General features: G+C 36.1%; 4 protein-coding genes across 4 annotated transcripts; 2 read left to right on the plus strand and 2 right to left on the minus strand.

Moving 5' to 3' along the window:
• The first annotated feature begins 5,179 nt into the window (after nt 1–5,179).
• LOC132611692 (uncharacterized) lies at nt 5,180–5,899 on the plus strand. The gene has a single exon (XM_060326079.1). The coding sequence runs from the start codon at nt 5,180–5,182 to the stop codon at nt 5,897–5,899; it is 720 nt and encodes a 239-aa protein (XP_060182062.1).
• Nucleotides 5,900–6,308: 409 nt separating this feature from the next.
• Nucleotides 6,309–12,167, minus strand: LOC132610728 (probable LRR receptor-like serine/threonine-protein kinase At1g67720). The gene is made up of 9 exons (XM_060325086.1): nt 11,866–12,167; nt 10,967–11,513; nt 9,477–9,931; nt 9,188–9,323; nt 8,959–9,030; nt 8,810–8,878; nt 8,486–8,557; nt 6,853–6,924; nt 6,309–6,758 (listed from the first exon to the last, which is right to left on the minus strand). Exons 1-9 carry the CDS (start codon nt 11,942–11,944, stop codon nt 6,716–6,718), a joined length of 1,545 nt encoding a protein of 514 aa, XP_060181069.1. The 5' UTR covers nt 11,945–12,167; the 3' UTR covers nt 6,309–6,715.
• Nucleotides 12,168–25,901: 13,734 nt separating this feature from the next.
• LOC132610987 (2-hydroxyisoflavanone dehydratase-like) lies at nt 25,902–27,370 on the plus strand. The gene has a single exon (XM_060325387.1). It carries the CDS (start codon nt 26,174–26,176, stop codon nt 27,152–27,154), a length of 981 nt encoding a protein of 326 aa, XP_060181370.1. The 5' UTR covers nt 25,902–26,173; the 3' UTR covers nt 27,155–27,370.
• On the minus strand, nt 27,169–29,045 carry LOC132611694 (uncharacterized). The gene is made up of 2 exons (XM_060326080.1): nt 27,824–29,045; nt 27,169–27,263 (listed from the first exon to the last, which is right to left on the minus strand). Exons 1-2 carry the CDS (start codon nt 29,043–29,045, stop codon nt 27,169–27,171), a joined length of 1,317 nt encoding a protein of 438 aa, XP_060182063.1.
• Between the last annotated feature and the right edge of the window lie 43,044 nt (nt 29,046–72,089).

The raw sequence follows: 72,089 nt of genomic DNA on the forward strand, positions 1-72,089 counted from the left end.
TGTACCCACAGGTACGTTAGAGTATGTAATCTGATAAAATTAAAAGAGAACTTTCCCTAAGTACCCTTTTTTTCTTCTAATTTGACTCTTGAATCTAAATCTGCGGCAGAAGAATAGGTGACAAACTTCAAGGGTGTCTTTACTGCGTTGTCTTTTTCCTCGGATATACCAATGTAAACTGTATCATTTTTATTTATCCATAATAAATTTTACACTTCCTTTAAGGAAATAATAAAAAAAGTATATACTTTACTATAAATCTATAATATTCATGACTATTAGCATTTCAAAATACCTTGAGAAATGATTTAGGGTATTATCAGTTAAAGTTGGGGGTAAAGCAAGAAAAAAAAGATTGTCTTTCTCTTATTATGCTAAAGTGGACAAATAAAAATGAAAATTTATTTTTAATATAGTAGACAAGTAAAAATAAACGGATATAGTAATTATTTACTCGCTCTATTTGAAATTGTTCCTTCACATCTATCTTTATAGCGGATAAGTTCATTTAGATGCTTGTTTTTCATGCTTCGGGCATTATCATTCTTTTTGAAATGGAGAGTAATATTCATCTTTTAAATAATTCTTTTTCAATCTTTTAGTACGTAAGAAAAATCTTTAAACATTATAATCACAAGTAAATTGCTATTTCAAAAATATATACAACAACAACATACCCAGTATAATACCACAAGTGGATTCTGGAGAGGGTAGTATATACGCAGACCTTACCTCTACCCTGGGGAGGAAGAGAGGCTGTTTCCGGAAGACCCTTGACTCATAGCAAGACGAAAACAAGCATTAGCAACAAGATAATAGGATAACTGAGACTAAAGAAATAATATGTAGTAATAAAAATCCAAAATAAGAAAATAAAACAATAATACGAAAACTTGGGGAGCGGAAAAGAAGAGTGGACGATTACCCACAACCCTTGTACCCTAATTCTCGACCTCCATACCTCCTATCAAGGGTCATGTCCTCAGAGAGCTGAAGTTGTGTCATGTCCTGCCTATTCACCTCACCCCAATACTTTTTCGGCCTACCTCTACCCCTCCTCAAGCCCGCAACCACTAACCTATCACTCCTCCTTAACGGGGCATCTGCTTCTTTCCCTCCTCACATGCCTGAAACATCTCAGCCTCACTTCCCGCATCTTGTCATCTATAGAGGTCACCCCAACCTTGTCCAGGATATCTACATTCCTAATCTTATCATTTCTGGTGTGCCCGCACATCCATCTCAATATCCTCATCTCCGCTACTCTCATCTTCTGAACATGGGAGTTCTTGACTGGACAACACTCCACCCATATGGCATAGTCGGTCTAACCACCACTTACCTTTAAGTCTTGGCGGCACATTCGTATCACATAGCACCCCGAATGCGAACCTCCATTTCATCCACCTGCCCCAATACGATGCGTAACATCCTCGTCAATCTCCCCATTACCTTATATAACTGACCCCAGGTACTTGAAACTTCCTCTTTTTGGAATTTTTTATATATAAAAATAAAATATCAAAACTTTTCTTTTAAAATTTCTTTACAAAGACAAATAATTAAAGATATCCAATTTGAAACAAATTGAATATTACTATTTCCAAATATACAAAAAAAGTTTATAGCTGGGAAATTGGGAATATGTATTAACCTTTCTAAACTAAAATAGATCCTTTTGAACTCTCATTCCGGCTATTCAGATACTATGTTTACCTGAGAGAAACACTTTTATTGTACATGCATGATGCTTCTTCTACTTTAATGTAGAAAATATAAAACCTTATCCACTTTTATACTAAAAATATGTTGAAATTCTTTTAAAGATGAACTTTTATCTCCACTGATATACTAGTCTTAAGTTCTTTTTTTTTTGGTCATATACTAGTCTCAAGTTAATCTTTCAACTCCTCCCTCAGTACACATTCCCAATAAAATATATGGTATGTACCATTTAAAAAATACAAGTTGATTTGTGTCTGATAATGCAACCTTTTATCATATAAATTTATTTCTCAACATATAAAGAGTAAACTATCCATTTTTCCTCAATGGTTCCAACAGTCAAAACTTGAAAAGACAGATCATTTCATAATTATCAAAATTGCATCAGGATCCTTTTTATATCTTCTACTTAATTAGATAATAAGTAACATACATGTGCAAATTGACCAAGATAACATTAAAAAAAAAATTGATAATTTTTTCCATCTCCCGAGATCATCAGTTTTTATATTGATTTATCATATGAGCCGTTGTTAAACTCCATCAGTATTTTCTTAATCACAATTAAGCAGAGCCATTGATTGTGCAAAGGTACTCTGTCTTTAGAGAAAAAAATACTAGTAAACTTGTCATAACAAGTCTGTATGCAATAATGAAAAGGATTCACCCTGTGTTCATAGCTGTCATTGATTAGATAAGAGTCATTACCAATCATAGTTGTGATGGAGCGATAAATATTAATTCATCTTTAATCAGAAGTCTCAAGTTCAAACCCTAGTAGATACATAGTTATCTTTATTAGGGAGTGTTTTAAATCCTAGCGCCCACCCCCGACCGATGCGGAACTTCGCAATGCGAATTTGAATTTAGTTAGATCCCAATATGATATCAGATACCGATTGAAAAATCAATTTAATTTTTTTTAAGATAACGGTGATTAACAAGTTCTAAATCTTATTGTAAGCTTTTCCAAGAACAGGACATGATATGTACCACATTGTAAACTTTATCAAAGGATAAAATTACCCTTTGCATGAAAGGAAAATTACCAAGTGACCAACAAAATACAAACTTATTCAAAGGATAGTCATGTAAGAGAGAAAGATCATTAACTTGATTTAATTGGGAATTGCAGAGTCTCACATGGCTTAGAAATTAGACTCATGTGACCACATGCCTAGAAGTCCTCCCATGTTATTATGAACTCTCTGTTAGGTTATATGAAGGGTCAAACTTCTAAAGCACCCTCTCCTTTTGACTAATTGATTCTCCTGATTATCATTTTATTTTATTATAATGATTTGCTGCTACAAAATATGCAAATCTATGATAAATAGTTGTTGAAATCGGAATGGATATCATTTTTACTATATATATAAGTTTGAGATAGTAGCACTTTCAATTCCTCAGTTATTGATTAATTTTAATTTTAATCCTTGTGATATATGACTAAACATATGTAATTTTTAATTTATTAAGAGTATGTTTTGGGTCCCTTTTATAGTTGTAGACTATGTTTAAAATTATGTTACCCTCTAAAATGGACTAATGTACAAACTAAACATCACTGACAGAGCCAGAATTTTACTAGAGGATTTAAAATTTAAAGAAATAAGGAAACTTAGGGATTAGAAGTGCACATTTCAGTCCATTGAAGGTTAAATTTACTTAGCCAGATATCTGAGGACCAAAATTACAATTGTCGATGTTTTAGGGACTAAAACTGCAAATCTCCCTATAAGGTTTTGTCAAATTTACATGTATACATATATGGTCAAAGTCGAAATTAAGTGCAGCTGCACCTGTGTCTAAGTAGATGAGGACTATATTTTACCTTTCACTTTCAAGAAAATTTCTCATTGTTTCACTAATAAAACAGCTTTGATTTTAATAAACTGCTCTAAGGTTCTTGAATAATGGGCACTTATCTGAAAAAATGACATCCAAATTTACCAAACGTTATTTTGCTCAAATTAATCCCTAGATTGCTTCTATAACCATAATTTTACCAGGTCCATTATGTTGTTCCACTGATAAATAGTACACTGTGACTTGACTCAACCACCATCCTGGAAAAATTCCTAGTTTTATTGTCTTCTTGTGCTGCTCTTCTTTGTTGTAACAGTTCATGCAGACTGCTAGTATAGCCTAGGGGTCACCCTGTCTCCTTTTTTCATTTTTTATTGTATAACTATGGTGTCCCGTGTTCCAGTCAGCTTAAGCACACTTCAATTAATTCACTCTGTGTGCTACCTCTCACAAATACATGTGCCTAATAACCATACATACCAAGACTTAGATGACAAGAAATTACCTAGCATTTTTTATCGAGGCTGAAATTCATCCTATCTCATTAATTTAGAGGTGAGTGGGGGTGCACCCTCCGCCCCCCCCCCCCCCCCCCCCCCGCCAAAACAAACACACACACAGAGACCAAAAGAATAAATAAGAAATTGCACCTCTTCTTCTCCTTGTGTACAGCTCATGCTTAATCAAGAAAAATAGTAAGCTTCACCAAGAGAATTTGGAGAAGCATTATCAAGTTCAAGTGGTTAAATAATTGGCTAGAAGAGAGAACAAATTTTGTTTTCCAACTAAACTTCACATCCTTATTTTTACTTTATATTTGTTGAAACTGCAATACTATATATAGAATATAGTTCAAGTCGAAGACAGTAGATTATCCCGCCCCTGCTAATACAGTGACCATCCTCCACTAGATAAATTTGAAGGAGCTCAAATGTAAATATCTTTACTAGTACCACAGGACAGAAAGAGTCAAAAAAAAAAAAAAAAAAAAACCTGAAATAAAACATTAGCAGTGAGGCAAAAACAACAAACTAGAGAAGTAGAAACTTCCTGTCTCCTAGAAGTTCAAAAACAGAAGTAAAATCTATCAAAGTCTACTCAATTCAACATACATTTAACAGGAGTTTTTTTTTTTTTGGTTTAAAGAAGCAGATGTTCCTAGGGGGTCCGCTATCCTAATGCTATTCTCGCTCAAGCACGCTTAACTTTACAGTTCTGATGGGATTTGGTGCGTCAATGCTGATATGATCGCATCCCATTTAACTGGAGCTACAATCACTTTATTGTCCTATATACTGCTGATTATTTGAATCGGTTTAAAGACAGTAAGATACCATGGTAGAAAAGCTTTTGTCTTTAGCTCCAAAGGTGTCCATGTGCTGTTCCCATATTCTAATACATAAACTTACTTCATTTGTTTCTCCTTCTCCAGACAACTTGGTTTAAATATTCTCACTGTCATAAATATTTACTAGCAAATAACAAAGAACCCCTCATAAGAGTTTACAACTACAGCAGCACAAAAATACCACTTTCTTCTAAAATTTCCTCCCCTTATAAAGCACAACAAACTTAGCTTCTTACCTTTATCCAGCTACATTTCCTCAGCCTCTTTCTCTCCCCTTAGTTTCTTGGTAACACTAACATGGTTTCCTTAGAAGGTGCCTCTAGATCCGACGAGCCTATGTCTAGTCCCCGAATTTCCTTCTCTTCAGAATTTCTTGATGAGAAAAACTTCATATGCATTACTCCAAATGAACAAGCAGAAAAAGAGCGAAAATATCAGCAAGAGAGAGCGCGAAGTGCAGCAGAATTCGAGTTCCTTTCCAACAAGTTAACCAGCGAAAAGATGATCACAGCGGACGAGCTGTTCTTCGAGGGTAAGTTACGTCCATATTGGCAAATGCATTATGCTGAAAAGCTCAACAAGATTAGTTTAAAAACTGAACATGCTGAGGAAGAAATATTGAATAATACTGAGGTGAAGAGCAAGGAAGAAACTAGGCCAATAAATTGGTTTATTGATGAGGATCCATCTCCTAGGCCACCAAAATGCACTGTTTTATGGAAGGAGTTGTTAAGATTGAAGCACAAAAGAGCTTCTTCATTATCACCTTGTTCTTCTACTTCTTCCTCCTCTTCTTCAAGTTCTCTTGCTGATATATCTGTACCAGATCATGAGAAAAGCAAAGTTCAAGGAATCAAAGAGAAGCATGTGAAGAGGATTAAGAAAGATTTGGAGAGAAGTAAATCAGAAAGTTTAAGAGTTAGACCTGTGATTCATATGCCAATTTGCACACAGGGAAAAAACACTGCACGGCCACCTTTGTTTTCCCTTAAGAAAGGAAGAGCAATAGAGAGGTGAAGAAGAACTTTCCCATTGTTGGTCATTGTGTAGAGATGTTCTTTCATGTCTCCTTTTAATTTTTATTTGTTTTTCTTTTTCCAATTTGATTTGGTTTCGGGACATCTTTTAATTTCTTTCTTCTCCTGAGTTTAGATTACATGTTTCCTCACAGGATCTGACGAATTACCATGTTGATGTGTTCATTTCTTGTAATGTATCATAAGCTAATTCCATCTAGTTTCAAGAGTTATTGTAATCTGACATTTCTAGCTTTTGTTTTCATGCATAGAAATAGTGAACCAACAAGGCATATGTCTCTTGAATTTCTTTTGAAATTGTTTAATGTTTACACACTATTTTTTTGCAATTTTTTGTGCATGTCTCATTGATGGTTTCATTATAGAGGAAACAGAACAAAGTAATTCACTTTACAATCAACAGAAAAACTCTTGCATCACTTCCATAATAAACAAGTTACAAACTGTTTATACAATTGAGTTCCAGTATATATGAATCAAAGACAAACTTTTTGAGTTACACAAGGAGAAAAATATTGAACTGAAAACCCAATGACTGTACATACAGCTATGGACACCAAAAAATTACAGCAAAAATCCATTCTACTAGACTACTTGGGTAGACAATGTGCTGGCAAACCATTTTGAATACTTAGTCTTGGTGAATGTATTCCGGAGTTCCAATAAATAAGCTCTCAAGATTTTTCTTTTCACCAAATCTTCAAGATTGAAAAAGAGATGTGTGGGTTCTGAAATCTAATGCCAAAAAATGAATATTTTATACTTCTCAATGTCCAAAGGAGCAAGGATAAGCTCCTCATTTTGGGGGCTGTGACAACAATGGATTCCCAGGAGTGGTCCTACGAAGAAAGCAACCGGACAATTTGATTAATATTTGAACGAAAGCAAAAGGCAAAAGCAATGAAAAAACAATTGCTATGTATGATTTATTACCTGAGGTTCAGCGTTGGTTTTCGGAGAAGACTGCTCGGTACCTCTCCAGTCAAATTATTGTTCTGCAAGAAGCTGCAAAAAATAATACTATGTCATTAACTTTATCTCAGCATAATATCAGATGAGCATATACAACATCAAGCAAGTTCCTCAATCGCATCCTTTGCAGGATATATACCAACGTACGCAATGACATGACGATATAACGTCTTTGCATATGTTGACACAAAAGATATTTCATTGAGATTTTTTTTAGGTCACATAATCATGTAAACTGGAACTTTAAGTAAGGGATGTGTGTGAAATGATGCCAATAACACATAAAACTGTTTTCCTGATTCCTCTGTGATGAACTATAAATGATGCTTTTGGGATCAATATCACGTACAAGATGGCCAAATATATACTAATATTCAACTGACCGACAATATGTATAACTATTTTAGAAAAAAAGAAGAAGCTATATTTCAGACACTCATGCAAACCAATTCATCTATCTTTTATTTCACTGCAAATTTTCACTTGGTATCATAAAAGATTACATCTGTTGTGGTCGCTTAGAAAAAAATACAGAATTAGCATGTACCTTGTGAAATGAAATTCCAGGAGCAAAGTTATGTCTAAAGCAGTCATGGATACTCAAGGTAAGGACTCAGCACATCAAAGATTGTGATTTTTCGGATAAAGATCCTGTTGGAGCAGCGAACAAGAAATATTCGAGCTATATGTACAACTATTGTAACCTAGCTCTTTGGGTTTTTTGTTTGAGAAATACTATTCACCCTAACAGCCTCATCACTTGCATCCCAAACTAGAACTATCATCCGTTAAGCTCTTTGATCCTATTCCTCATAATTCTTGCAGTAGTCTAAATGTTAGAACTAGGTGGCGAATGACTACCAGTAGAGATCAATAAGCATGGTTCTCATCTATTTCATGAGTTCGGATAATGGTTCCACATTGGTTTATTACTTCTCAGAGATTCTCCAATTTAAATGGAGAATTCTTTTCGAAATGGATAGACCAGAAAGTATTAAAAATGTGGATCCACACCACAATCTCTATCAAGATTCTACAAGCAAGTCGAGTCAGAATACTTGTAGAGTAAACAAGAATCTATAATCTGACAATTTTAGAAACTTGGGGAAGCGACAATTGATGAAAACATCAATTTGACAGCTGGAGTCTCACATTAAAGAGATCTGTGGCTGCTCTACCATCCATCAGATTAAGCATCTGACACAAATTTCACAAACACCTGCTTCATCCTTTTTCGAAAATGTATCTCTATACCAAGTGAAAACCACTTAAGAGACACTATTTGAGGTGGTTAATTAACTTACTAGCATCCAGAAATCCTAATTCCCTTGCTTAGCATGTGTCAAATGGCGCTGTGTCCCCCCACTGCCCCCTTCCCCCGACTGAGAGAATATCTAGCAAATCCGTTGAGGTGGTTATAGAAACCATACTTATACTAGCATCGTATAGCTACTATACTTGAGAAAAACAGTACTTGTACTAGCATCATAGGCTATACTTGAGGAAAAAAGAAGTGTTGCAGTCTGCAAATAGGGATGCCAAAATCCACAACGTATAATACTCATTTTGTTTTATTAAGGAAAGACAAACTTACATTTCATTAAGGCTCTTAATGTTTCCAAGAGATGTCGGAATTTCTCCACTAAGCTGATTGTCTTCCAAATGTCTGAAATAAAAGACAAGACAATTAGGAATAGACACACTTAATTAGGCTAATTAGGCAACGTTGAAGTAGCTTGCGTGCTTTTTGGCGAAGCCAATTACCATGCTAAAGCACCAACTCTATGTGGTATGAAAAACTACAAGATCAAAAGTTTTTATTTTTCTACTTTTTCACAAAAGCTTGGGCTATACTGAAAAACAGTATTATTGCAACAGCATTAGGAAATAGAACAAAAGAAACCAAAGTGTAACTTACAAACTCTCCAGGTTACTCAATGAACTCAGATCTGGGATAGATCCCGTCAAATCATTATTCGCAAGCCATCTGTGATAAATAAGAGATTGTTAAGAAATCTATTTGCATCCATTAACCTATGACGACTTAAGAAATTTATATTCACGTACATTCCGCTCAATGCTGTCAATCTGGCAATGCCAGGTGCAATTGACCCAGAAAGACCCATGCTTGTTAAGTTTCTGCAGACAAAAGAGAAAGGAACACAAGTTAATGGATATAATCACTTGGACAGGCGTAATTTCGGTTGGGGGTAAGGTAAACTATTCTCTTTTCCCTTTCTTTCTTTTTTGGAGGGAGGAGTTTGAGGCTCATGGAATAAGAGACATCTGAACTCACAAAGTAATTACACGAATTCGTGGTCCTCCTGCACATGTAACTCCAGTCCACTGGTATTGAACGGGTAAACACGGATCACCATTCCAATCAGCGGGAGGATTCTTGAAACTCTTCCTCAATCTTTCTAGAGCTATGACTGCAGACAGAAATATATCGCGTTAATGTAACAGAGATAATTAATCTACATAAAAAGAAGTATAAACCAAATTGATCTGGACCGAAAGGAGTTAACCAATATGATCATTGGACTACAAGTTAAATTGATGTTAGAAGAAGAATAGCAGATTACCATCTCGAGTATGAGTTTTTCCTCCAACAGGCAGCACTTCAAAAACCTCTCCTGCATTTATCAACGGGCCAATACTTGATCCAAACTGAGGAGTTAAAGTTATCTTTGTATTACCATACAAAGGCCACTGATTTGCAAATACAACCATGCCAGCTGGAGTAATATTAAGGTTGGGATAAAACAGTATATCATTTATGCTTATGTTGAATGCTCTTCCAGAGAATGAATCTTGATCATCAGCAAAGTAAAGAGCTATGTAATATGTTGCATTTGGGAGAGGTGCCGGAGGCCATAATAACTCCATAGGTCCGAGCTGACTATGTGCGAGCCGTGTCTGAAATACTTTTGCAGGGGGGTAATTCCAGATGCCAGAAACAGAAACATGACTGAAACTTTCTGCAAGAGAATGTTGTCCATAGGGCTCCCAGTAACGATCAAACTCATCATCAGGATATCTGGCAGGTGAAAATGCTTGCAGTTATTATAAACATAACCAAAAGAAGCATGTTTGTTTAAACATGGATGATATTATCAACTATATATATTATGGGTGCTATTTTTCTTGCTTTAGTTATGCTTGGAAGCAATATTCAGGATCATGCCCAAAAAAAAAATTCCCACAAAGGCTGATATCTGGCTAGTACAAAGAGCATAACCCATGCCTAGGCATTTTTCTATCAAATGCAGCCTCTATTTTTATTTTTATCCAAGGGGCACTACAATCTAACTAATAAATAGTATGGTAGAAAGAAATCTTTCTTCCTTGTAATAAAATTAAGAGAGACACGGGAAAGGATAGATTGCTTTGCAATCCAAAACCTATTTCAAATGAGCACTAAGAATGAACCTAACCACTCGATGGTTTCAATTCATATTGTGAACAAACAATGCTAAGAATATGGATTTCTAAAAGAATCTTTTTGGCATTTATAAATTTGGTGAATAGTGGAATAGAATACTACTTGCTTCCGGGTTTTTCAGTAGGATTGTGATAGTTTATTTCACACCTTCTTTTTTCCTAGGACTGTCTTAGTTGATTTCACTCTTTCTTTCTCTTTTTCTGCGTGATTTTTTTTTTTTTTTTAGTTTCACAAGCCAACAAAATGGATTCCTTTGAAAAAAACTAAACTTTATGACACCTTAATATCTAACAGAAGTTATTCAAACTAATTAAACCATAGTACAGAAGATTTAAATGTTTATGTGTTGAAAGTAAGAAACTTAGAAACTTCTACAATCTTAAAGTTCAGGATAAGTTGATGGTCAATAGGGATTGAAACACACAAACTGTTAACCATTTAAACACTTAAAATGGGATTCACTTCTACATAGACTGCAATTATTTGAATTGCATTGTAATTGGCATCTCGAAATTCAGGAATCATAAATGGAACTTAAATACCAACTTAATCAAATCAAAACAAATCTTCTTTAGTCAAAGCTAAGGACTTTAAAGAGGCATTTGTAATTAGATAGGTGAACCAACTCACCTGATAATTGATCCATTGTTCCCAAAACTACTCCTTGCCATCAAAGTCAATGCATAAGTGTTAAAATCTGTAGAATTATACAACGAATCCGATACTAAAACAAGCTCCAAAGCAGATATAAAAGGGTCCGAATCCGTATAACTATTAGCAGCCAAACACACACTCATAGTCTTTCCAACAGGTTTAAAAACACCTTCATAATATGAAGACATTCCATGCCAATAATCCTCAGTTGTATTCACTGGACTCCAAAAAGTTCCATCAACAATTTGATCAAATACAGGTGGATTCAAATTACCATTAACCCCACCATAGAAATAAGTTGTTCTAACCAAATATTTCCCTCCACGATAAACAGGAATCTCATAACAGAACTTCTTGAAAACATTGTTTTTCAATGGAAATGTACGGACAGTTGATAGTGTAGAATCAAGAACTTCAACTGTAACATTTTTGGGTGTTCCTGTTGATATATAACCAGTATCTGAAACCCATTTTTGTTCATAAACAACAGAGTCAACTGTAGCACCACAATCAATCAAAACACCTGAAATCAACAAAAAAAACAAGAAAAGTTGAAATCTTTGAAAAAAATTGACAAAAAAGATCAATTTTTTCAAAGGCAAATGATTAAGTGCCCCTTTGTCCAGAGATAGTTTTCACTTTTCTTCAAAAGTTTATTCCCGAAAACTGTTTGGACATACAATTGTTACAATTTTTTCGAAATTCGAAAAACTGATAAAAGCTGTTTTCACTTCAAATCACTTGCGAAAGTTCAAAAAGCAACTCCAATTTTCAAATACCATTTTCAAAGTTGAAATCTTGAAATAAAGTTCAAATCTTTGACAAAAGATCAATTTTTCAAAAAGTAAATGATGAAATGTGTAAAAGGGGTTTACCTCTAAGGGATTGAGAAAGACAAGGGAAGAAAAGAAGTGACAGAAGGAAAAAAGGCAAAGAGGAATAGAAGAAGGACATGGTTAATGATGATGTTTGAAGAAACAAAGAATCGTGTGATAATTTTGAGACTCTAGAGAAAAAGTGTTGATCTTTAGGGGGGTTGAGAATAGCGGTGGAAGAGTTGAATGAGTAAAGGAAGAAAAGAATAGAAATTGGTTTAGAGAACGAGAGGTGAAGTTGGTAAAGAGGAAAGAATCAAAGGAGTGATGCCATTTTTTGGTTATTGTTTTTTAGGTGAAAGAACGCGGGAATGAACCAGGTCAGCCTACTTCACTTTGCTGCCAATTTGCGGATTAGAGGTAATTCATTTTCATTTTAGAAAGAAAATTAATTTTGTATCTAAATTAAAAGATATAATGGTTAAAAAAACACAGCTGAGCTATCATTTTTTGCGAGTTTCACTATGCAAACTATAAGTTGTTCATTTTTTGTATTTGAACTATCATCATCATCTATTTATTAAAACACATCTAGTCGAATAGATGATAGTAGTTTAGATAGGAAAAGAAAACATCTCATAGTTGGCCTAATTAACTTCGAGGTGTGTTGATCATATAAATGATGATAGTTCAGGTCGGAAAATGGTACAACTGATAGAAATTTGTGAAAAAGTGATAGTTAATTTTAAATTGAAAGAGAAAGAAGAGTTGAATATGATTAAACAACTTATGTAGTAAAATATAAGCTACATAAGGTTCTAGAATCCACAATTTTTTAAGTAAATATTTAAATACTTTTGATGAATACAGTAGTTGTTAGGAATAAGAGCCCGTTTGGATGGACTTATGACTTGTAAGTCAAAAGTCATAAGTTAGAAATTTTAGCTTATGACTAATTCTTGTCATTTTAACTTAAAAATAAGTGTTTAAAAGTATTTTTTTATTTTATCCAAACACTATAAAAGTGCTTAAAAATACCTAAAATAAGCCCATCCAAACCGGCTCTAAATTGTTTGACTATTTCCAGTTGTGATATAGTTCGTGTGAAACGAGATGGAACTTGGATGATATAAAACTAGTAAGTATAAGATAGCAGTTGAAGTTTAAAGATTTAAAAATACTGAAATATCAAGAAAATGAACCTCAAGAAGTTCCAATTGTTTAAACAATATAAAATCACCAAGCACGCACAAATATTCGCCACTCAAAGCGCAAATATTCCTAGCACAATCTTTTAATTAGTAGTATGTGATTGAATCGTTTTACCAATATATGAACAAACAAATAACTTGTAAAATAATTGAAGCAACGTTAAACTCGACATTGTAAATTTAAATTTTTCTAGTCCAATTCATAATTCGAGTTAATTGGAAGCACGACGAGCACAAAAAAGCTTAATTTTGTCTGCCATTTTCTTCTTATTTCTGTTTTGTCGTGTAACAAGTCAACAAGGTTTTGAAATTAAAAAATTGTCAAGGAGCCTAGACCACATCGTCCATCTGGTTGCTTATGCCACGTGTGATCTTTTGGTATGAGGAATTGTTGGTTTCTTTGTCTTTTGTCAGTGCAGTGACGGAGTAAGGATCTTTTGGTTCAACATATATTATATATACATAAAAATAATTTTAATCATAAATAGACAGTGTAATTTTTTGCCCAAGAGAATTCAGATAAACCGAATGTGGCTCCACCCCTTGGTCAGTGACAACAGTGTTAGGAAAATCGCCAATGCTGTGATGACACTAGGAATAATTTTATTTGATGTCGATAATAATTGTTGAAACTTTTTTATTTCATAAATTAATGGATTAAAATCTTTCTACTTTCGAATTTACAAACTTTGGATCCATCAATTTATGACAGACACACAAAAAAAAAAAATCAGACTATTAGTACCAATTTTGTGAGGCACAAAACAAAATTCAAGGTACCAAATAAAAGAGGAAAAAGTATGCACCTTTCTCCAGTGGATCCTCTAGAATAAAATCCTAGTTTCTTCTTTACTGTTTATGGTCGTTTTTCTATTACATCATTTTGGGGCATTATTAATTGACTTAAGAATTAATTTTGTTCCTGGAGTAACGGGCTGGCCTTGGCCCATTCCTTTATGTTAGCGGATCAAGTGAGGCGGGTCATTTGCGCTGTTGTCTCAATTTTGTGTTGGGCTTTAAATTTTTTTTCCCTTCAAAATCGAACTTATGCTTAGAAGGGCATAAATTATGCATTATAATATGGGAAAACTACATATATATATATATACACATGTTAAGGAGAAATATTTACGAAACGTGACATTAGCTTTCCTTACTTACAAAACATAACGATATATTACGAAACATGACGAATTTTCATATATTTTTCGTTTTTTTATTTTTTTCCAGAAAATATATATATATATATATATATATATATATATATATATATATATATATATATATATATATATTTTAAAATTATTTTTTTAAAAAAATAATTTTATATTTTTTTAATTTTTTTTTGCTCAAATGCTTAAAAAATTACCTCAAATTTTTGTGTATGAAAAATGTATGAAATGTGTATGTATGAGCGAAATTTTTAATATATTTTTCATACACAAAATTGTGAGCGAAAACTTTAAGCCTTGAATATTGTATGAAAGTTGTTACAATATTGTTGTAGTTGTATTAATTTTCCAGAAACCTAATATGAACATTATATACGAAAAATGTGAATGAAATTCTAAGTCTTGAGCGAGATATACACATTTCATACCATTCTCATGCATAAAATTTAGAGTGTAATGTTTAAGCCTTGATCGAGATATACACACTTCATACATAAAATTTGAGCGAACTTTTTAAGCCTTGAGTAAGATATACACATTTCATACACAAAAATTTGAGCGATTATTTTAAGTCTTGAATGTTGTATCAAAGTTATATATAATGTTGTTGTAGTTGTATTAATTTTACAGAAATCTAACATGAACTTTATACACAAAAATATGAGTGAAATTTTAAGACTTGAGCTAGATACAAATTTCATACTGTTTTCATACACACAATTTTGAGCGGATTTTTAAAGCCTTGAATGAGATATACACATTTCATACATTTTTCATATAGTTTTCATACACTAAATTTTGAGGTAACTTTTTAAGCCTTGAGCGAGATATACACATTTCATACAACTTTCATACATAAAATTTTGAGAGAAAAAAATATAAAAAATATTTAAAATATATATATATATATATTTTAATTATTTTTTTTTAAATAATAAAATATTTTTTTAAAAAAATAATTTTTAATTTTTTTTAAAGCATGTTTTGTATAGGGTTGTAATGTTATGTTTTGTAAATATAAAACTATCGTCACGTTTCGTAAATATTTCTCCTTAAGATGTATATATACGTAATTGTCCCTTATAATATCCACAAGTTATGCCCGCATCCTTAAAAAACTTTTTCCGCACTAGGCATAAATTCGATTTTGAAGGATAAAAATTAAAAACCAGCCCATTTTGAAGGCCAAAAATTAAAGACCAGCCCATTTGAAGGAAAAGTTTGCAATTACTTCAGGTTCGGCTTTAGAGCCCATTTATAAATTGCCTGATTTTTTAGCCCACTCCTATTTTATTGAACGACTGAACTAGGCCGGTCTCGCAGGCAAAGTCCATTTTAATTCGCTATACAACTGTCCAATGTTATTAAGAAAGGAAATCTACATGGTGTGACAAACTAGTGTAGATAATTATATTTAGTAGCTATAGTTTACATTAATTACTCCCCATAGCTAAAAGTTGTATGTTAATGACACTTATTAGTTGCCTCCTCCTTCTCCTCCTCGCTCTAATGTTCTCCTCCACTCTCTCTCTCTCTCTCTCTCTCTCTCTCTCTCTCTCTAACGACGTCTGCTCTCTCTCTAACGTTTTGAGCCGCCGCCGGTCATCTTTTCTGGCGGAGCTCTACCGGAGCCCAATCAAACGACCGCCTCTCTCTCTCTCTCTCTTCCTTCTCTCATCTCCCTCTATTTCCCTCTCTAAATTCTAAATTCACGCATCTCTCAAACTACAGCTACGTGTTGCCGCTAGTATATTTATATACACACTATATAATTCGAATCTAAAACAGGAATTAAGTTCTGTTAAATTCACTGAAAGTGACTGGCCCACTGCTGCTACTGTTAAGTTGCATTTACAGTTTGATTTGAAGATCTTATTCTCGGATTTGTATGGATCTATGTTGATTTTTTGGATCTGTGTTGATTTTTGTATCTTCAACAGATGGCCAATCTACGCTAACTTTGTTGTTGTTGAGTTTTGTGTTGTTGCTGTTGGCCGTGATTGTTGTTGTTCGCCGTCTCTCTCTCTCTCTTGACGGCAACGGCTTACAACTCCGCAGCGGTCATATCTGGATGGAAACAACCAGATCTGGCTAGAATTTAGCTCGAATTTTATTTCTTGTATTCAGTTTTGAGTGTATTCGTTAATTTTATTTCTTATATACAAATGAATACAATGAATTTTGAAGTGTATACAAATGAATAGAGTGAAATTTATTTCATGTATTCAGTTTTTTAGTGTATTCATTAATTTTTTTAGTGCAAAATTCTGTGTTTTGGGGTGTATTTTGAAGGATATTTTTTTTGTATACAATCGGTTTTAAATATAATAAAGTGAATATAGTGTAAAAATAGCTACAAATGAATAAAGTTGAGCTGAATACATTTAATTTGAATACAACTTAATTGAATACATTTAATTTGAATACAACTTAGTTGAATACATCTGATTTTAATACAGCGAAATTTAAATTGAATACAGCGAAATCTAACTCAACCGAATTTTGAATACACTTCGATTTTTGAATACAATCTACTGTAGCGCATACTGTAGCTACGAAATGTAATTAGCTAAAATGTAGCTATGCCCAATTTAAAATCCCTAAATGTTAGTCATTTATGTAAAATTCCCTATAAAGAATACTCTACCTCGCTAGTGGGAGATTTGCACAAATAGAGTGTTTCTGTGTCATCATTTAAATTTTACACTGTTAAGAAAAGTTTTGCAAAAATAAATTCGGCGCAAAATTTTCGCAGCAAAATTTTGACGAATTGCCAAAATATTTAATTGACTGGCAAAATTTGCATTGTCACGATATCCACATTCTACTATATTAGAAGAGTGGGTTTGGTCGTCAACCACCCAATCTCGACCAAACCCACTCTTCTTTAAAATAATTTTAAAAAAAATTAAGTAGGGGTGGGCGTTCGGTTCTTCGGTTCGGTTTTCTCATATATCGGTTCGGCTATTTCGGTTTCGGTGTTTTGAAAGTGGACACCAAACACCGAACCAAACTAGTTCGGTTCGGTTTTTTCGGTTTTGGTTTTTTGAAGTTTGGTTCGGTTTGGTTTCGATTTTTTCAATTCGGTGTTTTCAATTCAGGCTTTCAGCACCACAGTTTCAGCAGCAGCACTACAGTTTCACCAGCAGCACCACCACAGTTCAGCAACAGCAGCACAACTGAAACTGTGGCAGCAGCAACACAGCTGAAACTGTGGCAGCAGCACAGTTCAGCAGCAGCAGCACAGTTGAAACTGTGCCAGCAGCACAGTTCAGCAGCAGCAGCAGCACAGCTAAAACTGTGGCAGCAACATAGTTTCGGTAGCAATAGCAACAACAGTTATCTGAATGCTCAAAACCAGTAACCAGCAACAAACAACGTACAAGAGAAAAACAAGCAACACAAACAACATAACGATAAAATGAGCAGCAGCCAAACATCCAAACGGCCAAACAACATAAATGTCCTAAATTTTAGCTCCAAATACAAAACATAAGTTGTAACACTAAGTGTTAAATCCATCGTCTCACATAACAATCATAATTAAGTCCGAAATTTACCAAATTCAAAACATAAGCTTAAAGTTGAAGGTGAATCCGCCTATCTTCAAGACATCTCTCAGTATGCTTCATTAAGCTAGATGTGCCATTTGCTCTATTACAATTAATTATCGCACCGCATGTTAAGCACCTAGCTTTACGCCCTTCTTCATTGTCTTGAACCATCACAAAATGTTCCCAAACTTGTGAGCGAGCTCTAGAAGGCATGGTTGAACTTGAAAATAACAAAAAATAGATAAAACCAAAAGTTAGAAACTCAGAATATAACTTTCAAGATAAAAGAACAAAACTACAAAATAAAGTATTGAACTTACCACTAGTAACAAAGAAGCAAATTGCAATCATACATCAACAATGCAAGGATCTCTTCCACTATTTTCCATGTCTACAGATAATTTAATCAAATATGTCATACAACATAAAAAAGTATATTATTTTTTCACTAAAACACATAAAAAAATACAAAATCTTACCAAGTTCAAGTTCCTCAAGATGATCCAAACTTTCTTCCACACTAACAGATTTAGTCTCTTTCCGAAGCCAATCTTGAACACAAATAAGAGATTGCACACATTTAGGAGTCAACGAACTTCTAAACGAATCAAGTACACGACCACCAGTACTAAATGCACATTCCGATGCCACACTAGAAATCGGAATAGCCAACACATCACGAGCCAACTCTGAAAGAACAGGAAATCTAGGAGCATTAGCTTTCCACCAACCTAAGATACTAAACTCAACGGCGGTTTCACTTTCATCTATTGGCTCTTATTCTTCACCAATGTATTTATCCAACTCGGATTTAGCACACCCACTTCCAGAATCTTCCTTTTGTTTCTTCAAGTGAAGCTTAGTTCTCAAAGCATTTGATTTCACACTTGAAGAGGACCCGGAACTAGAAGTTTCATCAGATGTATCATGAGATGAAGTAGATAGAGAAGGAGACAATTGATGATGAGATGCTCTTGAATAATTTTTAAGATACTCTCCAAACAAAGATTTCATATAATCGTACACTCCTTCGCTTACTTTCTTTCCAACTTCCTCCCCAAATAGCTCTTCAAGTGCACAGCTAACATACACAAACTTATTGCGAGGATCCAATACGGAAGAAATAAAAATCATTTTGTTCATCTTTTCAGGATCACCCCAATACTTCCTAAACTTTTCTCTTATCCGCTCAGCCATTCTACTCAAACTAAGATCTTCACTTGCTACACACGCTTTAAAATATGCATCAAGCTCACATATATCCTCAAAATGAACATTAGAAGTAACATAATGTGAACCTGAAGCCTTTACGGTGAGCTCGTAAAATCTTTTAAGAAACTTTATCACATTCCTTACATTCACCCAATCATCACATTCAAGCGTACCTGCGACACTTCCATCTTCACAAACATGAGTAGCAAGATAAGTTTTAAAATTCTTATCAAGAAAGTCAAACCTATCTAATGCCTTCTCAAAATTGTGCCGTGTTCAACATCGCGTAGGTGGAATTCCACCTTGTAGGCACATCTAGAATTAATGTTTTAGCACATCCCATCTTTTGAACTTCACAACATTTCTTAAAGCTTCTTGTTCTTGCCGAAGATGCTCTAACATACCTTACCATTTGCCTAACACGTTTAACAGAAGCATCAATTTCCTTCAAACCTTCTTGCACAATTATATTAAGTATGTGAGCCATACACCTCACGTGAAGATGCTTACCATCCATTATATTAGTTCCCCACATATTTAACTGTTTAGACAATTCTCTAACTGTAACATCGTTTGAAGAAGCATTATCAACAGTAATAGTAAATACCTTGTCCAAGTTCCAATGAAGCAGACAATTACTAATAGTCTCTGCCATGTGCTCACCCTTATGACTAGTGACAGGGCAAAAATTCAGTATTTTTTTATGCAACTTCCAATCTTTATCAATAAAGTGAGCAGTCAAACACATATAATTAACTTTTTGCAATGATGTCCATGTGTCTGTGGTAAGGCAAACTTTTGAATGCGCTTATCTAAAAGACTTCTTCAAATTTTGTCTCAGTTCATTGTAATGTTCATAACAATCCCTTGTTATTGTTCTACGGGATGGAATTTGAAACAGAGGTTGGGCTTGACTCATAAACTTCTTGAAGCCTTCCTTTTCTACAAAGCTAAATGGTAGTTCATCAATAATTATCATCTCAACTAAAGCCCTCCTAATTAATTGTTGATCAAATTCCCAATGGTCCTTTATCTGATTCTTATCCTTAGATGGAAAATGTATCTTTTTCTGAGTGGAAGGTTTAATAAGGGATTTATATGCGTTGCATCTCAATAAATGTTGTCTCAATCCCGTTGTCCCATTTATAGTTGCAGCAGCAAGATTTTTTTACAATACTTACACTTCGCTCTATCAATTCCCTATACAACAATCTTCTCAAAATGACCCCAAACAACAGATCTAGATTGCATTTTTTTTCTTTTCTTTGTTACCTGGGTGTCAAGTGAGTTATCATTGTTATCAGTATCATCTGTATTAGGTATGCTACCAGTTAAATCAACAACACTTAATTTAGTTTCATCCGCCATCTACGAAAATTAAAGAGAAAATATAAGGCATTGTAGGCCAGCATGTTAAAAACCACAAGCTCAACAAAAAATAACAGCACAACCACCAGCCACCAGGTATGATAAAAGTCATTTTTTTTTAAAACCAAAACACAACAGCACACACTAAGTCTGAACATTTCTAAGAAATATACTAGTGAAAGAACAGATGAAGTCGATTAGGATAAGTGTGAGAGAGAGAATTCGCTGCCAGAAGTGAGGACTGAGGATTAGGAGAACAGAGAGAGAGAAATACTTACTCTGTCGCCGCCGGAACTTGGAAGAGAAGTCGCCGCCGAGCTTGGAAGAGAAGTCTTCGCCGCTTCTGTGAACAGTGAAGTGCAAACTTTGAGCTCTGAAGTTTGAAGCTCTGAGACTGAGACAGTGAGAAGTGAAAAATAGGGATACGTTATCTGATGATTGATACAAAAGAGTGAAGTGGGCTTGGGTAATTACTAATTAGAGATACAAAAGAAAGATTGAAAGAGGGCTTGGGTTCTATTTCTTTTGGGCTTAAATTTAATGGGCATGAGCTTGGACTATTTAATATTTTTGGGCTAATACATAAAATTTTGATGTAAACCGAAAACCCGAAAACCCGAAAAACCAAACACTAAACCCCGAACACCGAACCGAACTCCGAAATTTTTGAAAATTGAAACCGAACCCGAACCGAAAACCCGAACACCGAAAAACCGAATTAATTCGGTTCGGTCTGATTTTTCGATTTTCGGTATTTATGCCCAGCCCTAAAATTAAGATATGGTCCACATGAAGAATTAGGAGACAATTGAAAAAACAAATAAGGTGAGGTTCATGTGAAGAAGTAGGAGACAATTGTAAAAAAAAAAAATAATAATAAAAAAATTAAGGTGGGGTCTACGTGAAGAAGTAGGAGACAATTGCAAAAAAAAAAAAAAAAAAGATATTTAAATAATGATAATAAGTTCATAAAATGGTAAAGGTCCGCTTAGAGAAAATTTAAAGTAGAGATATTCAGGAACAAAGAAATAGCGATTTAAATTAAACACAAAAACCGCTAAAGAAGTCATAAAACCAAAAGATTAAAACTTATACCTTTGGGTAAGGATAAAAATGCACTAATTTTAGACACATACGTCTCACACAAATAATGAGAAATAACATCACGAAGACGAAATATAAACGGTCAAGAAACGTATAGACATATTTTCTTAAAATGATGAAGTTGGTCTATACTTAAAAATTTAAGACTACGACAGATGCTAACACTTGAAAGCGTTTTTCAATGTTGTTGAGTAGAAAGAGATGATGACATGAAACTCGGTAGGAGAAGATGTATTTCAAATCTTTCAATTGGAGAACCAAACTAGGAAAGTCATAAATGAGAGAAGCGGACTAAGTAAAATAATTTATTGATATTTTCAATTAATTGAATTATAATACTTTCTATAATAAAAATTTCATAATTATATTACTAAAAGGTACTCTCTCTGTCCTAATTTATGTGACATAGTTTGACTAGGCACGAAGTTTAAAAAAGAAAGGAAAGATCTTTGAAACTTGTGGTCTAAAACAAGTTATAGATATTTGTGTGGATTTAAATCACTTCATTAAAGGTAAATGGGGAAGTTTCAAGTTAAATGATTTCTAAATATAAAAATATATCATTCTTTTTTAGACTGAATAAAAAGAAAAGTGTGGTACTATTAATAGATGCCAAAGTTTGGTCACAAATTCAGCGATTTTTAAATTGATGGAAAAATTTGTCTTGTTGCAGATCTTGATGGATCACCCATAATTTATGGTCAAATCATGACGGATTGCTAGAATTATAACCAAAATATTGACTATAAAATCCTGATGGGTCGTTATAATTTGCTGTGTAAAAATTTCACCAACACGTTTTACTTTGATATTGATTCAAATCAACTCGAACTGACTCAAATTTCGATATGCAACCTTCTAATATTATTTCCGTCGATTTTCAATTGTTAGATTCAACCTAAACTCTAAAAAAATTTCGATATGCAACCTTCTAATATTATTTCCGTCGATTTTCAATTGTTAGATTCAACCTAAACTCTAAAAAATTAATAGATGAACTTTATTTTCTTCAACAATTTTTGCAGTGTTCTTCAAATTTTTCCAACTAAATTAATTCAAATCAAAACTCAATGAAAGAATATTCACACAATTACGACCACAAATAAGCACTAAGAAGGTGGAATGAAGATAAAGAAAGCGGATGAAAAAGGATTTTTCTTGGGGAGAATCTAAAATTATCAAACTTTTGTTAATAAGGCCAAAAAATAAATTAAGTTCCCTTAGAAACGACATCCAACGTAAATTCGTGCTTACTAGCAGATCTATTCCCAGAAAATATTTTAACTATTAGTTAGGTACTATATTTGTGTAATTAGAAAATGGCCAAATACCCCGCCAATGTTTGACCGAAATACCAACTACACATCAAATCTTTGCGGGATCCTATTTGACTCCTAAACAATTTTAAAATAGAATTATTTATTTCATGAGCGTTGACGTGGCAGGAAGAGTATATAACACTCTCTCAGAGAGAGTGAGAAGCCCAAAAAATGTTAAGAAATTATTTTTATAATATTTTTCTGTAAAACAAATATATTTTTGTTATTTCTCTCTCTGTATTATCACCTCGCCGGCACCATTATAACCGGTGACACCACCTCCTCCACCACAGATCTTTTCTCCAAATCTGCTAAGTTTTCATGCTATACCGGCATTGCTCCGGCTAAATCCGTCGAAGCAACACCATGATTGTCTTACCACTACTTTATCTCATCTTCTCCGGCAAGCAATTGTTTCTTGTTTGATGTTGCTCTCACTTGTATATATGTTGTTGTCTAGGTTGTTTTTAGGTTTAGCTGAAAAAGTAATCCAACGATACCACAAAATAAGAACAACGGCAACACCTGCTCGTTTCGCGATCGTTCCGGGGTTGACGCATTGAAATTGACGTCCACAGCTACCCTGTTGCTCAGTTTTTGCTACTTTTCTCTCTCTGATTAATTGTTACGGCTGATTAATTGATTGAATATTTTTAATTTCAACTTGGAAATCAATGAAATTGGAGAGGCAAGGAAACAACCGATGGCAAAATCAAACCTTGAGCAACGTTAATGCCCAAAATATCAACTATTCTGAAGGATTTCAGCCAACTACGTCTCCATTTCTAACTCTTTCTTAATACCCATTTCATCTTTATTGCCAAAATCGATTCTTTTCAAGCTGAATCAAATGGGTTTGTTAGCGGATACACAGAACTTGTCGCTATTTTCCATTTTGCCTTTTTCAAGCTTCCTAAAAGTTTGAATTTTACCATTGTTTTAATGGTGGAAAAAAGCTCTGAAATTGTTTTGATGGTGGAAGGTGATGGAAATTAAGATGAAGAATGAGGGGAAAAGTAATAAAAATTAAATTTAAAGGGAAAAATACATATGTCAAATCTGGGTTGGCGCGTGTATTTCACAAACATATTTTAGATTTGAATATACCGTTTTAGGGAGCAAACTACTCCACTTTTAAAATGATCAAGGGAGTCATAGGAGCCCCACAAAAATTTGGTATGTAATTGGAATTTGATCAAAGGAGCTCATTTGGCCATTTTCTCTTTATGTATTAAAAAATTCACTCTAAAGATCATTACTTGATGGGTTTGATGAGTGCCTTCAAATCTGTATTCATTCTTTTGCCATATTATGATATGTTGGTTTTTTTCAAAGGGAAGTCCCAGTTTGTAGTGCATCATTGCTGCCTGCAATCATCAAAGATAATTAAAAACCACTTTGCTCCTTCTGTTAATATATCATTCTCAATCATCTGCTTTAGTTAATGACTAAAGGTCGCTCAACTGTACATCCGCTATTTAAAAAAAAATGTATTGCGCATGTAAGTTAAATATTATAAATTTTTTATTCTACGTATAAATTAAATATTATATTTTATATATACATATTAAATATCTTTTAGTGAAATTTCTAATTTCACCACAAATAATCTACTTAGTACCAACCCAAATGTGGACAGGAGTATATGATATATGTTTTCAATTGTGGGATCATTGATCAAATATTAGGGACATAATTGCCATCTGACGATCATAAATTCACGTATTATTTTGACTATACATAGTTCCACTATATGATGGCTTTGATTATGTATTTCCAAGACCCTGCTCTATCAAAAAAACACGGGAGGCAAATGCAAGTCTTTTGGATGGTGTCAGAAGAGGTGACGCCAAGAAGATGAAATTAGTCTATATCTAGTAACTTCATTTGACTAGCGGCTAATTGCACTATTAGAAAAAGACGTTTTTCCATCAACATTCAGTGAGGAATTTGTGTTATAAAACATAATTTTTCCACCTCATTCCCATCAAACACTTGAAAACTTCCTAATTTTTCGTATGAAAACTCTACTATTTGGGTTTTTCACCGACATTCAGTGAAAAATAGTCACCGAAAATTTTTCAATGAAAAATCAGTGGGAAAATAGTAATTTTTTAGTAGTGTTGGTACTTGGCTATATACTCATCCACGTCTTGAGCACTATGCAAAAAATTTAAAGCATCTCTATAAAAGTTTCAGCTTTTGTGTAAAGAAAAATGAAAAGAAAAATTTCTCTAATTGTATTTGGTAGAAGAGAATTGTGAAAAAAAATTCACCTACTGCTAAAACGCCACCTTAACAGACCAATTTTGAGAAGTTATGGTTTTCACGTATGCTGCCTGCTTAGCAGCAAATATATTTAAACGGTAATACTTTCTTACCATTCATTCCAAACTCACGAGCAACGTAGAATTCTCCTTTTTCTTTTCTTTAACATTTTTAGGTATGATTTCTAGAAGGTTGTTGAGGGTTCAAATAATGATCCAACGCATTAGGATTTAATTTTTAATTTGATGGTTCTTCCAAAATTACAAAAATGAGAATATATTTCAACGCTTTCATTTCCTCCTAGTGCTCAGTTCAACGTCTAGAAAGTAAACGAAACTGTTTAGGATCTTTAAATGTAGCAAATTATATAGTTACCTTCTTTCTCGTGTTATCAATCCTTGACTATTATAGTAATCAGTTGCCTATAAACTAATTTGCTATTAAATAATTCACAATATGGTTTGAGGTCATAACTACCGGTTACTACTTTTCTATAAGGAAATTAATATTGATAACCTAAAAAAATAGCAGTAAATAACTTTTTAAAGTTATTAAAAATACAATATTCTATTTTCGTTGTCTCGTTTGATGTAGTTCACTTTTTCTTTTTAGTTTATTTTCTTACAATGAAATCTTTCTATATCTAAAAATAATTAATTTTAAATTTCTCATTTGATCTAATGAAATATTAATAGCCCACACAATTATGTATAACTGATTTAAGACCATAATGTTTCTTTCTTTTTTAAATTAGGTGCCCACTAATCAAAGTGCATAACTAATTAAATTGGGACGAATGCAGTACCAAATAAGTAGAGAGTCTTTACCCAGTCCGTAAACATAACTTTTTTTTTCTTTACCAAACAAGAAGAACGACCATTCATTCTCACTTTTGTTTCCTGCCAAACTCAACCTCTTGATTGTAGAAGCTTGACAAAGGTCATTGCACAATATTTGATAATTTGATTGTTAAATCCATGCTCCACCAAATATTGATTTGCTAAAATACTCATGACTACTTCGGCCACCACGTGCCGAGAAATAAGACAACCAATCCAACTATATATATCAACTGTCTTCCATATTTCTATACCTAAATCAACTTTCTTACAATACCCATCTTGTAACTAACCCTCATTCTCTATTCTCAATAGACTTTCATGGCTAATTCCAATGATAACAACAATGAGGTTGTCACTCAAATAGATTCTTGGTACAGAATCTATAAAGACTCACGATGTGAACGTTTATATGACACAATTGGCTTAGCCTACGTGCCCCCATCACTTGATGATCCACAAACTGGAGTGTCATCCAAAGATGTCAAAATTTCACCACATGTTTCTGCTAGACTCTATCTTCCAAAAATCACCACTGATTCTACCCAAAAGCTTCCCATTTTAGTATATTACCATGGTGGTGCACTAGTTCTGGGATCCGCCTTCTTCAACGCATACCAACGTTACCTCAACATCTTGGTTGCTGAATCTAACGCAATCGCGATTTCTGTAGAGTACAGGCTAGCCCCAGAACATGACGTGCCAACAATCTACGAAGATTGTTGGACCGCACTTCAATGGGTAGCGTCACACGCTAGTGAAAAATTCACTAGCGCTAACGAAGATCCGTGGTTAAAAATTTTCGGTGACTTTAGCAGGTTGTCTATAATTGGAGATAGTGCTGGTGGCAACATAGTTTATCATATGGCCGTGAGAGCTGGAAGAGAAGGTGGTGTTAATGAAAATGTGTCCATCAACGGTTCAATTTTTGTTTGTCCTTATTTGTTAGTCCCACTTGAGAACATTGAACAAGGTATATCCTACAAGAACTGGATCATTATTAGCCCGCCATCAGAAGCAGGGCTCCACAGCCCAATGATTAATCCACTTGCTGAGAAGGCTCCTTGTTTGTCTGGGCTAGGCTGCTCTAGGGTGTTGTTGTGTTTTGCAGAGAAAGATGAGTATATTCCAAGAGAAATTGGGATAGAATTCGTTGAGGGCATCAAGAAAAGTGGATGGAAAGGGGATTTGGAATTTGTTGAAGTCGAAGATGAAGGTCATTGCTTTCAGTTGGCCAATCCTGAAACTGAAAAATCTCGAGATTTGATCAAGCGTTTTGCTTCTTTCATCCAACTGAAGTGATAGATCGTACACTCCTATAATAACATCCTTGTTGCTTCAATAATGACCTTATCTTGATTCTTGCTTGTCACGATGAGATAGATGTCATTTTCATCGGCCAACTTAAAATCTAAAGTCAGAATTAGAGTAAAAGCAATGCAAGAATAACATTATTACGTACAATGTTTGATTTCACTTTTTCCTTTTTGACATAAATAATGATTGTCATAAGTTATATATATGCCTGAATATATGTATTATTTTATACGGAACAAAATGTGAAATAAGAACACGACTTAATAATACATAGACTAAAGCTGCTAAATAACAAAAATAACCCTTCATGTAGCATCTATATTTTATTTTGCTAAAAGATAAAGACACTTCAAAATATACACTATAAAATAATTTGTTCTTGGGTCTCTTTTTTTTTATTATTATTATTTTTTTTTTATAATAAGCCATCACCATTAGGTTGTGATCCTAAGGTGGGGGGGGGGGGGGGGGTTTGATTTGACCCCTACCATGTTATATTGATAAGATGATCTTACAATAACTAGAGGGGGACATGGAAAACCTTGCCTCTAGTCTACCAAAGATAGATTGACTATGCAATCCATTGGAAGGAATTAGCCTATTCAATGTTCCTCCCAGAGACCAATAAGTGAATTTAGCTAACAAAAAAATTACATTTTTCAAACCTCCTCCTAAACGTAGGAAGTTGCCACTTATCAAGTTGAAGAAGGCCCTTTGCTTCTCTAGGGAGATCCTGATAAGAAAGATATAAGGCCCTGTCACCACTTGTTGCAGCCTTTTTTGCCAAAAAATCAGCAATCTGGTTTGCTTCTCTGAAACAGTGAGTGAAAATGACATTAGCTCCTCTTAATGTGTTTGAGGTAGCTTTCACCATATGCTTAAGTTTCATATTCTTGGTGTCCTTCTTGATCAACATCTCAGTTATCAATAAGGAATCCAACTCAATATGGATATTGGTGAAACCATTTTGAATACACCAGTTACTTCCAAAGCTTGCAGCCTCCATTTCAGCTTGATTGTTACTAGAGCTGTTAACTGGAATAGAAAATCCCATAATGAAGTCTCCTTGTTCATTGCTTACAACTCCTCCTATACCAGCTTTCCCATTTGTACTAATGAAACTTCCATCAGTGTTCAATTTAATCATCTCCCTCGCCAGAGATTTCCAATAGACTGTAGTGCACTTAATCACAAGACACAAACTCTCTATTTTGTCACATATATTAATCCAGTTGCCATTAATTTCAATACTGGGAAAGGAGTCATTAATGACAGCTTTGATGTTCCAAATGCACTGCTTAATCATGTGATGCTCAGAGAAACTAGTTCTGTCTCCATAACTGCAAGCAGTCCAAGATTTCCAAATTTCCCAGCAAATAATAACTGGAATAGAATGTAACAGAAGCTTATGCACCCTATTCTTCGGCTTAACACTCCACCATTTCTGTAGAACAACTCTAATAGGGATATGGTTATGAGAAATTCCCAAAGGATCCCCCATAGTATTCCATAATTGATTTGTTGCAACTCCTTCTATAAAGACATGTTGAATTGATTCATTTTGAGGAGTTGGATGGCAAGGACAGTCTATGTCATCTCTGTTACTCAACCAGATCATTGCTTCTCGGAAAGGGAGTTTGCCAAAGTAAATTCTCCAACACATGAAAGAAAATTTAAAAGGTATGGAGTTGTGCCAGACTTTTGCTAAACTTGTGTTCTGAGATCTCTGAGCTCTGACCACTTGCCATGCACTTTTGTTGGTGAAATGACCATTTCCGAAATTCAACCATATAGCATAATCCTCATCATCATTGTGTCCCAAAGGAATGGTGCTAACATGCAAAGCCACTTGGGCTGGAATGGTATTATACAACATCTGTAGGTTCTATGAGTTTCCAATCAAGAAATCCTTTACCTTGAGCTTGGAGTTTCTATTGTTCATCTAATTTGGATAGTGGTTAGCTAAAATGCCATCTTCTATCTAGTTATCCCACCAGAAGCTGATGTTGCCCTTGTTGATCTTCCAAGTGATGTACTTTTCCCCTTTATCTCTTGCTTGAAGTAAGAACTTCCAAGCTTGTGAATTGCCTTTGATCAATTTCTTCCCCACTGGATGTTTTCTAATGCAAAATTTAGCATTTAGAAAATCAGCCCAAATGGATTTTTTCATTCTAAACTGCCACCATCTCTTCATAGTCAGAGTGTCTGAGATGTCTTTTAGTCCTCTGATGCCAATCCATGCTTCATCTTTTGGAAAGCATAGCTTATTCCATGCACTCCAATGATATTTGTTTATCCCTTCCTTTGTTTCCCAGAAGAAATTTGCAATGTGCTTCTCAATGAGCTCAATAGTACCTGCAGGAGGGTTAATAGTAGACAGAATATATGTAGGTAATGAAAGAATGACACTTTTAATGAGTACATGTCTTCCACCACAAGAGAGCATATTCCTTTGCCAACCATTGAGTCTTTTCATTATCTTAGCAATCATACTATCAAAGTAGCACAATTTTTTGTGTCCTATGTAAATAGGACAACTTAGGTAATTGAAAGGGAATTGTTTATCCATGAAACCAGTGCATCCTCTAATTCGGTTAATTCTATAAGCACAGGTCTTAGGGCTTGTCAGGAAGAAACTCTTATCCTTATTAACCATCTGACCGAAGATCTTCTCACACCTTCTAATACATTTCATTATCAGTTTAATGGACTTGGATTTGCCACTACTGAAGATAACAATATCATCAGCATAAGAAAGGCGGGTAATTTGAGGACCCAATTTGTGCATGGAAAAAGGTATGAAGTTCTGATTAGACAGAAGACTATTGAGAGCTCTAGACAGAACCTCAGTAGTAATAATAAAAAGAGACGGAGAGATAGGATCTCCTTATTTTAATCCTTGAGAAGAGGTAAAGAAATCTTGTCTAGAACCATTAACAATAACAGAATACCAAACATTGGAAATACTTCTCCAAACAAGATCAATCCAAATGTCATTAAAGCCAAATTTTTTAATACTTTAGCAAGAAAGGACCATGATAGCCTATCATAAGCTTTGGCCATATCAAGTTTCAAAATCACATTGCCACCCAAATTTTTGCTAGAAATACCATGGACAATTTCTTGTGTAAGCATGACATTATCAGTAATAAGTCTACCAGAGACAAAGCCACTTTGATTTTCAGAGCTAATAGCAGGCAACAAAGGATTAAGCCTACCAGCCATAATTTTAGAAATGATCTTGTTAGTGCAATTACTAAGGCTAATATGTCTAAGATCAGCAAATATTATAGGGGACTTAATTTTAGGAATTAAAGCTAAGCAGGTATGGGAGAAGTATCTTGTCAGTTTTTTTTCCTGCAAAGAAATCCTGAACAAAGGCAATAATATCAAATTTAATAATATGCCAACAAGTTTGGAAGAACATACCATTGAAGACATTTGGTCCTACTGAGCTGTCGATACTCAAACTGAAAACAACTTTCTTGATTTCCTCCTCTTGTGGAACACTTGTAAGAAATTCATTGTCTTCATCCGTGATGATCTGTGGAATATGGTTCAGTGTATTGTTATCCACCTCATTGTGATTTAGGTTGAACTGCTTTTTGAAATGTTTGACTGCAGCCTTATTGATGTTGCTTTCCTTCTGGATCCACTTACCCTTCTGATTCTTAATTCTATAAATTTGCAGTCTCCTTCTTCTGTTTCTGAGGACACTGTGAAAATACTTGGTATTTTTTTCCCCACCTTGGAACCATTGCAGCTTAGTCTTTTGCTTTAGGATGGAATCTTACATACTGAGCCACCTCACATATTCAGCATATCCTCTATTTAGATTTTCCCTACCTTGCTCATCATTATGTTCTATATCCAAATTTTCTAGAATTTCTATCTTAGCTTCCCAGGACTTGACTTGCTCAAAAACATCACTTATATTGTTCCTGGACCAATGACTAAGTACTTTACTCAGTCTTTTCAGCTTGCCCTGTAGAATCCACATGGAATTGCCTCTGATTTCTTCATTCCAAGAATTTTGAACAAGTTGCTGAAAATCTGGCTGCTTTGTCCAAAAATTAAGGAACTTAAAGTACTTAATAATGTTGCCTTGATCATTATAGAATTTAAGAAGGAGTGGTATGTGGTCTGAACCAGATCTGGATAAGTGTCTTACTGAATTGTTATTGAACATCTAAGCCCAGTCATCATTAATAAGAATCCTATCCAATCTTTTCCAGATCCTTTTTCTAGGAGGAAAATTGTTGCACCCAGTGCATTTAGGACCATTGAAACCTATATCATTGAGGCCACTAGATTCCACACAAGTAATGAAATCCATGCTTTTATAGGTTCTATGTGGTCTTCCACTAAGTTTTTCATCCGGGTCCATTATCACATTAAAGTCTCCCCCCATACACCAAGGTCCATCAATGTGATTTTTCATGTCAATAATACTATCCCAGAGCTTTTCCCTCTGAGATGATGTACATTTTGCATAAATAGAAGTCACATAGGAACCTTTGTTAGTAGGAGAATCCTTGAGTTTCAAGGTTATCTACTAGTCATTATTGATCAACACTTCAGTATAATCAATTTTTTTCCAGAAACACCATATCTGACCATTAGAATTGGCCTGACAGTGGTGAAAACCCAAATATCTTTTGTAACCATTGATTTTGTGTATATCACTAAAAGGCTCTAAGATTGCCACAAAAGCCACTTTGTTGATGTTGACAAGAGTTCTTAACCTTTGTATAGACTTTTTGTCCTTACCCCCTAATGTTCCAAAAAATTGCACTAATCATGGATATTTGGAGGTGGTGCACTTTGTATTTGAGTTCTGCCTCTGTTAGTAGGAGTCTTTGTCGTTCCCTTTTTACCATCTTTCTTTCTTTTTTCTGCTTCTGTCTCTTTTGTCAGAAGAAATAAACTTTCCTTGACTTTGAGGATTGTCCTGATTCCCATTGTTGAGAATTCTGGACTCATTGGTGTCTTCAGAAACAACTCTGAGCTTTCCACTTTCTCTATTGTTGGTTCTACCTCTTTCAAATTTTTGAGAAACAAAACCTTTTTCCTGTACAGAGATCATTTCCTTACTAGAGAGCTTGGATTCTGCTTCATTGATATCTTGTGAATTTCCAGCATTGCTATCCAAAACATTTATAAGATGATTGATTAGCGGGCAATCCAATTCCACAAATAGTTCAATAGATTTCATATTCTTAACTGCTGAAGGTAGACTGGATGATTGCATCTCTCCTTCTTCCAACTCCTGACCCTCCTTTTTTTCTTCAGCAATCTGAAACCCTGGTTCTTCTTCTTGAATAGTATTTTCTCCAGTATTGCTAACATGAGTAATATCAGGTTGGCTTTCCAAAGGTTGTTCCTGTTCTTTTTTATTCCATTCATCAGGATCTTTTGGCTTGATCTCCTTTTCCTGCTGAACTATTTCTTCAGTTTCAGGGTCCTTCTGCTTATCAAGATTCACTTTGGTTTTTTTGTATCTCTTAATATTAGCAGGAGGTGCTAATGCTTTGAAGAGAACAATATTTTTCTTCTTTGGCATCTTTCTTGATTTATTCTTGTTAGCACTGTGGTTCTTGTTGTTCTGATCTTTCTTGGTATTTTGTTGCACCTTTAGAGCTTCCTCTTCTTGTTTGATTCTCTTAGTATTAACTCCATTATTTTACTCTTCCTTTTTTCTATCCACATGATTTTTTTCTTTGTTATCATGCCCATTCTTGTCCTTCTCAATATGCTCTTGAACCCCATCCATTTTTGGTTTATTCATCTCTCTATTTTGATTACTTTTTTTGTTATTCCTCATGCTTTTCCTCATCCTTTTTTTCTAGCTCAAGAGGTTCCCTCACCATTATTGTTCATTTTCCCAGAGTCTTTCTTATTGTTCCTTTCCAGAATTCTACACTCCATCAAATAATGCCCCAATTTTTTACAATGTCTGCAATACTTTGGGACACCTTCATATTCAATTTTCTGTGTGAATCCAGTTTGTGGAGCATTTTCATGTTCTAAACCAATACAGACACTTTCAGGCAAGGTTTTCAACAAATCAATTTCCACTCTTATCTTAGCCATACTTGGCCTCGTACGAGCAGTAGTGGCAGCATCTAAGGTTAGAGGAGTTCCATTGTGATTGGATTGAGTAGCCTTTATCTTCTCTCGATGTTGATAAATTGGGATGTTTGATGTGGTAACCATGGTCGGAGTAGTGATAGTATTAGCATAAGAGGGCTTTACCGGAATTGCTTCAGTATTCTGGTTTATTCTCGTCGGAGGAGCGTTTCCCCCTGTTGGACGCGTCGGAATTGAGCCTTCTGGCGGCTCCATCAGAGTGGAGCGTGAGCTCACTCTCCAATCTAGTTACTATTATGAGCCGTTATGTGTAAAAGAGTTAGGAGAGAGAAGAGAGAGAATACTAACTCGGACTTAATCACCTAAAAGCAATAGTTTGGTATAAGTTCTTCGATTGGTTCTCGGGTCTCCTTTCTTTCAATATTCCATCGTTACCTCAATATCTTGGTTTCTGAATCAAACGTACAATAGGGTGAATGCTAGCGAAAAATTCACTTTAGTTAACAAAGACATGTGGGTAAATTATCATGGTAACGGAAGATTTACGAGTCTCTACTCGTGGAAGCGAATTTGTATAGTGTCAACATTTATAGAAGTAAGGAAATGAGCAAATCACAATAACGACAACATATTTAATAAAATACAATTCGAATCATATTAATAAAACATATACTTCTTGTCTTTATAAGATACCAAACAATCACTTAAAATTTATCATTCATTTAATTCCGCAAAGTAATCATAATTGTATTTATCAGATGAAAGATAAAAATTCCTAGAAAACTTACAATAAAAATACTTGCGTGTGTAGAATGTAGTTTGTTGTCGTTGCAATCTATGATTTGGACTCGCTAGGCACAAAATTTTTGAATTAAATATAAAGCAAGAGGGATTTCGAACCCTTGGCCATGTTTAGACAATTGGGACGGTTGACCAGGCGAACCTATAGATTCCTTGAATTGTCATTTTTATCATATCATCTGATATCTGTGTAGATAACGAAATTTTATTGAATTTAAATCCGTAAGAAATTCGGATTATAGTAAATTCAAAATATATTAGTCCAAATAATTGAATTATGGGCTAATATAATTGGGTTAATTATTTAGGTCCAATAAATATGGATTTAATTAGAGGAGTTCAAATGCATTGGCTAGCCCATTTAATTAGGCTATAAATGATGAGCCTTCTTTGTCAAGCCCAAGCTATCATCTTATCCAAGAGGCCCAAATTGGTGCCACGTGTCAAATGACGTGGCACGCCAAGTCAAACGAAGGATCCAATAGGATCATGCCACATGTCAAAATGATACAGCATGCCCAGTCAAATCAAAAGCCAATGAAGATGCGCCACGTGTACAAGTGACATGTTTCGGCCAATCAAATATCGACATGTCAGCTTAAATCTGATTGGTCGAACAAAGCCCATCCTTATCACAACTCCTGCATCCTACAACTATAAATAAGGGTCTCATAATTCAGAAAAGGGACAGAAATTCTAACAAGAAGCCAAAAAGAGCTCGTGGATAAAACGCCGCAGATTTCTCTACAAGCTAAAAGCATTCAAGTATTTCTCTAGAAGTTCTAGAGATCCAGAAGAAGAATCAAGATCAAGCTTCAAGCCTTGAATCCAAGTACAAGTTCAAGATCAAGCTCAAAAGCCCTTGAATTCAAGTACAAGTCAAGATCAAACCCGTCAAGTTCAAGATCAAGCTCAATAGCCCTTGAATTTATTATTGGAAAGGCGAATCAAAGGATTCATAGAGATTGTAACACTCACATTCTGAAATCAAATACAACGATTGTTGCGATATTTTCCTGTCTTGATTGTTATTTTCTCGACGCGAATTTTATTGTCTACAAATTCTGGCACGCCCAGTGGGACAATCTTTACCTTTCATCTCAACTTTTAGACAATCAAAGCTCAAGAACATTGAAATGACTTCAGAGAAGATCAACTCCAAGGTTGCTAACTCCAAGTTCTCTGCTGATGTGGAAAGCATCCTCGACATTACCTTCGGTAGCATTGGACCAGTTACGAGGAGCAAAGCAAGTATGTTAGGACAACAAACACTCCAAGTGTCATCCGCAACAACTCCTGGTTTCGGATCTTCATCCCCAAAAGGAGCAAGATCCTCTACTAATGCATCAGAGGAAGGAAGCAGCATTGCTGAAAAGATTTAGAAGACTCTAGCTCTACTTGATCTGTAACACCCCGTATCTTGGAACTAAGTTTAGACTCATATCATTAGAGTTTTAGTGGAAAAACTGAAGATTTGAACGTTTTGCGAAAATGGTTGATAGGCCTACTTCGGGCAGAGATAACTCCTTGATTAGTTGAGAATTCGGGAAACTACCCTTAATGAAAGTTGTAGTATGTAGAAATACCTTTCTAAATATATAAGGACCAAGACAATCAGAGATCGGAGCGAGGAGATATGATCATCTCAATATGGCTAATAGTAAGGCACTTAAAATTCGATAGAATCGGCTAAATTTTCGATACGTCTGTTTTCCAGTCCAATTTGGTGACAATACGTTGGGAATTTGAGGTAACCTAAAACATGAAAGTTGTAGCCCTTTGAAATATATTTCCAACGGTATATTATGGAGCCCAAACAAAGCTCTGTACAAGAAGTTATGTCCATTGTACCGAACGCTGTGCAGAACCGACACCCGTAGCTCTTTCAAGCGCGTGGGGGCGCGTGCGATGTCCCCGCATCGCGGGCCGATCGCGTAAGTCTGAGTATTCAGCTGCAGACCATTGCGCAATGGTCCCGCATCGCGGACCAATCGCGAATCGAGTCAGATTCGGGTCAAAAAGTCGGGTTACGCGTTTTTAGTTATATCTAAGGTTTGGGGTTTATTTCCCCAGCACCTCATTCACGAAAAATTACCCTAAAGTCAATAAGAACAAGTCCCAAGCCTCAAGAACCATACAAGGTAAGTGTTATCATGATTCTAGGTTGAATTCAAGTCCCCAATCTCTTTCTAACTTGAGTAAACCCTTCTAATCAATAGATTTGTGAGTGGAACATTATTGTTGGGCGTGGAAGCCCTAGAACTTGAATTCAAGAGGATTGAACGTCAAAAAGGTAATGTTTCTAGACTCTAATCATTCATAATAGTGAATTGATGAGTTCTTGAGAGAATAGTAAATGGGTTTAGTAAAGAGAATTACACGAACTATAGTAGGGTTTTGAATTGTTGACTTGAGATTGTTATAATGATATGGGTGATGGAGAATGATGTTAATTACATCTAATTGAGATTGTAGAATCACCTAGAAGTAATAGACTGGGAATTGGGTGAAGAAACACCATTAATGGAGATTGTGGAGCTTTATGCCCACTAAGAGTTTGATAAAATGCTTAGATAACCAAAGCATGAATATTATTGCTAATATAGAATCCCTTTGGCTTGTATTGATATAGATCAAAGTTGAAAGGGGTGACGAACATTGTATTACGCTCAAAGGCTGGAATTAAGGTATGTGAGGCTAACTATCTACGTTAGGGAATGTTCATGATTCTCCCTACGCCTCATTCTTCATACTTGTCAGCAATTTGACTCAGAATATAGTTAGCCCTAGTTTCATGATATGATATAGAACTGTTATCTTCTAGTGTTGCAGTTACAGAATTCGTTCATGGTTGTCACTTTGAACATCATGAACTCAGCACGTAATCTTTATGGACTTATGCATTATTATCACATGAGTCTCAGTCAGTGTATAACCAGTTATTTGCAAGAGTCCCATAATCAGAGACAGTTATCATGCTATCAGCTATAGCCAGTCTCAGTTTTGTAAATTGTTAATGTTGAACACATGTATCTGTATTTTTGGGCCCTAGGCCACAGTTTATGCATACGTATTGCTTGGGCCAGAGGCCACAGTTTTTGTGCACATTATTTGGGCCCTAGGCCATAGTTATATTACAGTTTTACAGGTGATTCTTCATCCAGACCAGGGAGTACTGCAGCTTCTTGCTTTCCTGTTTAGTTCAGTTTCAGTTTCAGTTCCAGTATTTTATTGCTTCAGTTGCTTTACATACCCGTACAATTCAAATGTACTGATGTCCCTTTGTATTGCTTGGGGGTCTGCATCTCGCGATGCAGGCAACGATATACAGGTTAACGACTCAGCTATTTAGGAGTGCACGTATCAGCTACTGGTGAGCCCCAAATTCCTTCGGGGCGTTGTCAGCTATCCAGTTATTTCAGTTTATAGACAACTCTATTATTCAGTACTCTTAGAGGCTTCATAGACACAGTTCAGACAACCAGATATTTATTATGTTAGCCTTGTTGGCAGTCGCTTAGTTGTTTGGTTTAGCCATGTTGGCTACTTTCAGATATGTTCAGATTGTCTAAGTATTTCCGCATTATGATATTTCAGTGAGACTTTTAGTTAATCAGCATGTGTTAGTTTTATTTTATAAATTAGTTATGTTTTGATATCACATGTTGATTCAGTCAGCCAGTTGGTTCGCTCGGTCACATGCAGTCAGGCACCGGGTGCCGTGTTACGTCCAGGCCCAGGTTTGGGGCGTGACAAAGCTTGGTATCAGAGCATTAGGTTCAAGTGTCTTAGGGAGTCTATGAAGCCGTGTCCAGCGGGGTCTCTTTTATATGTGTGAGGGCCCCACACATATAAACAGTTGACCACCAAGACATTCAGGATTGTCTCATTTCATTCTACTCTAGATCGTGCCATGTCTTAGAGTAATAAGTAACCTTCTCTTCCAATCAAATTACATACGTTTCGAATTCGCAGGCGACGAACAGATAATTTAAGGTCCAAGTAAGGATATTTAGCCATAGGGGGTACAATTGTGCAGTACTTACTGGTAACGAATGAGACTTCAAGTGCTATTGAAAGTGGAATATAATATAAGTTGCCCGAGAAGGGGTGTAGTAGAATGAATGGTAGGTTGAATGATAATGATGTTCTTGAGAAAGGAGAATGGAATACAATAGGGAGAGGATATTAGAGAAATTAGAAAAGCAGCTAAGTCTACAGGAAACATAAATCATGAAGGATCTCAAGGAGGTGGTGGCAGACAGTTTTCTACCGGAGGTCATCAGGACCCACTCCATCTGCAGCTAGTGCACTAGTCTTGAGGTCTAGATATGATCAAAAAGGTCAGTTTAGCTAGAAATAGATTTTAAGAGCACCAGCCTCTCAGTGACATACCCGTGTGAGCCACAGAAGTTTTCAGAATCTCATGTGTAACAGGTGTTATATGAGACACCAAAGGGGTGTACCGTTTGTGCCTTGATATGTGTTTCGGTGGCCCCTCTTAATTATCAAGCCCAGTCAGGTTGTAATACAGCTAAGCCTGATATTTTAGTTCTCAGTGAAGACTGCTTGGATGTTTCAACAGGTAGTCAGAACAAACAGGCATCCCCAGTTATCACCACAGATGAGATTTTCGTACGAACTATGTCTGTTAATAAAAGAGGTATGTATGAAATAAGAACCATGAGCAGATGATATTAAATTTTCGGGAATGATTTTAGTTTGTTTAAGTTAGTCAGATCAGAGTTAGAGAGTACGATGGTTGTAAGTTACTATAAGAAGTAATTATTATTATGAGATAAGAAGATGTGATAGTTCTCGATTAAGCTATATGAGTAAGTGTTTATCCCTGATGTGTATAGTCTGATACGATTTTGAAGTGTATAGAAAGTTTGGGTTTAGTTGTTCCAATCTTTCGTATAAGATAGATGACAGTTTGTTAAGTGTGATCCATAGTTCAGAAAAGATAGTATATAACCATAGAATAGCATCAGATGACGAGGGAGAGTTAGAAATAACTTAGGTTATTCAGAGCAAAATAAGAAAATATGAAGCTAGCAGGTGATTAACAGAAAAATAGTAAGTAAGTTTTGAGTAGATACAATGCATTAGCAATTTCAGCAGAACTAGTAGAAGTATGATTTGATTTCCTTAGTTAGATGAACATCTTAAGTGGGTGACAGTTCGGATACATCCGAATGTGTGTTAGAAACCAAGGGCTTAAGTTAAGTTCAGAGTAGAGTGATTAGTGGAAGAAGAAATCAGCTAAGCCGTAAGAGAGCAAACTACAGAAGAATAGCCTTTAAGAGTTGTCAAAGGGGGTTGTCCTAAGATTTACAGTGTGAGTAGAGTTAAGTCATTAAGATGGAGTATGCCAGTTTTTGGGCCCTAGGCCACAGTTTATGCATACGTATTGCTTGGGCCAGAGGCCACAGTTTTTGTGCACATTATTTGGGCCCTAGGACACAGTTATATTACAGTTTTACAGGTGATTCTTCATCCAGAACAGGGAGTACTTCAGCTTCTTGCTTTCCTGTTTAGTTCAGTTTCAGTTTCAGTTCCAGTATTTTATTGCTTCAGTTGCTTTACATACCAGTACAATTCAAATGTACTGATGTCCCTTTGTATTACTTGGGGGCCTGCATCTCGCGATGCAGGCAACTATATACAGGTTAACGACTCAACTATTTAGGAGTGCACGTATCAGCTACTGGTGAGCCCCAAATTCCTTCGGGGCGTTGTCAGCTATCCAGTTATTTCAGTTTATAGACAGCTCTATTATTCAGTACTCTTAGAGGCTTCATAGACACAGTTCAGACAACCAGATATTTATTATGTTAGCCTTGTTGGCAGTCGCTTAGTTGTTTGGTTTAGCCATGTTGGCTACTTTCAGATATGTTCAGATTGTCTAAGTATTTCCGCATTATGATATTTCAGTGAGACTTTTAGTTAATCAGCATGTGTTAGTTTTATTTTATAAATTAGTTATGTTTTGATATCACATGTTGATTCAGTCAGCCAGTTGGTTCGCTCGGTCACATGCAGTCAGGCACCGGGTGCCGTGTTACGTCCAGGCCCAGGTTCGGGGCGTGACATGATCTCCCTAGATCCAAGAACTCTGCTATGAAGGAAGATGATGATACTTCAAGTGACGGATCCTCTCCCCTCACACCACATGAAGTAAGCCAATCAAAGATCAACTTTTGTGATAATCCATGCTATTCTCCAACATCCCCAACAATCATGCAAGCAATGGTAACTAACGCTTCATCAATAGAGGAGACACTAGCAAACTTGACAAAGGTGATTGATGGCTTGGCCAAGCATGTGCAAAATCAAGACGCTCAGATTGAGAAGTTAATGGACAAGATGGATGTATTAATGGAAGGAGAATCCAACCACGCATCTGGGAAGGGTCCAGAAGCATTGGAGACTGAACCTCATTCAAAACAAGTAACGTCTACCAAGGAAATTCCAGTTTCTTTTGAAGGGATGATTCTGCTCGACCGACAAAAGGAGTTCATTGAAGGGACTATTAAGGATAAGTACGAAGTTGCTGCCAAGTCTTCTTTTACTTACTGAAAGCTGTACACTACAAGAATTGATAGCTTCAAGATGCCCGCCGGTTATTAACCTCCCAAATTTCAACAATTTGAAGGCAAAGGAAATCCAAAGGAACATGTTGCACATTTTGTTGAAACATGTAGCAACACTGGGACTTATGGAGACTATCTTGTCAAGCAGTTCGTCCGCTCCCTCAATTCTATCGATAGTTGGGAGAAACTAGAACAGGAGTTTCTCAATCTATTTTACAGCACAAGACGTACTGTGAGCATGGTCGAACTTACAAGCACTCACCAGAGGAAGAGCGAACCAGTTATCGATTTCATCAATCGATGGAGAAATGCAAGTCTAAACTGCAAAGATAGGCTCAGCGAAGCTTCTGTGATAGAGATGTGTATCCAAGGAATGCATTGGGGCTTTCACTACATCTTTCAAGGAATTAAGCCAACGTCTTTTGAAGAACTAGCTATTCGTGCTCATGATATGGAGTTGAGCATGTCTTCCACTGGGAGTGAAGTAATGCCTGTCTACGACCCTTGTAAAGGAAAGAACAAGCAGGAACCCAAGAAATGGAGCAAGTTCATTCCCAAGAGTGACAACAAAGAATCCATGAACGTCAATGTCTCGCCTGTAAAGTTTACTACGAAGGTGAGCAAGAAACAAAGTATGAAAGCAACTTCCTTCCAAGACAACAAAACCCGAAAGTCGACCTTGAAGGAGATGCAAGAAAGAGAATACCCCTTCCTGGATTCTGATGTCCCTAAAATTTTTGATGAACTACTTGAGCGGAAACTCATTGAGTTACTAGAGATGAAGCAGCCCAATGAAGTTGGAAAAACAAACGACCCGAACTATTGTAAGTATTATCGACTTGTGGGTCACCCTCTTGAGAAGTGCTTTGTCTTCAAGGACAAAGTTATGCAGTTGGCTAATGAAAACAAGATTGTGGTTGACGATGAGAAGGAGAGTTCAAATCAAGTCTCTATCACCTTTGGTTCTCTCTATCCGATCCAGATACGCAGCTTTGAAGAGCATGAGAAAGGACCATTGGAGGAAGATAAAACCCAAGTTGATGTAACCGATGATGGAGGTTGGATTCTGGTGTCTAGGCGGAGACGCCTTAAAACAAGTCCACAAAAAGAACTATCTAAACAGCCAACTAGAAAGTGGATGGTTAGAAGACCACGGAAGCAAAAATCAGTTGAGCATCTGAAGAGAGCAAAAGTGGAGGTAAACTACCACCAGAAACCACGATGTCCCGTGACTTTAGAGGAATTCCTACCAAGTTGGTTCTGCAATAAGACTGCTCGAGACAACATGAGGCATCATGCTTCAATACTGATAAAGAAGAAGCAAAGGATGAAAGCTTCTCAACACTGTCTCTATCATCATCTGAAAATCCTGTTGAATCTTCTTTCCAAGAGATTCACGCATGTGATACAAGAATCACATTCACGGATGACGATCTTCTACTTGGTGAAACACTACACAATCGTCCTCTGTACATGGTGGGTTATGCTCTCGAGAAGAGGATAATCAGAATATTGATAGATGATGGATCTGGAGTTAACATTCTTCCTATTCGCACAAAGAAGGAACTTGGCATCACAACTGAAGAACTTTCTGAAAGCCGCTTGATGATACAAAGATTCAATTAAGGGGGGCAACGAGCCATAGGTGCTATCAAATTAGATATCACCATCAAAGATTTGCAATCAAGTGCATGGATGCATGTCATTGACGCAAAGACTTCGTAGAACATGTTGCTTGGCAGGCTATGGATACACGAGAAAAAAGTTGTCCCATCCTCCGACTATCAATGTTTGAAGTATCTCAAAGGTAGCGTCGAAAAGAAGATAGTTACTAATGATAAGACATTTACTGAAGCAGAGTCACACTTCGTCGATGCGAAGTTCTACTTGAAGAACTATATTATGAGAGAAGTAAAAGTCGATAACATCGCAACGACCACGAGTGAGAAGATCGCAACTAAAATAGCTGATGAGACTATTGGAAAAGCTAAAGTTAGTGCTGAGGTACCGCACTTCAGTCCGAATAAAGGAACATCGTGTCAGAAGCGGAAGAAGAAGACAACTCCCGTGCTCTGCTATGTTCCAAAGTTGAAGAAAAAAGAAGGTCAACCATATGAAGCTCAAGGAAATATGCTGGGGGGGGGGGGGCTAACTCTTCCTATCAGACGAATTGACGCGATAACTTTATCCTCAAAGCTACTTGGAGACTTTATGGCTCAGAATCCGCCGAAAAATATGGCACTCCTTACAAAACGTACAAATGAAGGCTTTGATCCAAATGCTTACAAGTTATTCATCAAGGCTGGGTACAACCCCAATGAGCCGTCAAAGTTAGGAAAATTTCCATCAGAAGCTACCATGATACAATCACGCGAACGTTTGGGATACAAACAACCTCCGCCAGTTCGCATATCCATAAGGATGGCAAGTACCAACTACATCACTGTGGAAGATGAGTCTATTGCTCCCAACAAAAGGCCTTCCGTGTTTGATCGTCTTGGAAATTCGGCCGCAAATGCTTCTGTGTTTGAGATATTAGGGCCGTTGAAGATGAAGAAGAAGAAGGAGAAGAACAAGTTCCACAGAAATTATCAAAGCATGAAAATGCTCGCTTCTCCTAGAACCCAGAAGGATATACAAAGTTTGATTCCTTCTAGAATGAGGCGACAAACAAACCTTGTGGTTTTATGCGGGGAGGTACTAAATGCAAAGTCTCATACTATGGTGTATACCAAGGAGCGTGACGAAGATGAGGAAAGTGTAGGCTCTTCATATAATATTACTGCACAAAGTGATCAAGATGTCTCATTTCAGATGGAGGTTGCCAAGATGTTAGAGGACATCTCCTCGTGTTACCACATATCTTTCAATGATGGTGATCCTCAAGAGGATGAAGATACTAGAGATGCTTCTCCAGAACTTGAAGAAGGGGTGAAAACCACAGTAGACTCCTTGAAAGAAGCTAATGTTGGTACTGATGAAGACCCAAGGACCACCTACCTAAGTGATTTTCTAACAGCTGATGAAGAAGACACTTACATGGGAATACTCAAACAATATAGGGACGTTTTTGCTTGGAGTTATAAAGAAATGCTTGGATTAGATCCCAAAGTAGCAGTCCATCATCTGACAGTCAAGAATGGTTCTCGTCCTGTTAAGCAGGCCCAAAGGCATTTCAGACCAGCTTTGGTTCCTTCAATCGAAAATGAAGTCAACAAACTCATTAAAGCTGGCTTTATTCGTGAAGTTAAATACCCTACATAGATTTAGAGTATCGTTCCCGTGAAGAAGAAGACTGGCCAAATTCGAGTTTGTGTTGACTTTAGGGATCTTAACAATGCATGCCCTAAAGATGATTTCCCGCTTCCCATCCCAGAGTTGATGATTGATGCTACCACTAGTTATGAAGCAATGTCTTTCATGAACGGTTCATCCGGCTATAACCAAATTCGCATGGCGCCAAAAGATAAAGAGCTTACTGCATTTCGTACACCCAAGGGTATTTATTGTTACAAAGTGATGTCTTTCGGTGTGAAAAATGCTGGTGCCACATACCAAAGGGCTATGCAGAATATCTTTGATGATTTGCTTCACAAAAATGTAGAATGTTATGTAGACGATTTGGTGGTAAAATCAAGAAAGAGGAGCGAACACTTGCAGGACCTGAGAATGGTGTTTGAGCGACTTCGGAGATATCAATTTCGAATGAATCCATCGAAATGTGCCTTTGGAGTTACTTCTGGAAAATTCCTTGGTTTCATTGTTCGACATCGAGGAATCAAAATAGATCAAGCCAAAGTTGATGTGGTTTTGAAAATGCCCGAGCCTCAAAATATTCATGAGTTAAAAAGTCTACAAGGGAAGCTAGCATACATTAGGCGATTCATTTCGAATTTAGCTGAAAGGTGCCAACCATTCAGTCGTCTCATGAAGAAGGGCGCCCCTCTCAAGTGGGACGAAGCATGTACTAATGCCTTGGAGAATATCAAGTCATATTTAATGAAGCCTCCAGTTCTAGTAGCCCCTATACCAGGAAAACCATTGATACTATACATTTCAGCACAGGAATGGTCGGTTGGAGCATTGTTGGCCCAAGAAAATAGTGAAGGGAAAGAAAATTCTCTTTACTACTTAAGCAGAATGATGACACCAAATGAGCTTAATTACATGCCAATTGAAAAGTTGTGTTTGGCGCTAGTCTTCTCGATTCAAAAGTTGAAGCACTACTTTAAAGCTCATAGTGTTAACCTTATTTCCAGAGCAAATCCCATCAAGTTTGTGATGTCAAAACCAGTCCTCAGTGATCGACTAGCAAGGTGGTACCTCCAGTTTCAACAATTTGAGATTACATACATCCCTCAAAAGGCTGTAAAAGGACAGGCATTGGCGGACTTCTTAGCGGATCACCCGATACCTGATGATTGGGAGCTAACTGATGAACTTCCCGACGAAGATGTAATGGTCGTTGAAATTCAATCTTTGTGGAAAATATACTTTAATGGTACTGCACAACTTTATGGAGCTGGTGCTGGTGTGGTGTTTGTTACTATGCAGGGAGAAGTTCTACCATACTCCTTTACTTTGACACAATGTCGCTGAATATCAAGCGCTAATACTTGGACTTGAAATGGCTGTCGACATGAAGCAGTTGCAGTTGCAGTTGCAGTTGCAAGTCTTTGGTGACATTCAGTTGGTGATCAATCAACTCTTGGGAAGCTACGAAGTCAAAAAACCCGAATTACTCCCCTATCATGGTTATGCTCAGAAGCTGATAGGATGGCTTGGTAATGTGAATCTTCAGCACGTTTCTAGGAAAGAGGATAAGAAAGTCGATGCTTTAGCTGCTCTAGCTTCAGCGCTTACTCTGCCAGATCAAACACAAGTGACTATCTGCCAAAAATGGGTAGTACCTCCGCCAAATGAGGTTGAAGGCGCGAAAAATGAGTTTGAGCATCTCGTAGCTGTCTCTAAAGCTACGAAGGAAGACTGGCAGCAACCCATCATTGACTACTTGAGTTATGGGATACTGCCAGAAGTCTCAAGAAGAAAAACTGAAATTCGTCGTGCTGCACCTCTATTCCTTTACTATAAGGATACTTTATATATAAGATCTTTTGAGGTAGTACTTTTGCGATGTTTGGGGAAGGATGAAGGAGTCCAAGCTTTGGAAGAAGCACATTCAGGAGTATGTTGATCACATCAATCTGGACCAAAGCTCCACTTCCACATAAAAAGGATGAGATATTATTGGCCAACGATGGTGAAAGATTGCTTGGACTATGCTCGAAGATGCAAAGCTTTTCAGTTTCATGCGAATTTTATGCATCAGTCGCCCGAAGCATTACACCCGACCGTCGCATCTTGGCCATTTGACGCTTAGGGGTTAGATGTCGTTGGTCCATTGCCGAAATCTTCTGGTGGACATTTGTACATCTTGGCTGCAACCGACTACTTCTCAAAATGGGCTGAAGCTTTCACTCTTAAAGAAGTGAAGACGGAGAATGTTGCGAACTTCATACGAGTAAATATCATCTACCGTTTCGGCATTCCTCGTTACATAATAACGGACAATGGCAAGCTATTTGATAACAAATTAATGAATAAGATTTGTAATCTCTTCGGCTTTAAGGAGCGTAAATCTTCTATGTATCATGCTGCCTCCAACAGTCTAGCTGAAGCGTTCAATAAGACTCTGTGTAACTTTTTGAAGAAGGTTCTCTCTAAGTCCAAACGAGATTGGCATGAACGAATGGAAGAAGATTTGTGGGCATATAGGACTACTTACCGCACATCAACGCAAGTAACCCCATACTCGCTTGCTTATGGAGTTGAAGCAGTCCTACCACTTGAGTGCCAAATACCTTCTCTACGACTTGCTATTCTTGAAGGGCTCACCGAAGAGGAAAATGCTCGATTGCGTCTTGCAGAGTTATAAGCACTTGATGAGAAAAGGTTGGAGGCTCAACAAAAGCTTGAATGTTATCAAGCCCGTCTATCTCGTGCCTTCAACAAAAAGGTTCGCTTGAGGTCCTTCCAAGTTGGGGATCAAGTCCTTGCAGTAAGAAGACCCATCATTATTTCCCATAAGTCTGGGGGCAAATTTACCTCAAAATGGGATGGGCCATATATCGTAGAAGCATATTCGAGTGGTGCTTACAAGCTTGTTGATGCGGATGGCATGAGGATCAGTCCTATTAATGCAAAGTTCTTGAAGAAGTACTATCGTTGAGGCAAGATGATGCTCCTTAAGGCACGAACATAAAATGCATGTAACTCCTAGCCCACAAGAGTATATATAAACTGTGCACGGCCCAAAAAAAAATGTCCGCTAGGTTGAAAATCTCGCAAGAGGCGGCCTAGGCAAAAGTTAGGACACAAAAAAAAACTCATTTTTCTGAACTACGGAATGACTTGATCCTCTTCACCGAGGTACGTAGGCCGCTTAGAGTTTTATTCTAAGCTCAGTCTCGTGAGTTAAAAAAAATACGTCACTCTATGTGTTGTAAAGTATGATGGAATGAAATCCGTTTGATAAGGCACCTGGAGATTGTACATACAAGCATCCTTTTGTTGCAATTTGAACTTTCACTAAATATCAATAGTCCAATGAGGGCAAATCTCCAGGACAAACGGGTTTCTCTAATGGAATGACTGTAATCTCTTGGCAAGTGGTCAGATGAACAAGTTGAAGTCTGCAAATCTGTCGGTTTCAAGTTGAAGGCATCAAATCCGCCAGCTCTTCAAGTTGAAGTCCAAAGCCATCACATCTGCAAGGTGAAGTCTTCAAATCTGCCAGTCCTCAAGCTGAAGTTTTAAATTCACCATGACTGCAAGTTGAAGTCTTAAATTCCAGTAAGCCTTCCAGTTCAATTCTTTAAATCCACCAAGTTTTCAAGTAGGAACGAAAACAAATCTATGGTGGACTTCCCGAATTTATCTGGGACGACCTAGAGGTTTCCGACTTTTATTTTTGGGTACATGTTATATTCCTAAGTCTAGTTTCCTTAGAATTTGGCGGCTCGTGATTTCAACGTTCCTACATTGAGATATGAATTTTTTTGGCGAAACTGCTTGAATCTGAAAATATCGACGTTTCAGCATGTAAAGCCAACTTCCTGGATTTATCTGGGATGATTCCGATTTTTGTTGACTTTGATTTTTGGATACATGTTATATTCATAAGTATAGTTTCTTGAGAATTTTGCGGCTCGTGATTTGAACGCTCCTACATCGAGATATGAATTTTTTGGTGTAACTGCTCGAATCTGAAAATATCGGCATTTCAGCATGTAAAGCCAACTTCCTGGATTTATCTGGGATGATTCAGATGTTGTTGACTTTGATTTTTGGATACATGTTAGATTCCTAAGTCTAGTTTCTTGATAATTTTGCGGCTCGTGGTTTCAACGCTCCTACATTGAGATATGAATTTTTTGGCGTAACTGCTTGAATCTGGAAAATATTGGCGATTCAGCATGTAAAGCCAAATTCCTGAATTTATCTGGGATGATTCAGATGTTTTTTGACTTTGATTTTTGGATACATGTTAGATTCCTAAGTCTAGTTTCTTGAGAATTTGGCGGCTTGTGATTTCAACGTTCCTACATCGAGATATGAATTTTTTTTGGCGAAACTGCGCGAATCTGAAATTATCGATGTTTCAGCATGTAAAGTCGCCCACAAGAACTTCGAGACATGAACAACAACATTTAAGAGAAAGCAAAGCCTAATACAACGGCAATGTGCAACGAAACGAGTAAATGATCCTTGATGTTGAAGCACAAAAGAGATATCAAGGAGAATTGCAGTATAAAGCAAAATGCGAGAAGCTTTTATTACTGTTAAGAACATCGACTAATCAAATGCAAGAAAGCAAAAGGAGAGCAAGTGAAAAAAAATGTTCCTATAGACTAATCTAAACATAATTTATAATTGATTAAGTCTTGGCGCATAGCTTCTAGACGTTCCTTCTTCTGCTCCAAATCAATCAAGTCATCAGCATTCAACAAGTCTACGTCAAAGCATGTATCGAACTCATTTCTAGCAGTCGAGGCTCCTAATTTGGCTTCTTCAACTTCTTTCTCGGTGGCTTCTTAGAGGGCTTCTAGATCTTTCTCCTTTTTTTTGCAGCTTTTCTATCTTCTCCTTCACCTTATATAGGGATTGATGGATAGAGGATACTTCTGCAACTTTTTCGTATTCTTCAAGCATAGCATTCGAAAGACGCTATCTAGCTACTATAAACGACTCTTTTCTTGCAGCTTCCACATCCTTATCATGTAGAGTTGATCGTGCCTGGTCATATAAAGCGGTAAACTCAAAGAAGGAGTTCAATAATTTCCTCAAAGGGGAAACATCCACATCCTTGCCATCCATCTCTTCGAGGATCACTCGAATCTCATCTTCAAGAGACGAAGCGCAGTCTACATCACTTCTCAAGAGCTTACCCTAAATCACATCCCAAAGAGTAGAGATAAACTTCTTTTGATGGTCTAGGAAAACCTTCTTTCCATCAAACACGGACACTGAAGTTTCTGGACGCTTGTGTATATTAGAACTCAATCTTTCTCTAACTCCATCACGAGGAAGGGAAGTTGAATCTTTTCCTTCTCTAGCTGTAGAAGGTGGTTTCATTAAGTCCGGACTAGATATAGACTCACTACTATCTTGTGACCCTTCTCGTTTCAATACTCTGGCACCATTCGACTGCATAAGAAAGGCAAACAATTAGTAAAGGTCACTGAGGTATACTTGGTAAACTAAAAGTTTATTTTATCATACCTCTTTGATAGGAGCGGTCATAGTTTTCGAAGGGCTACCAATGCTGTCAGAGATTTCAACCACGGGAGATTTAGTATCTTCCAAGCCTCTTGGACGTGCTTTCACTCTCTTAAAGTTACGATCTCCATTGCTACTCTCGCTCCCGTCTTGGGATAGCCTTTTGGAAGAATAGACAACTTGAGCAAGGGACTTTTCTCCTAAAACATTTGAAGGCAATTGAGCTTCCTTTCCTTGGTGCTGCCCAGACAACTTAGCATTTGAAGCACAAGGGATGTTAGTATTGGGGACTTCATTTGCACATACTTCATCTGAGTCCGCAAAGAGTGCGGTAGCAATTGGCCCAACAACATTTATTAAAGTCTGTAAGTGATTGTCAAGGAAATCCCCATGCGTCTTCTTCCACTAGTCAGCTGAAAAGAGTGTCTTCATATTGGAAGTGATTGAAGGAAAAAGTGCTCGCGGCATAGATCGATCCATCGTGAAAATCCTCCAAAACATGAGCCCTTCATCTAAAGACACATCGCGAACATCATTCCCTAAAATACCAGGCTTGTTTTGATAAAACCTGAATTGATGACTGAAGCGATGTGGACTATATGGCTCGATGATGAATGAATTATCACACCTCAAAGGGAGATAGTTAAAACGGATACTCATAAAGTAGCTCGACTCTAGCTTTGGCGCTCTAGCACCATCTACATAATAGTAAGGGTGAGAATTATTCAACATAGTTGATGTCCAAGTCGCGCTTTCCCCACCATGAATGCGTCTTCTCGCATCACTTTTGTCAAAATACCTTGCACCACCTTCCCCTGAGTATGCTACCATCTTGGGAATAGATGGTCCATGTGTAAGCGGATAATGAGTTTTAAAATAATGGGCAAACCAACCATAAACATAATGAATAGGAAAGCAGACTTTAATTTGATCAAGTTGCGAGGAAGACAAAATATTATTCAAGCCATTGTAGATACTTGCCAAAACTGGAATAGCAAGGCCGACCTTCCGTCCACTTGCCATCATGCTTGCCATCTTAAAAGTCCCTGGACGAATGAAATCACTTTTCTCATTTGGGAAGACGAAAGCGCACAACCAACAAGACAAGAAAGCTGCTAAATATGTTCATCTCTTTTGTCATACGTCACCCCAAGCTTGGAAAATACCGCGTCTTCCGTGTTTGACCATGTTGTTGTATCAGGTAAAGCCCCAGTAGGATTATGTGTCGATTTGAGGCGAGCAGATTTCTTTTCCTTCCTTAGTGGAGCGGATTCATACCTTCAAGGTTTCTTGCACCAAAATTTTATCCACTTGCTCAATGATACTTCTTGGTCGACACCCCGGAGATGACGGAAGGCTGCGAACAAATATTCACAAGCTCAAGAAACATATCTTGTTCTTCTTTGGTCTAATCCTGTGAGTTCCTTGGCCTTAGGAACCACTTTTTCATAAAGAAAACCCCAAATAGGTAAGCCTCTAAGAACATGTAAGTCCCAAAGGGAAATGGATAATTCCCCAACTGATGTAAGGAGTGTATTCGTCTTGGGGCACCAAGCTTCACAAAATGCTTGCAGAATATCTGAATTGCGATCGTAAGTAAAAAGTAAAGCATAAACGGTGTCGTAAATCTGAGCCGTACCCAAGATTTCTTGACTCCTCCCAAGTATATATTCAGCCCATTCCCAATACCCTGGAATGTGATGATACTCTCCCTCGATCATTACGGTGTCTCCCCAGCGTATCTCTCCTTGAATTATGCGACGAGCTAAGCACGGTAGCGCGGATGCAATGTTTGCATGACGATGGTTCGATGCTTGGAGGGACCACATCTTGGATGATCAATTAGAATTTTGGGTTTTCTCTGAGGTCCAATTTGCCATATGAAGCGGATTCCTCAAAGAAGGCCACAGACTCACATACCGCCCAGCTAGTATGGTATGAATGAAGAATCTAGTTTGCTCCACGCCATCTTCAGTCTCAACTACGAGATACCTAAGTTTGGTGGATGGGGAAGTGTAGTGTCTGAAGTAAACCATCTCTTCAAGCTGCAAAGGACAAGAGAAGTTATTAGTAGCAGACTTGGGCGTGTATCCATAGGTACAAAGACCTTGACAAATGAACTCCCTAAATTCTTAAGGCGGGGACGAGTATCCATCCCTTTGCGCCTTAAAATTACCTTCTTCATGCATGGGTCATTCCCTTGAACAAGAACTCATCATTGTCGTTTGGCCAAAAAAAACGGGTGGGGAGGGGGGGGGGGGGGGGGGGAGAAGAAAGACGATAAAAGAAAAACGCAAAATGAAAGAAAAAAAATTACCTCGAACTTTGATGCTTGCAAGTCGGGTTCTAAACTTATTGCGGAGGAGCACACACAATATTTTTTATGGTAAAATAATGAGGAGCAAGCAGGTATTTGTAGACCTCAAAAGGCGTCTACCAAAAATATGTCTCCTACACGAATTGGGTCAGCAAATGGCGACAATATTGGTACGTGGCTACCAATTAAAATTGTCTCCTACAATTTGAGTTATAGAGAAATTAGGAGTGCAATTACCGACCTAATGTAATTACACATGAGCTTCGTGGAGAATGCAAGATTTAGATGTAATTCATGCAGCATGATTACAATGAAAAGAATTTCCTTCCCAATAAGAAATGTTAAAAAAAATGTTTTCCAAACGTATGCATAACCTTGTCTCTATTCATGACAAATGGTCATTGAAGTATAAGCCATTTGCACTGTTAATATGTGGTAATTAATTGCATGGATAATTCTCAGTTTAAATTTGACCCGAATTTCGAATTATGCTTCAATAATATTTCAAGACTGATCTTTTGAGGATCGACAAGTCTATATCTCGATAAGTCTTGAAGTAGGAGGCATTTATAGATAACGAAATTTTATTGAATTTAAATCCGTAAGAAATTCGGATTATAGTAAATTCAAAATGTATTATTCCAAATAATTAAATTATGGGCTAATATAATTGGGTTAATTATTTAGGTCCAATAAATATGGATTTAATTAGAGGAATTCAAATGCATTGGGCTAGCCCATTTAATTAGGCTATAAATGATGAGCCCACTTTGTCAAGCCCAAGATATCATCTTATCCAAGAGGTCCAAATTGGTGTCACTTGTCAAATGACGTGGCACACCAAGTCAAACGAAGGATCCAATAGGATCATGCCACATGTCAAAATGATGCAGCATACCTAGTCAAATCAAAGGCCAATGAAGATGTGCCACGTGTACAAGTGACATGTTTCGTCCAATCAAATATCGATATGTCAGTTTAAATCTGATTGGTCGAAAGAAGTCTGTCCTTATCACAACTCTTCCATCCTACAACTATAAATAGGGGTCTCATAATTCAGAAAAGAGACAGAAATTTTAACAAGAAGCCAGAGAGAGCTCATGGATCAAACGCCGCAGATTTCTCTACAAGCTAAAAGCATTCAAGCATTCAAGTATTTCTCTAGAAGTTCTAGAGATCCAGACGAAGATTCAAGATCAAGCTTCAAGCCTTGAATCCAAGTACAAGTTCAAGATCAAGACCACCAGATTCAAGATCAAGCTCAATAGCCCTTGAATTCAAGTACAAGTCAAGATCAAACCCGTCAAGTTCAAGATCAAGCTCAACAGCCCTTGAATTTATTATTGAAAAGGGGCTTCATCAAAGGATTTATAAGATTGTAACACTCATATTCTGAAATCAAATACAACAATTGTTGTGATATTTTCCTGTCTTGATTATTATTTTCTTGATGCGAATTTTATTGACAACAATCTGCTTTTACATATTGATTTTATATACATTATATTTTTCAAACTTTTCCAACGAAGCAATGTCAGATGACATACACTACTAAAAAACTGCCAGAAATCGACGGACAAAAAACTGACGGAAAACCGACTCCCTGCGTCGGTTTTTTACATTTCTAATTTTTTTAATTATTTTAATTAGAAAACCAACGTCCCATGTCGGTTTTATTAAAAAATAATAATAATAATAATTAATATAAAACCGACGGACGACGTCAGTTTTATTTTTAAAAATATTTTAAATAATATGCAATTCAATTTGTTTTTTAAAAAAATAATAAACAATTTTTTTATAGGAAACCGACGGACAGGGTTGGTTTCCTTTTTTTTTTATTTTTTATTTTTGGGTCAAATCTGGTCAAACGTGCGGGAAAAACCGACGGACAGGGTCGGTTTTGTCCGGCGGTTTTTCTTTAAAAACATTCCAGACGGGTTTTCATACCCATTTCTTCTCCTCTTCCCAATTAAACTCCCATTCCCCTCAAACCCTAGCTACCCGCTGCCCAGCCCCGCCGCCCATTTCCTCGCCGCCCAGCGCCGCCGCCTGCGCAGCCCGTCCCCACCAACCCCAGACCCGTTTTGAAGTTAATTAATTGAGGTTAGTTTCTCTTAAATTAGGGCTTTTAAAATTCTTTCAATTTTAGTTTTATTTGTAGATTTTAAGCCTAATGCTAATCTATTTAGCTTTGTTAAACATCATTTGCATTGTTATTAATGTTGAATTTGTGAAAAAAATGTAAATTTTATTTGACTAGTTTAGTTGTCATTTTTTTTTTTGGCTTGAGATTGTGCTATATTTCATGTTCTTTGTCAATGTATTTGTGTTAGCTTAGTTATCATTCTTTGTAATATTATTGATGTTGAATATGTGCAAAAATGTATATTTTAATTATTTGACTAGTATTTTTTTTTGGATTGTGCTTTTTGTTAGAATTCCATAAGTTATTAGAATTGTTATTGATCATTCCAAATTAGAATTGGTTGAGATTGTGCTTTTCAAAGTTAGAATTGTTAAGTTATAGTATTTCTATAACCTCAATACTAAAATGTAGATTTTATTTCTCTAGATTTACTTTTCGATTTTTAGAATTGATTGGAATTGTGCTTTTCAAAGTTAGAATTATTAAGTTATGTTAGAATTATTAAGTTATAATATTTCTATAACCTCAAAACTAAAATGTAGACTTTATTTGACTAGATTTACTTTTCAATTTTTAGAATTAAAGTTAGAATCCATAAGTTATTAAAGTTAGAATTGTTATTGAAAATTCAAAGTTAGAATTGGTTGATATTGTGCTTTTCAAAGTTAGAATTGTTAAGTTATAGTATTTCTATAACCTCAATACTAAAATGTAGATTTTATTTCTCTAGATTTACTTTTTAATATTTAGAATTGGTTGGAATTGTGCTTTTCAAAGTTAGAATTATTAAGTTATGTTAGAATTTTTAAGTTATAATATTTCTATAACCTCAAAACTAAAATGTAGACTTTATTTGACTAGATTTATTTTTCAATTTTTAGAATTAAAGTTAGAATCCATAAGTTATTAAAGTTAGAAATGTTATTGAGAATTCAAAGTTAGAATTGGTTGGGATTGTGCTTTTCAAAGTTAGAATTGTTAAGTTATAGTATTTCTATAACCTCAATACTAAAATGTAGATTTTATTTCTCTAGATTAACTTTTTAATTTTTAGAATTGATTGGAATTGTGCTTTTCAAAGTTAGAATTATTAAGTTATGTTAGAATTATTAAGTTATAATATTTCTATAACCTCAAAACTAAAATGTAGACTTTATTTGACTAGATTTACTTTTCAATTTTAAGAATTAGAGTTAGAATCCATAAATTATTAAAGTTAGAATTGTTGTTGAGAATTCAAAGTTAGAATTGGTTGAGATTGTGCTTTTCAAAGTTAGAATTGTTAAGTTATAGTATTTCTATAACCTCAATACTAAAATGTAGATTTTATTTCTCTAGATTTACTTTTCAATTTTTAGAATTGATTGGAATTGTGCTTTTCAAAGTTAGAATTATTAAGTTATAATATTTCTATAACCTCAAAACTAAAATGTAGACTTTATTTGACTAGATTTACTTTTCAATTTTTAGAATTAAAGTTAGAATCCATAAGTTATTAAAGTTAGAATTGTTATTGAGAATTCAAAGTTAGAATTGGTTGAGATTGTGTTTTTCAAAGTTAGAATTGTTAAGTTATAGTATTTCTATAACCTCAATACTAAAATGTAGATTTTATTTCTCTAGATTTACTTTTCAATTTTTAGAATTGGTTGGAATTGTGCTTTTCAAAGTTAGAATTATTAAGTTATGTTAGAATTATTAAGTTATAATATTTCTATAACCTCAAAACTAAAATGTAGATTTTATTTGACTAGATTTACTTTTCAATTTTTCGAATTAAAGTTAGAATCCATAAGTTATTAAAGTTAGAATTGTTATTGAGAATTCAAAGTTAGAATTAGTTAGGATTGTGCTTTTCCAAGTTAGAATTGTTAAGTTATAGTATTTCTATAACCTCAATACTAAAATGTAGATTTTATTTCTCTAGATTTACTTTTCAATTTTTAGAATTAAAGTTAGAATTCATAAGTTATTAAAGTTAGAATTATTATTGAGAATTCAAAGTTAGAATTGGTTGTCGGTGAAAGTAGTGTGTCGCAGGAATATAGTCATGTTCAATATGATAGAGTTAATGATATGGTTAATGATGTTTTTGGCATACAGTCTGGGTTTGAACCTGAGCAAAATTTTGAGGAACCTCCTAATGAAGAAGCAATGCGCTTCTATCAAGAATTAGAAGAGGCTAGTCGTCCACTTTAGGTAGGGAGTCACCATTCTAAGTTGTCTGTTGCAGTTAGAATGATTAACATCAAATCAGATTGGACTGTTGCTGAAGCTGCTATGGACTCAATGATTAAGCTTGTAGGGGAACTAGTTAGTCCGGAATTCGACATACCTAAGAGTTACTATGAAGCAAAGAGATTGTGTTAAAACTATTTAATGGTACTTTTGGATGGACATTTAAATATTTCTAAACTTTGAAGGTCTATTTAGATCGTATTTGATGTGTTTAGATAGTGTTTGATGTGTTTTATTATTACTTAGGGTGATTTTATGTGTTGTAGCTCTTTTAGAATTGATTTGGAGCATTTTAATGCTAGTTTTGAGCTGCTTTTGGTACTGGTTTCTGTGCAGGTGTGGCTGCAGAAAATGGAGGAATTGAATGTAGGAAATTTTCCAAAAAACCGACGCAGTCCGTCGGTATTCTGGAAATTAATTTTGGAAATTTTCCAGAAAACCGACTCAGTCCATCGGTTTTCTGGAAAATAATTCTGAAATTTTATGAAAAAACCGACGCACTGTGTCGTTTTTGTATTTAAAATAAAAAAATTTAAATAAAAACCGACGTCGTGCGTCGGTTTTTCCATAAAATATATATTGTTTTTATATAACATAATAAATCAGAAATAAAAAAAAACCGACTTTGTCCGTCGGTTTTTTAAATTTTTTAAAATTATTGTATAAAACCTGACGGACCACATAACCGACGCAGTCCGTTGGAAAAAACCGACGTGGTCCGTCGGTTTTCAAAAAGCGAGGCTATGTAAACCGACGGATCGTAAAAGGTCGGTTTCCCGTCGGTTTCATTGAAAAAACCGACGCAGTCCATCGGTTTTCATCATCGGTTTTTTCCGTTTTTTTAATAGTGATAGCTTAAGCCAAAGTGCATTCATCCATGTCCTCAAGAACCACGATTTGTGTTATCGGTCGATTAATAACATTTATCACAATGTCCAAAATATTTTCTACATCCTCTAGAAGATGCAAAGAATATGGTATTTCGATATCTAACCCTAGTCGTCGTTTGTTTCCCAATAGCATTTTTCAATATCTCTGACTCACACGTAAGGGATTCGTCAGGCTCCACCAAATTAAGAAAAACATACTCCTATTTTTCAAAATTTTCTTGCATCATTTCATACCGATAAATAGGTTGTGGCACCGGCATATGATAGACCACTTTGTTCTACAACTGTTAGGAATATATATTCTTTCGTCATAATCATGAAAATCATCATGTAAATCACAAGACGTTATGCTCCATGTCCTAAATTGTATTACGCCCCGACTATCTTAGCGATTCCTGAAGTCTTGAGCTGACACTCTTACAAAAATAATAAATAAAAAGATTGATTTATAAGTCCTAAGTTGGTAAAAGTGATTAATTAAAATGTTAAAAAGATGGTTTGCAATCAAGCAATGTGAGTACAATAGCCAATTAATGGATAAAAATAATGGAAGGAAAGTGTTGGAGCTACGTGTAGGAAACAACTTAGTTGCACTCCAAAACACTGTTATACCCCATTTTAACCAGAGTTAAAATGATTTACAACATTTCGGTAATTCCGGAGTTAATTGAAGTAAAGGAGTCGCCACCTAATTAGTATGGTGAATTAGGACACCTAAAGTTAATTAAAGTGAACGTCCAAAGTTAACTCCGTTTAAAGGTCTACGAAACCAAAAGATTCTAGGTAAGGGTTCAATTAATCTAAAGGGAAGGTATTAAGCATTCTTTAAGATCCATTAACAATGGTTAACCGACCGGACTTAGAGTAAATTAAAAAGGCTAAGTGTTTGAGAAACAAGCAGGCAAGTACTTTACTTATAAACATTTACAAACTTTAAATGAATTAAGAAGAGGATGACTATCAGAACACTGTTCGGATTCAAGAAAGTAAGATTAAAATATCTGAAGTGAAATTAAGATAACATTTGATATAAAATGGACGTACAGAAGTTGGCCTTTGACTTTAAAAAAAATGTTGGACTCACAACTTACTTTAGAAGCATATAACGAAAGTATTTTAAGAAAATAGTTGACAAAAACATTATTTTTGACGTGGCTGAAACTCAATTCCAAAAAAAACTCTACTTGCTTTTCATTTGAAGGAGACAAAACTGGTTTTTAAGAAAATGAATTCAAGTTCTATTCCGATTACGCAGTTCAGGTCGCTTCCAAGTAAAACTAATTCAACCGGACTCTTTGCAAAATCGATTTTGATTAACCATAAAGATAATACTAAAGCTTCCTATATCAGTATCCCAGCAGCTCCCCTTAAGAGTCTGAATGTTCGAAGGTCGGTCCTCTATACGGGCATCAATATATGGAAATAGAACAGTTAGCACATAATGACAAAATATTTAACATATATAAAGATGCAACAATAGTTCGATGGTTCTCCAGAGAGGGAGAGATTAACGAAGACGCGGATGCATATTCGAATTTCTTCTTGAGCTCTTTCCATTTTACGTTTGGATGAGCTTTGAGGGAGGGCGAGAAATGGATGAAGACTGTAAATGCGAGTTCCAGTCTAGCGACGACGTCGAGTCTCGAAACGAGACTCTTTGGCTCCATTGTTCATGCAAGGCAAAATAAGGGATAAAACATGAATTAGCAAGGGTAATCTGCATTATCAATACAAAAGGAATGACACGGAAATAATTCCAAATAACCAACACATGACTCGGATTTTAAGAACACTTTTATGTAATATCATAACATGGGCAAGCCAATATTCTGTAGGTAATATTTCCAGCTTACTCGACGGTCGTTAGACGGATCTTTCTTATAAAAACATGCGAGTAATAACAAAATTCCATGATTTAGCACATAGACAATATATATAGGCACAAACAGTTAGCATCAAACGATTTTGGCATGCAGAAGATAACGTAACACATGATTCTTGCTAACAAATAGTTCTTATTTAGACTCCAATCTAAGTTTGAGTTTCAAATACTCATAAGAATGATATTTTTATTAAAGACTACCTATATTGGAATAAGCTAAAGATGCTTTGTCGCTAAAAGCTTTTAAGTTACAAGAAGAACTCAACAACCATTTAAAGTTATGCCGCAATGGTTAAACTAGCATATCAAATAATGTTTCAATGGCAAAACAAAGTTAGAACAACACTCAAAGTCAAAACATCGTGGCAGATTTTATAATAAGATAAATCAATAAAAACGTTTTTTAATACATGAAAATACGGCACCAAGCACAACATGTTGACAAACCAAACCTCGGACTGAGAATAAGTTAACTAAAGCATGAACTTTTAAACACTCTCAATGATTTCATTAAAGAGAAATTATCAGAAATGAGGTCGGATTTACCTCTTATGGGTGCAATGAACGGGACGTCAGGCCTCGAATCTACTATCTCGTTATGAACAAATTCGAAACTAGACACAAATGAGTTCTAAAATCACTGTCACGGTTAAATTCCGACCGAGACAGAAAGAGGAACTCCAAAAATTTAAGGTTCTTAGAGTTCAAAATGTGTAGAGATTGTATTTGGTGTGGTGGTGTTCACAGATGTTAAAACCTGGTTTCGGCTGAGGATTTAAGGTAGTATTTATAGGTGTCACGACCCAACCCCGTGGCCATGACTAGTGCCCGACCTGGACACTCATATACGTACCTGTTATACTTAGTCAAACTGAAGCTAAAATCAATATGGAAACTTGTAAAGGAACTCCAAAGGTTCATAACGTCATCATATATACACATACTCAGATAACCTGTCTCCTGAGGAGTCACAGCTAATCAAAACATAATATGATACGCAAGCCGACAAGGCTGCCACTACATATCAATATCATACTCAAGCCGACAAGGCTGCCACAACATATCAATATCATACGCAAGCCAACAAGGCTGCCACAACATTTCAATATCCATAGCACATCGTATAGACACAACTGAACAAAATTATACACAACCCACACATATGTCTACAGAGCTCTAAGAGTATCAACAATGACATATGACGGGACAGGGCCCTGCCGTACCCCTGGATAAACATATATATATACATCAAAAGGATCTGTACCCAAAATTCTAGGCTCCAGAACAATGGAGCACTCCAAGACAGCTGAGTAGAAGTCCTAAGCTGGAGGATCACCAAAGCGAGTATCTGCACATGCGGGCATGAAACGCAGCCCCCCAAAGAAAGAGGGTCAGTACGAGATATGTACTGAGTACGTAAAGTATGAAATACATTACGGAAGATCATAACTGAAGTAGAGATTCCAGGAGACAAGTATGATAATCAAGAAATCACTGTACATGTGCCTCACGAAGCAAAATCATGCATATCATTATCATATACCATACCCGGCCCATTATGGGACTCGGTGAATAAAGTCGTGTACACGTATACCATACCCGGCCCATCATGGGACTCGGTGCCATAATCATATCATCATATCATCGTATCATCATATCATCATATACATATACCGTACCCGGCCCTCTAGTGAGGGGACTCGGTGAACAATGCAGTGAAACTGTGCACGAATACATACCCGGCCCGGGACTCGGTGAATGATACAATAACAGTATGCACGAGTAGAATATCATGAGCAACCATATGCAACTAAATTATCATCTGAGACTCAATAGAATAAGTAGAATAACTAACACTCGAGTATCAAAGGCGATAGTCATGTTGAGTACCCTTTAAATGTCACTATGGACTATATCAAATAGAGCCTCAGGAATCATAGACCTATATCAAGATAATATGAAATAGCTTATGGAAGTCAAGGACATTAGTCATCGTAGAGTCTCTAAGAATAGGAGCTTTTACATACCGACTATTATCCAACGTATAGAAGACTTGAGAGGCAATAGCTCAATTACCTTAAGAATTCTAACATCAAGAAGTGAATAAGGATCATGAATCACACTCAAAACTTATGAATAGAATTACCCCAAAGCTCATATCATATGTCACTTATATCTAAGACATGCCAAAAGAAAGAAGGGATAGCTTTACATACCTTTAACGCTTATCCGAGACACAATACGTATACGCTGCCCGAAGTATCTCAACCAATATTAAGACGTCAAGAGCTATGGTTAAGCTACGGGAAGGTTCAAAACGTATTCCAACGTTAGTAGCTCATTTCTAGAAAATTAGACGGCGTTTCCCTTATATTCAAGCCAACTATAAAACAACCAAATCAACATCCATAACCACACGTTTAAGTACTATATTGAGACTAATCAAGACAAGTTTCGAGAACACTCCGAACAGCCCGCATGACATTCCAATCAGCCCACATATTACGATATTCCATAATCTTTAACATAACGACTATGACATATTCAAGTTACTCTTAATAATCTATAGCCACAGCATTTCATCGAATGACCTTATAATAGTCCAACAATAACAACAACAACACAATACATAGCCTTAACTACTCTTAGTCCTTCAATTCAACAAGAACTTAGTCCTCCAATTCAACAAGAACAACAACACAACCAAACCAGATCGTTCTCAATGCAATACAATTATAACTTTAAATATCAAATTCCTTCACTTTCATCATATAACTAATGACAACAACAACGACAACACTAATTTAAAATTAACCCACCATTACTAGATTAGAACAGCCCCAACATGGCCCAACGAAATCTTAACACTAACATATACAATTCCTTCACTTTTAACACATAATCCATACAATAATAACAACAACAATATCATTAACTCTAATTACATTACAACAGGAAGAAATCCTACCTCAATTTAATTAAGACAACCCTACAATAACTTGCACCATTTGCCCACTTCACCTTCTTCAACTTTAACTTCTAATCTTGCTGCCTCCTTGGAACATTTAGAATACTTTTATGGAATCAAAATTCTTGTTCCTTTTAATTTCTTGGGCTGGCCGTGAGCTTTGGCAGCCATGGCTGCCTCCTTGAATCACTAGAACACCATAGGGATTTATAGTTCTCTTCTTTTTTCATTTGGGGTTGGTGGTGGATGCCATGGCCGAGAGCTTGGAGCTGCTGCCATAGCCATGGCCGAGAGCTCCTCTCTCTACTTCACTTGGTGAAGATGAGAGCTTCTCTCTCTCTTAATTCACTTTGTGGATGAAAGAAATGAATAATGAGTCATCCATTAGCTATTTGTATGCTGCCCTCTAAGTTGACAAGTGTCCAGCCACATGACATGTGTCCCATTAACATGTCATTATCCATGAGCCAATCATATTCAACCATGTCTTAGTGGGGCCCACTTAGCGGTCTAATTTAGGCTAATTAATCATAATTAATCACTAATCCCCACTTAATAGTCTAATCATGGTTAATTAATCCCTAATCTCCACTAATATTTATATACTAATAGAAATTTGCAAGCAAGTCGTGCACTTATTAAAATCAGGGATTAAAAGTCCTTGTCTCATATCCATAAATAATCTTGTCCTAAAACTTATCTCGATTGGCTTAAAAATATTCCAATGTACAAAAATACGGGATATAACAATAGGTGAAGTTGAAACTCTAGAGTTTCTTTTGGGCGGGCAGATTTGAATTAAAAAAAGGCAGTTTGAAGTCAAACCCGTGAATATTTTCTCTGAGAGAGTGTTGTTGGTTCTTGATCTTGAAAAGTGAACTTCTGAAATTTTAGACGTTAAAGCAAGAGATTTCACAGAAATGGAGAGGCAATGTCTGAGTTAGGATGCAACTTTCTCACTTGACGATCAAGTATAACTATAGGGTTTTTCTCGTAAGACAATTCCTCCGTTACCTGGACATAATACTCTAGAAGGGTCACCAATACATTTGCGAAGCATCGATACGTGAAAGACTGGTTGCACTGCTTCCAAATCAGATTGTAGGTCTAACTTATAGGCAACCTTGCCTACCCTATGAATAATCTGATAAGGCCCAATGTACCTCGGACTAAGCTTCCCTCACTTGTCGAATCTCATTACACCCTTCATGGGTGACACCTTCAGGAATACCCAATCACCAATCTGGAACTCTAAGTGTCAACGTCAATTATATGCATATGACTTCTGTCGACTCTGGGCTGCTAATAACCTTTCCTGAATAAACTTCACTTTGTCAACAGCTTGCTGAATCATATCTAGGTCGATTAACTTAGCCTTGCCAATATCGAACCAACCAATAGGTGACCTGCACTTCCTGCCATACAAAGCTTCGTACGGTGCCATGTGGATACTAGAATGGTAGCTATTATTATAAGCAAACTCAATAAGTGGCAAATGATTGTCCCAGCTATCTATGAAGTCATTAATACAGGCTCGCAACTTATATCCTAGCATCTGAATAGTACGCTCGGCCTGCCTGTCGGCCTGAGGGTGAAATGCTGTGCTAAGACTCACCTGTGTCCCCAATCCTTTCTGGAATGATCTCCAGAAGTTAGCTGTAAACTGAGCTCCTCTGTCCGATATAATAGATGTAGGAACCCCGTGAAGTCTTACTATCTCCTAGATATGTAATTTTGCATAGTCCTCAGCTAAATAAGTAGTCCTGACTGGAAGAAAATGGGCTGATTTTGTCAGCCTATTCACAATAACCCATATTGAGTCATACTTTCGTGGAGTGCGAGGTAAGCCTGTAATGAAGTCCATAGTTTGGAATCTTCAGCCTCATGTATTACTTCTCGATTTCTTTAACGGACTTTAACTATCACTCTACTTTTTAACTCTTAATCTCAATCCTTAGAGTTGGCTACCGAGTAGCGTTGGAGTTCCCTCATATAATAACTTTACATAGCTGCTCTGTGCTCTGTCTATCATTAACTGGTATAATTCTGATTTTTTTTTTGATTTGACATATAAATTCACTACCTTCTAGTAACCAGCTAGTTCTGATCGTCTCGCTTGAACCATTTTATAATTCCCTTAACCCAACTTGTAACACTCTAGGCACATTATCTCGCGTCATTTCTTTATCTTTAATTCAAACTCTTCTATTGCCTCTTTACTCAGATTTTGCTCTTAGTTCTCCTATCATGCGCCCTATTGCAATCTTTACAAGAATATGCGTAGGTGCTCAAAGTATCCCCAGAAATACCTTAGCGTCGTCTCACTAGTCTTCATGCTTTACCTTGCCTTCTCCTCTCTTATCTTACAATCGGTATCGGGATAAACCTTCGACTCAACCATGGTCATGTCCTATTTGCCCTCAGTATTAATTCTATCTCGGTAATTTAGCTTAAACCATATTTACATCTTTCCTTAATGTACCTAAAATATCACAACTACATTGTTATTACTAAATCCTTACTCTTCTTATCAAGTACTCACTTGGTCTCATTCTTAGTATACAAATATTTGCAGGTTGTATAACTATTCTTGTACAACTTGCATAAAGTATATCCAATCTTAGTCATAGTCTTTCCTTCTCCAGGTTCATTCTGCTTTATGTATCTCATCCGTACTAAAACTCGCTCTTAGCCTATCTCGTCATACTCCTTTCCCTTGATTCATCCTTTGAATTTTCTCATATGGTTATAGGAGATTTTCTGTCCCTTCCTTTTGCTACTTATAAGTAGTAACATCATTAGCGCACAATTCTATTGCCAACATGTTAGCCTTTAATCTAGTATAGCATTGCTATCTTTTATAATATCCCTTAAGTTACTCGTTAACATTCTTCCGTCGTATTCTTTATTTTTTATAAGCACCCACTTGTAATGCCACATCATTCCGGATCTTTGCAGGTTCTTCTCCGCACCATCTCAAATACTATCCTGACTACTATTCGTTTATCGCTGGCTTTCAGATCTTACCAACTTGTTTTGGCATGGGATCTCACTTGAAGTTTAGGTATCCATATCAAATATATTGTAGTGTCAATTGTTTCCATTTATACTTACTATGCTTCCACCCGCTTCCCCCCTTTTGAGGTTGTACTTATACCATTATCTGTTTATATTCTGCTCTATGTCCCCGTTTCCAATCTTAAATTCATCCGATCGCCTTTTTCCAATTCGCTTGGCATACTGTACCATATCCATGTCTTTCTTTATAATTTATAACTTGATTATCTACGTACGAAACCTTAACAAAATCATGAAGCAACGAGGACCTACCTATATATAGTACAAAGTCTCACCTGATAATATGTACTCGAGTAATGCGACCAATGTAGCAACTCATCCAAGGCCACATTCCACTCACTTCAATCAATAATTAATTAGTACTTGTAGTCGTTCCAATCTCAATTAGGTAGCACCTATATTCTGATGATAAGTGTCCAAAGTTCTCTTGTAACATTATCTTTATCCCAACCTATATAATCTGTTTCCTTTAATAAATTAACAATACATCATTTGCTCCTCAAGCCTACTGTCTTTGTCCTTTAAGGATTCCACTATTTCTGAGGTGAAGTCGTATACACGCAGTACTCCTTTATGCCTTATGCCCTTTTATCCTTGTTGTGTGCTCAGTACTGACTCCTAACTTACTCAAAATCATATCAAGTTCATCTTAATGATAATCTTATCTTATCACCTTATCGTCGCACTACACCTTTAAGTCCGTAGCTATATATTTCCCTTTTATTTTACACTCATACTCAATTTATTACGTCTATCTTGGGTACTTCCTTTAGAATTTCCTTATCATTTCTCCCGTCTATGTCTATCTTTTATTCTGTGCACGAGGAATCGTATGCTACTTCTGTATCCTTCGGAAAACATCACTTGTGCATAACCCCTTTCTTATTTTCAAAACGTATTCTGTTCATCCCTGTTTATTCTTATCATACCAGTCATTTCCTAGCAGTCATTCTACGTCGTTGCTCATTTTTCTATAACTTGGTCTTTCACAGTTCCGTCACTTATAGTACTCGTGTCCTCGGCTACACATGTCATGACCTGTTACCACACTGTTATCTCGCTTCCTTCTTATTTCCTCCTTTCAATTACTCATTCTTTTCTTGTACTCGCTATCATTTCCGTTATCATATAACCTTTACTCTAAGTCTTTCCCTACAGAACTTGATAAGTCTTTCTTATTCGTTCTATAGCTCGCTTTTCCGTTTCACACTTACCTTTATATTCTAGTCACATAGATCACGTCATATCTTTGGCCACTTCCTCACTAGGCTTTATTTATTTTCATAACAATCCTCATTATATTCACATTATATCCTGTTCGTATTCGATCCCATAGTGTAACACTTCTTAACCTTATTCGCGATTCCTATTATGGGTTAATTACACCTTGTGGAGTAAGCATACTTAACCTTTTACCTTTCCCAGTCAATCTTATCCTTTAATACCTCACAAGCTGTCTTACCAATACATTCTCATGCATCACAATTCTTTTTCCTCTGTACTCTTATCTTAATCATACTATTACTTCTTTTAACTATAAACTCGTCATAATTTATCCCTGCTTATTAATTCAGTCGGTACCTTAATATAACATTCTATCGAGATTTGCTAGCCATTTCTAAATCATCTCTTAGTATCACAAGCCCTTTCCAAATTCAAATTCCTTTTTTTTATTGATATCGACCTCCTAATTGCTATTACCATCAATTCAGCAGTTAACTTATTTATCAAGGTCAGCCGTACTCACAACTTAGTCAAATCCTATCATTACTACCGACACGACCTTTCAGGACATATTACAAACCTATATCTCATTCTCTTTTTATTTCTAGGAAAATTTTGGCAGAGTTTCCTCTGTATTTCTTACTATCTCAAAAACCTGCACGCAGGAAATACCAACAATGCCTCACAGGGCCAACATATATATATATATATATATATATATATATATATATATATATATATATATATATATATATATATATATATATATATATATATATATATATATCATATCACAGTCACACAGGGCTCCCAATATCAACAACAGTATGAAAATGATGGACTTACCTCGTATGTCCAATTCAAACTGCACCTGTTACACTTTCCTGTTTACTTTCCCTTTCAATCTTCAACTTTACATTTAAATCGTATTTCAAATACCTTACCCGACATACATCTTTGGTACCGTTGCTTACCTGCGTACTTTGTAACTTCCAATATCATCAGTCACTTTCTTCTGTCTATGTCGTTCTTCTGCTAAAATCAAGGGTTAGTATAAGGAATCTCATTTCCTATGGCTTGGCTCTATCGCACGATCTTAGATATGAAAGAAAGGTAACATCCTAAATGTCCTGTAGCTTCCTGTTTATTGATGTGGTGCACAATACACCGATAAACAAGACTCTACTAGCCACGATCTGTAGACACTCTGAGGATGAACTGCTCTGATACCACTTTTGTCACGACCCAACCCCGTGGGCCATGACTAGTGCCCGACCTGGACACTCATATACGTACCTGTTATACTTAGTCAAACTTAAGCTAAAATCAATATGGAAACTTGCAAAGGAACTCCAAAGGTTCATAACGTCATCATATATACACATACTCAGATAACCTGTCTCCTGAGGAGTCACAGCTAATCAAAACATAATATGATACGCAAGCCGACAAGGTTGCCACTACATATCAATATCATACGCAAGCCCATATCAATATCATACGCAAGCCAACAAGGCTGCCACAACATATCAATATCCATAGCACATCGTATAGACACAACTGATCAAACTTATACACAACCCATACATATGTCTACAGACCTCTAAGAGTATCAACAATGACATATGACGGGACAGGGCCCTGCCGTACCCCTGGATAAACATATATATACATCAAAAGGATCTGTACCCAAAATTCTACGCTCCGGAACAATGGAGCATTCCAAGACAGTTGAGTAGAAGTCCTAAGCTGGAGGATCACCAAAGCGAGTATCTGCACCTGCGGGCATGAAACGCAGCCCCCCGAAGAAAGGGAGTCAGTACGAGACATGTACTGAGTATATAAAGCATGAAATACATTAAGGAAGATCATAACTAAAGTAGAGATTCCAGGAGACAAGTATGATAATCAAGAAATCACTGTACCTGTGCCTCACGAAGCAAAATCATGCATATCATTATCATATACCATACCCGGCTCATTATGGGACTCGGTGAATAAAGTCGTGTACACATATACCATACCCGGCCCATCATGGGACTCGGTGCCATAATCATATCATCATATACATATACCGTACCCGGCCCTCTAGTGAGGGACTCGGTGAACAATGCAGTGAAACTGTGCACGAATACATACGTGGCCCGGGACTCGGTGAATGATACAATAACAGTATGCACGAGTAGAATATCATGAGCAACCATATGAAACTAAATCATCATCCGAGACTCAATAAAATAAGTAGAATAACTAACACTCGAGTATCAAAGGCGATAGTCATGTTGAGTACCCTTTAAATGTCACTATGGACTATATCAAATAAAGCCTCAGGAATCATAGACCTATATCAAGATAACGTAGAGTCTCTAAGAATAGGAGCTTTTACATACCAACTACTATCCAATGTATAGAAGACTTGAGAGGCAATAGCTCAATTACCTTAAGAATTCTAACATCAAGAAGTGAATAAGGATCATGAATCACACTCAAAACTTATGAATAGAATTACCCCAAAGCTCATATCATATGTCACTTATATCTAAGACATGCCAAAAGAAAGAAGGGATAGCTTTACATACCTTTAACGCTTATCCGAGACACAATACGTATACGCTGCCCGAAGTATCTCAACCAATATTAAGACGTCAAGAGCTATGGTTAAGCTACGGGAAGGTTCAAAACGTATGCCAACGTTAGTAGCTCATTTCTAGAAAATTAGACGGCGTTTCCCTTATATTCAAGCCAACTATAAAACAACCAAATCAACATCCATAACCACACGTTTAAGTACTATATTGAGACTAATCAAGACAAGTTTCGAGAACACTCCGAACAGCCCGCATGACATTCCAATCAGCCCACATATTACGACATTCCATAATCTTTAACATAACGACTATGACATATTCAAGTTACTCTTAATAATCTATAGCCACAGCATTTCATCGAATGACCTTATAATAGTCCAACAATAACAACAACAACAACACAATACATAGCCTTAACTACTCTTAGTCCTTCAATTCAACAAGAACTTAGTCCTCCAATTCAACAAGAACAACAACACAACCAAACCAGATCGTTCTCAATGCAATGCAATTATAACTTTAAATATCAAATTCCTTCACTTTCATCATATAACCAATGACAACAACAACGACAACACTAATTTAAAATTAACCCACCATTACTAGATTAGAACAGCCCCAACTTGGCCCAACGGAATCTTAACACTAACATATACAATTCCTTCACTTTTAACACATAATCCATACAATAATAACAACAACAACAACAATCAACCCAATCTAATTTAAACACTCCAATTCTGTCCATTTCAACACCAACACTAATCATGCAATTTTCTTACTTCCAATTCCACTTAATACCAATTAATCTCTCAATTACAATATCATTAACTCCAATTACATTACAACAAGAAGAAATCCTACCTCAATTTAATTAAGACAGCCCTACAATAACTTGCACCATTTGCCCACTTCACCTTCTTCAACTTTAATTTCTAATCTTGCTGCCTCCTTGGAACATTTAGAATACTTTTATGGAATCAAAATTCTTGTTCCTTTTAATTTCTTGGGCTGGCCGTGAGCTTTGGCAGCCATGGCTGCCTTCTTGAATCACTAGAACACCATAGGGATTTATAGTTCTCTTCCTTTTTCATTTGGGGGATGTGGTGGATGCCATGGCCGAGAGCTCCTCTCTCTACTTCACTTGGTGAAGATGAGAGCTTCTCTCTCTTAATTCACTTTGTGTATGAAAGAAATGAATAATGAGTCATCCATTAGCTATTTGTATGCTGCCCTCTAAGTTGACAAGTGTCCAGCCACATGACATGTGTCCCATTAACATGTCATTATCCATGAGCCAATCATATTCAGCCATGTCTTAGTGGGGCCCACTTGGCAGTCTAATTTAGGCTAATTAATCATAATTAATCACTAATCCCCACTTAATAGTCTAATCATGGTTAATTAATCCCTAATCTCCACTAATATTTCTATACTAATAGAAATTTGCAAGCAAGTAGTGCACTTATTAAAATCGGGGATTAAAAGTCCTTGTCTCATATCCATAAATAATCTTGTCCTTAAACTTATCTCGATGGGCTTAAAAATATTCCAATGTACAAAAATACGGGATATAACAATAGGTGAAGTTGAAACTCTAGAGTTTCTTTTGGGCGGGCAGATTTGAATTAAAAAAAAGCAGTTTGAAGTCAAAGCCGTGAATATTTTCTTTGAGAGAGTGTTGTTGGTTCTTGATCTTGAAAAGTGAACTTCTGAAATTTTAGACGTTAAAGCAAGAGATTTCACAGAAATGGAGAGGCAATGTCTGAGTTAGAGACGGAAGGAGCATGGCTTTTTGTTAAAAATAGAAGAAGAGAGAAAGTGGCATGTAGCAGCTGATTAGATTAGAGAGAGTCTCAACTACTAGGTCTGATAAAAAATTAGTTAAGAGCAAAGGATATAGCACTGTCGGATCAAAGTGAATCACACGGCTGAGATTAAATCTCCAAAATTTGCTGAAAAGATCATTTATGGGCTTGTTGTTTGAGTCCAGATGGGTTGGTTTGATGGACCAAGTCAATTCACGTGGGCTGAATTTAATTAAGAAGACTTGGACCTTATTTAGGCTACCACAAGGCCGAATTTTATGGTCTTTCTTTCTTCAAATTAATTTACTTTGAGCTTCTTTATAGTTTATAATAACAACTTGGGAAATATAAGGAATAATCACGCAATTAATAATTAATAGTAATAAGCTATAATTTAATGTTATAAATTTACTAACAATAGAGAAACTATAAATATATAGGTAATCTAATAATAAAGTAGAAATTTTATCTAGGTTAATTTCATGATTAATATGTAATAAGTAAGTTGCAATGTATTACTCAGGTAACAATACTTAACAATAGTAATAGAGTAATAGCAATTGTAATAAAGTAAGGGTGAAAATAAGATATTTAGTTTGTTAATAATTTAGGAGCTCAAGGAAATTAATTAGAAGAAAGGAGGGTCAAAATTGGGTGTCAACAAACACGAGTTCCACGCAATCTAGAGTTTTGCCTAATATAGAAAACAACTCAATTTCGCTCTAAGTCAATACATTTTAATGCATGCAAGTGTATGTTGTTGTAGAGTATGTAAATCCATAACATATGGGTCCTCAACATAAATTATATAGTTGGATCCTATAATCTAAATTGGTTCAATTCACTGCTGCTTTCACCCCTCTTTTATTATCCCTATATGATAATAATCCATAATATACTCCATGTAAAATTTCTCTATACATCATGGCTTAGCTTCGTCCGATAATGAAGAAGTCAAAGAAGTGCACGACTACTTCCGGCTCCACAAAAGACGTCGTATTAAGCGTTTCTACTACGGTCTACGCAGTGGCGGATTCAGGATTTTCACTTAGGAGGGTTCGGAAAAAACAACGAAAGCTAAATATTAAAAATAATGTTGTCCTGGAAATTGAACCTAGTACACTAGAGACAATTTTGAACACCCTCGACCACTTGAGCTAACCTTTTGCATTTGTTCAGGGTATTCAGAACTACAAAAGAAGGGGTAATTTGCGGAGGTTGAAAGTTCCAATTCGCGGAGGTTTTAACCTCTTCTAGCAACTAGTGGAGGCTAAAATCTCCGCGAATTGTAACTTTTAACCTCCGCAAATTACCTATTTTCTTGTAGTGTAAAGTTACTATGTGTACATAAACACAGAAAATCTACCCTATATATACAATGTAATTTTTTGGCGAGAGTGTTCGGGTGAAGACTCTCCTCATGCTCTAAATCCGCCCCTGGGTCTATGTACATGGCTCCTTAATTCAACGTTCCGCTATTGCCAGGAAACTCATCTTCCCGTGCTTTCTTCAA

This window comes from Lycium barbarum, chromosome 9 (genome assembly GCF_019175385.1).
Source record: "Lycium barbarum isolate Lr01 chromosome 9, ASM1917538v2, whole genome shotgun sequence".
In the NCBI taxonomy this organism is placed as follows: domain Eukaryota; kingdom Viridiplantae; phylum Streptophyta; class Magnoliopsida; order Solanales; family Solanaceae; genus Lycium; species Lycium barbarum.

Excerpts from the sequence above, each read along its gene's own strand:
- LOC132611692 (XM_060326079.1), top strand. The coding sequence starts at position 5,180 with ATGGTTTCCTTAGAAGGTGCCTCTAGATCCGACGAGCCTATGTCTAGT.
- LOC132610987 (XM_060325387.1), top strand. The coding sequence starts at position 26,174 with ATGGCTAATTCCAATGATAACAACAATGAGGTTGTCACTCAAATAGAT.
- LOC132611694 (XM_060326080.1), bottom strand. The coding sequence starts at position 29,045 with ATGTTGTATAATACCATTCCAGCCCAAGTGGCTTTGCATGTTAGCACC. Across the intron at positions 27,264-27,823 it reads TAGGAGGAGGTTTGAAAAAT|ATTTTAAGTTGGCCGATGAA; the intron begins GTAATTTTTTTG and ends TTCTGACTTTAG.
- LOC132610728 (XM_060325086.1), bottom strand. The coding sequence starts at position 11,944 with ATGTCCTTCTTCTATTCCTCTTTGCCTTTTTTCCTTCTGTCACTTCTT. Across the intron at positions 8,879-8,958 it reads TTGACAGCATTGAGCGGAAT|ATGGCTTGCGAATAATGATT; the intron begins GTACGTGAATAT and ends TATTTATCACAG. Across the intron at positions 6,759-6,852 it reads AAACCAACGCTGAACCTCAG|GACCACTCCTGGGAATCCAT; the intron begins GTAATAAATCAT and ends CTTTCTTCGTAG.